At 42.1% G+C, this 72089-nt stretch overlaps 1 protein-coding gene across 3 annotated transcripts; it reads left to right on the top strand.

Moving 5' to 3' along the window:
- Window positions 1-23406: 23406 nt before the first annotated feature.
- Window positions 23407-61355, top strand: LOC103722592 (type I inositol polyphosphate 5-phosphatase 13-like). Of its 3 annotated transcripts, none has more exons than XM_039117192.3 (11): window positions 23407-24321; window positions 27185-27437; window positions 27579-28389; window positions 30910-31034; window positions 31199-31283; window positions 39872-40037; window positions 40223-40260; window positions 40362-40533; window positions 40854-40977; window positions 41051-41411; window positions 60613-61355. In XM_039117192.3, exons 1-11 carry the CDS (start codon window positions 23505-23507, stop codon window positions 60940-60942), a joined length of 3282 nt encoding a protein of 1093 aa, XP_038973120.2. In that variant the 5' UTR covers window positions 23407-23504; the 3' UTR covers window positions 60943-61355. The 3 variants fall into 3 exon arrangements, with proteins under 3 accessions (XP_038973120.2, XP_038973119.2, XP_008811418.3); XM_039117191.3 differs by having other exon boundaries at window positions 40362-40608; XM_008813196.6 differs by having other exon boundaries at window positions 23408-24321; window positions 40362-40617.
- Window positions 61356-72089: the final 10734 nt, after the last annotated feature.

Here is a 72089-nt window from a genome sequence, read left to right as displayed (position 1 = left end):
CTCGGGTCGACTCGACTGTGGCTCGAGTCGACTCGACGATGCTTCGAGTCGACTCGACTGTAGCTCGAGTCGACTCTGACAGTCAAGACAGAAACATGGTTTTTCGGCTTTTCTCCTCCCGGGTCGACTCGACAGGCCTCGAGTCGACTCGACTATTTCCGAGTCGACTCGACTGTAGCTCGAGTCGACTCTGACAATCCGCCAGATAGAACTATGCAGAATTGATTCTCCTTCAATTATCTTCATCACCAATGGTCTCCACATACCCCAACACTCTTTGCATATCATGCCATGTTCCTAACGATCTAGGTCTCAAGGAGTTTAGCCATGTTTTGGCTTTATCCTTTGAGGAAAAAGAAAATAAGGTCAATTTAAGGATGTCTTCCGATACATTTGGCACTCTAAATGTGATGCTAATTTCCTCAAAATCCTTAAGGTGAAGATAAGGGTTCTCGGATTCCATTCCATGATACTTGGGCAGCAATTGAATTACTCCTGGTTTGATTTCAAAGTGTCCTACATTTTCAGGAATAATCATGCATGAAGGTTGACTAGTCCTAGTGGGATGTAAGTATTGTCGAAGTGTCATAACTGGGGGTCTACCTTCATCACCATGGTGACTTCCTACATCATCAGGAAAATTTGCCATCTCACAAGGTGTGAGATACTGCGAAGGAATTTCAAGGATGTGTCCTAAGGGATGATCTAAAGTTGTACGACTTAATCGACCGGTGTCATCCCTATTCCAACCTAGCATACAAAATTTAATTAATTTTTTTATGTTTTTTTTTAAAAAAATAAATATAAATATAAGTACCAACTAAAGATACCCTAAAACTACACCCTAAAACAAAAATCTATTCACAATCAAATATGCAACTAAACATTACACCTCAATTTCTAATGTTTTTCTTAAATTTCTAGACAGCTCCTAACTGGTTTGAAGAGGGCACCTAAGCCTCCAATCCGGTCTAATGAACCGAGTTGACTAGGTAAGCTCCCAGGTAAGTGGAGGGGTCACGATGCGTTCGCAAAGGTCCCACTTAAAACCCACTTGCCTCGAACAGATGAACTGTCTCCCTTATAGGGACAAAGCTTGCCTAGACATCAACTAAGCCACAGAGCGAAATTGGTGCAACTTTCGGTGGTCTTCATCCTATTAAGCTCGAATGTCCTTAGGGGCCAACGTCTAGTTGATTTTAGTTAAGCTTAGGATATTTATGCAATGGGGTGATTTTTGGGCTAAGGACGAGTGATGAAATCCCGACCTTATCTTTTTAAATGGGTTCAGCCCTTAGAATATTTTATGCTGATGCCTTATACTATATGCAACAATCAAGAGATTTTTTTTTTTAATATTTTATGACATGACATTAAATTTCATTGAATAAGTGATCAAGCAAATTATTTATTTTTTTTTAAAATTTTATGAGTTGAAGTTTGAAATTTGAATTCTGAAATTTGAAATTTGAAATTTTAGGTTTTTCTTTTTTTTTAATTTTTTGAATAATCACCCTCGATCTTTTCTTAAAGTTTTTTTCTTAAATTTTCAATCAGCAACAAGGGTTAATGAGATATGATAACAATAAAATTCTGATTCTAAAATAATTAAATGCAGAAAATTTAAAACAGAAAGCAGCAAGGTTTCGTATTAATCAAATGGTCTTAAACACAGGTCCTGCACCTGACGACCAAATTTGAGTTCAATCAGACGGTTAATTACTTTGATATCAGAGTTTGATGCAGACTGTGGAGGGAATAAAAAAAATAGCAGTAAAGAATTTTTTTTTTTTGTTTTCGAAAGGAAAAGACTAACTACTAAAGTACTAATTAAATCTAAAATTATACTAATAAATCAGCCGTTCTCCGGCAACGATGCCAAAAACTTGATGCAAAAATAAAATTGTTCTCCCAAGTGCAGGAGAATCGCACAAGTAGTAAAATCTCGGGAGTCCGAGGTCGAATCCTCAGGGAACGAAATATATTAGATTATTTAATATAATTTTAGATTAATTAATTCAATAAATTTGTGGATAAAGATGATGTTTTGTAAATAGAAAATAAATCAGTAAACAAAGAATTGAAATTTGGATAGATTAAGATAGTGTAGGGATCTCGGATCCCCTTCGATGATATTATTTTTAACAATTAAATTCTGCGATTCTTGATTAAGGATCAATCGGATAGAATAGTTCTAATCATGGAGTATACAATTTGAAAACATGAATTCAAGATCTAAGCATTTATCGTGCCGATTACGTCTACGACAAATCAAACATCGAAACAATCCATGAATCAAGAAATACAAACCATAAAAGATCTATCTCATAAATAAACATGCAAGAATCAAAAACATATGAATAGATGTAAATCAAAGAGATCAATTGTTCAGAATTTACTTGAAAGAAAATAAGACATCAAAGGTTCCTCCATCACCCTTCACGAGATATCAGCCCTCCATTAAAATATTAGCCTCTCCCTCTTTTTTTTTAATTTCTTTTCGGAAGAACAGGGCATGCCCTGTTTCTTCCTCTCTCTTTTTTTTTTCTTTCACAACGGCTGATGCTCTGTTTTTCGAATGGGAGAGAATGAGCTCTGTTTCACCGAATGAACTCCCCCTTCCCTTCCCAGCCGAGAGGGATATAACAAGCTGGCATTTGATCCTCCTCTCGCATGCGGTGGAGATGGCCGGATGAGATGAATCCCCGGGAGAAGAGGATGGATGTGGACGGCTAGAGTTGCTCGCGGGATGCTGAGAGGCGCCATGGGATTCGGATGATACGCACGGAATGATCGCAGGGCGTTGGACGCTAGGATGCGGGAAGCTCGCGGGATAATGAGCTGCATGCGGACGGATGCTGGATCACACGCGGAGAAGACGGACACGGTTCCTTGGGGTCGCGAATCTGGAAGATGCGCGGATGGATCGCGATCTTCCTCGCTGGCGCTGGGAAGCTTCACAGGATGCTGGATGCTTCGCAGAGAATTCTTCCACACGGGCGGATGCTGCAGATGCGGGGAAGATGAGATTTGGAAGGTAGATCTTTGCTGGGATGAGGTGCGGACGATGCGTGCGCTCGTGAGGAACTCGGACGTGGACGGCTGGGTAGCTCGCGAACGGAAGGATGAATGCGTGGATCCGGAAGAATCGGATGCGGAGGAGCTGAACAGCAGATCCTTGGACGCGGGGAATTTGCACGCGGAGATGCTGGGAGGATTGCAATCGCTTGCATCGCGAGAGGTTTGCATGCTGAAAGCTGGGAACACGTGAGAATGGGGCACGAACGCTGAAAGGCTTCACGAACGGCTGGGACTCAGATGGATGCGAGGAATGCTAGGAATACGTGGAAGATTGGGATCTGGGACTCGTGGAAGAAGCTGAACTGGGACTCGGCTGCTTGGATGCGTGGGTGATGAACCTGGATGGCTGGACTTTGCTGGGAGGGTGCACGCGTGGATGGATGAACTCGGACGGGAAAAAAAAGAAGGCTCGTGGACGTTGTGATATGGGCTCGGCTGAAGCACGGATGTGTGCAGGATTCCTTCAAATGGACTTAGTCGAAATGGGGAGGATATGCTGCTGCTGGATGTGGCTGCACCTAGTCGGCTAATGCTCCTTCTAGTGTGCAACTGGGACTGACCTCATGTGGTTGACTAGTCACCTACTATGATGCATCTTTTTGAACCCAATGTGCATTTTAACTTTGATTTCCGATCACCTGCACCCCACAAAAAAAATATAATATTAATACAGCACTTCTATCATTATTTGTTAGCAATAATACTAATTTAAGTGATGTGTAGATCGCACTTTTGTGCTCTCATTACTAGCCATAATTTTTTTGTCTTTGGGGCCGATGGATTGGGCTGTGAAGCCAATGGCTTGGCCTCAAATTGTGCAGATTAAATTGGTAGTGTCAGAAGATGAGCTGCAAGATAAAGCAAAAAAGATCAAGTTAGTGAGGAGATGAGCTATAGAATTTATTTATCGACTGACCTTTATAATTAAAGGCCATAGGCACTACTCTCTGGGTAAATAAAGCCCCATCAAGGTGATCGAGCCATTCATGGTAGAAGCAAAGGTAGTTTGCAAATCAGCAATCCCAAACTTGGTTGATGGATAATCAAGTTGATGTTTGGCTACCCATGTATAGAATTATCAATTGCAAGTCGAATAATCAAAAGGTCGCCCTGATCATCTTTTCTTAGTCTCATATTTGGTCTCGAGTTTAGTTGATAACTCATGCTCAACCATTCTTCTTTGTTCTTTGTTGAAATAGCCCAAGGACCCAAAAAACTTGATCCTATAAAATTTTTCATGTTTCTTAATTTTATGTATAAGATCTCGAAATATACTTTTGTCCTTGGGAAAGACTAAAGTTGCAGCACCTATTGATTGGGAGATAGTAGAATCATTACTGGGGTTAGCAATAGAGAAAGATGGTTCACCTTCTTATTTGAATTTATCTATCCGAGAAAGGATAGGAGTCGCCAACTCAAACCAAACTTGTGACATATACTTATCCCACTAATGCACGAAGTCTTTGGCTACAACAGACTTGGGCGTAAAAGGGATGAAGGTGTACTCCGAGCAAGTTGGCAATAGAAGTAATCAGCCATGTCTATCACTTCTAGGCCAGTAATCGAAAGCTGATCATAGTACTACTCATTCCAAAGAAATAGGACAGACACAAGATTGCTTGAGCAAGACCAAATTGGCAGGCAAAGAAGTTTAGATTGTATTATTTGACTCCATATTTGTTATTGCCTAAGCATTCGATGATAGAACAAACACGGCATCCTTAAGGGTTGAGAAAGTGTCTTTATTGGTTTTCTACTGCTTCGACCTCTTCTAGATCCATATTTGACCAAGATAAAAGGAGCCAAGAGGGTTTTGAGGCTCAAAAAAAAGGGCAAAGAAGAGAATCAGAAAAGCGAGCCGAACCTTTATAAAATTTTATAAAGTATTTGGTGAAGGAAAGAGCCGATCTCATCATACGAGCAAAACAAAGATCGAGAAGAGAAGCTTTGGGAATATGTATTGAAGGATGGACTTTTAGAAAATAGGTATAAATCCAAATTTGAAGGATCCATAGAGAACCCCCATTGCTTTAAGTTCCAGAATTGAAGTCCTTCGGTCATTATACCTAAACTATCTAGGGTCCTAAAAATATAGGTCGATCTTCGGTGAGTAGTAGCCAATCAGGGGTGAGATTTTATGATCTTCACCGACCGAATGCAGAAAAAAATTGCAAATCTAAACAAGAAAAAAAGGCAATGTATCTTTCCTAGAGAAATGTATCTTGATTGCAAAAGGCCATCATATAAGATGTGTAGTTGGCTGTTTTACTGAAGTCGAGATTATAGTCCTCCGAAGGAATATCAACTTGGGTGTTAGCAGTGAATACTTTACCAAAAGGAAGGATAATCAAGAGAAACCCTAAATCTTGGAGGCTAAAGCTGGACATGTCGAAATTGAAGTATAAGGTGTTTAAAGTAGGAGACTAGAAATATGCGACCACCATGACCAGAGGATGATTGGTGATGGGAGGATACTTTGAAAGAGAAAGAATGCCAAAGAGGCCATTGGCCTCTTAGATGACAGCCTTTTGCTGCAAGATGCAATCAAACCATAAGTCCCAAAGGTGGATTTTGGTCGGTCAAAGAAGATGGCAATTCAGGTTGTTTCAAACCAAACTTTTGAAATATGGCTTTCATACCAAAATGACTCCTTCAAAGAATGAGGGGAAAAAGAGGAAAAGGCTCGAGGAACCTTAAAATGAAAAAATGGGGCTAAGAATGAACAAACTTGATTCTACGATAAGTATCTGAGTATTTACCCATTGGAGAACTTCAACATGAGTAAGGTTTTTTAAACGTTGTTAAAAAATGGAGCGAAATTTGGCATCCTGGTTCATGGCGTTCGAGTAGTTCATGGGACAAGTTGCAGAGATGGTGGTAGAGAGTCAAGTGGTTGGAGAATATAATAGTGAAGATGAAGATGACACTTGGTTTATAGTTGAAAAATGCCCCATAACAATTGAGGCATGATTTAAAGAGATTTCATAATGATTACAAAATCTTTAGAAAAATAATAGTGAATATAATAGTGAAGATGAAGATGACACTTGGTTTATAGTTGAAAAATGTCCCATACCAATTGAGGCATGATTCAAAGAGATTTCATAATGATTACAAGATCTTTAGAAATCTAGTAACAGTGGTTCTTCGAGAAAGGGCATGCTTCATTACAAGGGGAGAGGAATCACCGCTACATGATTTTTGTAGCATGATAAAAAACAAATTTAAGAAGGGAAGAATCCCTACAAGTGCAATTATTTGAAAGTCAGATGCTGGCATTTTGCATTGAGTTTTCTGATTGAATGTGAGACCCATTGTTTACACTACTTTCTTTCTCAAGGCAACACATGAGGAATATGTGTTTGTTCATCCACATGATGGGGCTGGAACATGACAAGTGTAATGCAATTCAAATGAATATTTGAGAAGTACAAAATCCACATGATCGAGCTGGAACATGACATGTGCTCTCCGCGATCAGGTCGACCATTGGCGATAGGCAATCTATTGATGTGTTGGAGGATGCTTGGCCGTCCAAGCAGCCGCTAGGTCGGATGTCGACAATGGTTGATGCGGTGAGACTAGTAGGTTGCAAAGTCAGTGATTTGATCTCTCCGGAGGTAGGTAGATGAAATGAGGCGTTGATCCAAGAGGCATTCGGGGAGCAGCTAGCGGAGAGGGTTCTGGCACTCCCGATTTCGACAAGGGGGACAACGAACAGATTGGTTTAGACCTCAATAGGGAGAAAAAAGGTACGTGCCAAGGATTTGCAGGTACTGCTGGGAGGGGGGACAACCCGATGAATTGATGGTGGGTGAATTTGGAGGATGCGTATCCATCCCTATGTGGCTTTATTTATCTGAAAGGTGGCATGCGACTGTCTACCAACCTAGAGTGTGGTGGCCAGGAGGGGCGTGAGGATTAATTCGATGTGTGAGGAGTGCCTCGACATAGAGGAGTCTATTGGCCATATGCTTCTTGGTTGCCCTCGAGCAGTGCAGGTTTGGTGGAGGGCCCATTTTCCACGCCGCAGTTCGTGTGCTGAGTTACGCCCCGTTCGATGCGATGTTCACAGTAGAATTCGAACGAAAAGTCGTTCATTGTATGAACGCGCCTCGGATCGTAGAATTCAAGAAAATTTTCTGGATCCAAATCCTGAAGATCTTTGAACTCATTAGGGAGGAAAGATTAGGATCTGAGGAGGGTTGATTAAGATTTATAAAACTGAAACAAAAATCAGAAGTTTTAGATTTGAAGATCTCATCTTAAAAAATTCTGCAGGTATAGAACACCGCAGTCTGATGATCTATTCTAGGTTCCTGTTTGAGCCGCACAATTGTCCGGCCTCTATATATATCCACACGAGGATCTAATCATCTGAGATAGGATCTTACCGGAGTGCTAGCTCCTTGCAAAAACCTCTCATGACTATCATAATATTGGAAGATAAAAATCTGCAGCATACCTCTTTGAAGAAGAACGCTTTCTTCTTCAACCTTGCTCGCGATGGAGGAAGATGAGGGATGAAGCTTTAAGCATGGATCTTCCTTACCTTGCTCCCATGGATGAAGAGGAAGACGAGGTCCCCTTGCTGTCGTGGAGAAGGAAGAAAGAAGAGAGGGATAGAGGAGGCGTGGTGGTCTAGGATTGAGAATTCAATGCACATGCCTCCCTTTTTATAGATTGGGTTTAGGGCTTCTCCTAATCTTATTAGGAGTATGGGACTATAACCCACCCTTGGATTAATGCCAAGTGTCCAATCCTTGTGCTCATAGATGCATGACATGTGTCCACTTAATCAATTGATTAATTTTCTAATCATACTAGGACTCCTAATATCATTAGGAGAATTAATTGATTTGGGAGCATGCATCCTATGACGCCATGTGGACTTTAAAGTTTCGCATAATGCAAACATGACTTAAGTCATATTCATCCTACGATGACATGTGGTCTTTAAAATCCGCACAAACCTTTGTTTAATCAAATTGACCCAATAATGAATCCAAATCAATTTGGGTCGAAACCAATTTGATTTGGCTCATTAAATCAGCCCAATTGTAATCCAATTGCAATCAATTCCACTTAATTCTTCCTCCATTAACTCACTAACACTTAGTGGGTTAATTCAATCACCAATCATATTGATGATTGATTTCTATTGTGATTCCAAATCAAAATTATGATAGTCTAACTAATTAAATCCTCTATGTGTGTGACCCCGTAGGTTCTATTCTGACTGGTAGTGAGACATATTGAGATCTCCATCTCAATATCACTAAAACTTTTTTTAGTGGACTGAAACAATTTCAGTTCTACTCTCGGGGTTCACTGATCACCAAGTGAATGCCTTCGAGTCTCACAATCCACTAGTGACACCTAGCAGTATATGGTGGCAACCCAGCAGAATGGAATGTCTAAACCTCTAGGTGCAGTTAGCGTATGATACAGTCCCTCTATCATGGATCCCAACGTGATGGAGGTTATGGATATCTCGTCAAACCTCATCGTCCGTCATATATCAAATTTATACGACTTCCAGTTCGAGATATGAAAAATCTTTTTCCAAAATACCTGGCCAGGAATTTATCGAACTCGGTCTTATAAATCACATAGGATCACTCCTAATCTATGAAGATCGATAGATCCCATCTAGATGCAACCCTATTCCAAAATGAACCTACTGTAGCCAATGCGCACTACAAGGACCCGAATGGCTAGGGCCCAAGTTCACATGCTTGTCAAACTACAGCAACCTCACAGTGAATAGCTGAGGCATTGCAGGTCAAAGGACCAGTCATACAACTGCAGTATAAGTAGTCACTGACGAGTGGATAGACATCTATGTGACTACTATCTTTGGTCACGCTCAGTACCTTGTTCTCTAACAAGTACTCACATAATCACTCCAGTGTCTCTACACCGTGGACTCGAGACTCGTCCATCTGACTAAGTGATCGGTGCACTAATCTCAGCGGATCGATCACCGTCCCTCGTGATGGATCCATCGATCAGGAGCATTTAGAAATTAATCCCTAATGACACATGTCTCAAATTCTCAACTCTTTGAGAATATGTGTCATCATCTATTAATTTCTTGGACGATTCATGGATACATACAAACATGAATGAAAAACAAATTGTTCAATCTTATTTATTAATAAGAGTCAAATTATAAATTTGTGCCCCAGATTACAAATATGCGTCAGCCACATTGGCTTCTAGGGCATACTTCTAGCAATCTTCCACTTGCACTAAAGCCAATCAGACATGTATTTAAGTTCCATTTTCTTAAGATGGACTTCTAATTTCTTCTGACTCAGCTGCTTAGTGAATGGGTCCGCCACGTTATCAGTGGAGTCTACGCTCTGCACCTCTACATATTTCTTTTCGAGGTAGTCGCGAATTAGATAAAATCGCCGCTCTATGTGCTTGGACTTCTGGTGAGACCTCGGCTCCTTAGCTAGTGCTATGGTGCCATTGTTGTCGCAAAAAGGGGTTATGACATCTGATGACATGACTCCTAGCTCTTCGACAAACTTCTTGTACCAGAATGTTTCCTTCGCAGCATCCGATGCAGCAATGTACTCTACTTCCATGGTAGAATCTGCAATAATCGGTTGCTTAGAACTCTTCCAATTTACCGATCCTCCATTGCATAAGAATACATATCCTGATATAGACTTTCTATCATCAGGGTCAGTCATGAAGTCTAAATCAGTATATCCTTCTACCTTTAATTCTGTGCCTCCCCTAAAGACCAAAAATATATCCTTAGTCCTTCTCAAGTACTTAAGAATATTTTTCACAGCTATCCAGTGCTCCTCGTCTGGATTTGACTGATATCTGCTCATGACACTCACAGCACGTGCTACATCAGGTCGAGTACATAGCATGGCATACATGAAGCTCCCTATTGCCGATGCATAAGGGATCCTACTCATGCGTTGAATCTCTTCAGATATTTTGGGGCACATCCTTTTGGAGAGATTTATCCCATGCCTTGGGGGTAACAATTCTCTTTTAGAGTTTTCAATGCTGAACCTCTTCAGCACTTCCTCTATGTATATTTTCTATGATAGCCCAAGCATCCTCTTAGATCTATCTCTATATACCTTAATCCCCAAAATATAAAATGCTTCACCTAGGTCTTTCATGGAGAACTTCTTAGACAACTATAACTTAACCGATGTGAGCATGGGAATATCATTCCCAATCAGGAGTATATCATCCACGTACAATATGAGGAATACTATAGCCCTCCCACTGACCTTTTTGTACACACATGGTTTCTCTTCATTTTTGATAAAATCAAATGATTTGATCACATCATCGAAATGAGTGTTCCAACTCCGAGATGCTTGCTTTAGTCCATAAATGGATCTTTGCAGCTTGCAGACCTTGTGATCACCATCATTGGAAGTGAAACCCTGAGGTTGTTCCATATAGATATCTTCCTCAAGATATCCATTAAGGAATGCAGTTTTCACATCCATTTGCCATATCTCATAATCATGATAAGCTGCAATGGCAAACAACGTTCGAATGGACTTTAGCATGGCTACCGGTGAAAAGGTATCCTGATAGTCAATACCTTCGCACTGACTATAACCTTTTGCCACCAACCTTGCCTCATAGGTCTCTACCTTGCCATCCAAACCTATTTTTCTTTTGTAGATCCATTTACACCCAATAGGTACTATACCTTCAGGCGGATCTACTAAGGTCCATACTTGGTTGGAATGCATAGAGTCTATTTCTAACTTCATTGCATCCATCCATTTTTCGGAGTCAATGTCTAACATCGCTTCGTTGTAGGTATTGGGATCATTACTATGATCTCTTTCTCCCATGAGGAATTCTTCCTCTATTTCCTCTGCAAGCATACCTAAGTATCTTTCAGGAGGATGGGAGATCCTACTGGATCTATGAAGTGGACGAGGTTCTTCATGTATTGGCTCAATGTGAATAGGTTCACTAGGCTCAATTGCTCGTTGCTCTTCAGAGACTTTCTTTTCGAGCTCAATTTTTCTCCCACTGCCTCTATCAAGGATAAACTATTTTTCCAAGAAGATGGCATGTCGGCTCAAAAACACTTTGTGATCTTCTGGGATATAAAAATTGCATCATAACGACTCTTTAGGATATCTAATGAAACGAGCACCAATTGTCCTAGACTCTAACTTGTCCGCCTGTTGTCGTTTGACTTGGGTCGGACATCCCCAAATCTTAGATAACCAAGACTTGGTTTCTTACCATGCTATATCTCATACAGTATGGTAGAAATGGACTTAGAGGAAACTCTATTCAATATGTAGATAGCTGTAAGTCGGGTATCTCCCCATAAGAATAAGGATAAGTCAGTGAAGCTCATCATGGACCTGACCATATCCAATAGGGTCCAATTCCTTCTTTCTGACACTCCGTTGAGTTGAGGTGTTCCAGGAGGTGTTCATTGTGAAACTATATCATTTTGTTTGAGATAATCGCGAAACTCTCCACTAAGGTATTCTCCTCCTCGATCTGATCGAAGAATCCTAATGAGTTTTTCTATCTGTTTTTCTACTTCAAATCTAAATTTTTTGAATCTTTCAAGCTTCAGATTTATGTTTCATAAGATAGACATAACCATACCATGAAAAATCATCGATAAAAGTAATAAAGTAGAAAAATTGATCCCTAGCCTGCACATCGAATGGGCCACACACATCAGTGTGTACTAGGGCAAGTATTTCAGTAGACCTCTTTCCATGTCCTACAAAGGATAATTTGGCCATTTTTTCTTGAAGGCAGGATTCACAAATCGGATATGACTTAGAAATCAATGAACTCAAAAGCCCATGTTTCTCTAATTTGTTAATTCTGTCTTCTCCTATATGATCAAGTCTGAGGTGCCATAAATACTTTTGATTTATTTCATCTCTAGATCTTTTAGATCCTATGGTACTCACTGTATGCTCAGATACGTTCAAAGATACATCCATATGTAGGTGATAGAGACCGTCAATCATAAAACCACGTCCAAACAATTTATTTCGTAAATAAATGGAAACGTAGTCTTTATTGAAATTGAATTCATAATATTCCTGTGCTAGATAAGATACAGAAATCAGATTTCTGCTAGCACTATGTACAAAATAACAATCTCTATGTATCAAACTAAATCCTGACAGTAAATACAAAGGAAATGTGCCTACAGCAACAGCAGCAACTCTTGCTCTATTGCCAACCCGTAGGGTTACCGCACCTTCCGTAAGCCTTCTACTTTTCTTTAGATCCTGCATGGTAGTGCACAAGTGAACTTTAGAACCAGAGTCTATAACCCAATTGAAAATAGAAGAAACTGTTAGATTAGTTTCAATAATGAGCATATTAGACATACCTTCAGAAGGTATGTCACCCTTTTTGCTTTTTATGTTTCCTATGTAGATAGGACAGTTCCTCTTCCAATGGCCGTCCTCATTGCAATGGAAACATTTTCCTTTAGGTTCGTCCTTCTTCTTAGGAACTTCCTTCTTCGGCTTTTTCTCGATCTTCTGCTTTTACGCAGGCTTCTTCTTCTTCCCAGTAAACTTTCTTTTGGAAGTAGAAGCTAGCTCAGCAGCGAGAACTGTGCCCCTTGAACCTTTCAAGGCTTCCTTAGTTGTCACCAACATATTCAACAATTCAAGTTTGGTGCATTCAATTTTATTCATATGGTAGTTACAATAAACTACCCATATGAAGATGGCAACGATTGTAGGATCAAATCCGTTTGCAAATCCTTGTGCATGGTCATGCCAAGTTTCTCAAGCTCCTCAAGATCCTTGATCATGGTCAAAGCATGTTCATGGATAGACTGTCCATCACGCATCTTGGCTTTGAAGAGCCGCTTGGATACTTCAAACCTCGCTGTGCGACTCTGTTCACCATACAACTCTTGTAGGTGATCAAATATGTTCTTAACAGTCTTCATGCTCTCATGCTGGCATTGCAATTCGTTTGACATGGATGCCAAAATGTAGCACCTAACTTTATTGTCATCATCCAACCATTTTGCATGCGTCTTACGCTGCTCATTGGTTGCACGGGTTGGTAACACCGGGAGTTCATGGTTAAGAACATAAGCTATCTTTTTGCAACTCAAGACAATCTTCAAGTTGCGAAGCCAATTTTTATAGTTTGGTCCGGTCAACCTATTGTTATCTAGAATTTGAACTATCAGGTTGGAAGCCATTGACATCTGCAGAAAGTAAAGATTCTAATTAGAAATTTGTATTTGATATTAATTTGTTTTAGAAACTTTGGAAACAAAATTGGATCAAATCCTCCCACTATTTTTCGGATCTCTCACACTCCCTTGGTAAATATATGGAAATCTGCGACTTAGGGTTTCGAGTGGGGTGCTGCGGTCCCACCAATCTACATGTCACCTCACCTAACAGTTATTGGAGACACATAGACGATGAGTGTACAACTTTTGTACAATGCTTCGTAAGCATATTGAGCTAACCTGGTCTCCAAGTCATAAGGACCTTACCTAACAGTTATTGGACCCGTTTCTTGGTTAAGTCAGACCAACCGTATATCTCGCAAAAATAAAGCTGTCATTGGGTCCTCATCTAACAGTTATTGGAGCCCAACCCCACCTTTACCCCACAACATCTCATGTTAATAGAGAGGTCCAATCCTCCGATGCAACCAGCCCACTGTATCCAACCGAGACTAATCAACGCCAGAAAGATCTTAGCAACTCTACTATGGTGGAAGACCAATCGACTTAATATTGGGTAATCAGATCTTAGTGATTCCAACTTTGAGCTTTTCATAGGAGATAATCGATCAATTGGCCAGGTAAGCAGATGGGAGGCTTCCTTTATTTACAGAGTAAGGTCCTAATTAAGTAACCACCTTTGAGCTTTCCTAAACACCAATTAGATCAATTAATCAAATATGGCTAGCTCAACGTATCGTTCACTCTCGATTGATTTAGAAAGGTTTTAGGTCTCTTAGGATTTACATCTAATGTAACCATCTACCCCATACCAAATGTCATTCGATTTACATCTTATGTAAATGTCACATTGGTTCAGGTTGTTTTAGATTCAAGATCCGCGCGAGAATAGAAAGCAGCTTACATCCTATGTAATTATGAAATCCTTTCATATATTATATGATTACATCTTATGTAAATGACATAATTATTTTAGTTTACATCTTATGTAAATGTCCTATTGTTTAAGGATTTTATTTACATCTCATGCAAATAAATTTTGTTTAACTAATACATACATCTCATGCATACATTGTTTTAAACATAACCTTAAACAAATATGAACATTATGATTACCACATGCATCTCATGTATATTTTCAGATCTGAAACTTTAAACCTATTATGCTATTCTCTGGATTTCAGATCATGCATTACTTGATTTAAAATATTGTAATCTAATTGCAATTCTAAAATAATTTGCAAGATCATAGCAAATAAAAATCTGCATTCTGAAAATTTTAGCAACCTGAAATTTCAGTACGCAGAAAATCCAGCAGACATAATTTTTTTAAAAATCAAATTAAAAACGTAGTAATCAATCCTTAAGATCCAATCATGCTCGCTAGAACCATGGCTTTGATACCACTGCTGAGTTACGCCCTGTTTGATGCGATGTTCGCAGCGGAATTCGAACTGAACGTCGTTCATCGTATGAACGCGCCTCGGATCGTAGAATTCAAGAAAATTTTCTGGATCCAAATCCAGAAGATTTTTGAACTCATTAGGGAGGGAAGATTAGGATCTGAGGAGGGTTGATTAAGATTTATAAAACTAAAACAAAAATCAAAAGTTTTAGATTTGAAGATCTCATCTTCAAAAATTCTGCAGGTGTAGAACACCACAGTCTGATGATCTATTCTAAGTTTCTGTTTGAGCCGCACAATTGTCCGGCCTCTACAGATATCCACACGAGGATCTAATCATCTGAGATAGGATCTTACCGGAGTGCTAGCTCCTTGCAAAGACCTCTTATGACTATCATAATATTAGAAGATAAAAGTCTGCAGCATACCTCTTTGAGACCTCTAGGTGCAGTTAGCGTATGATACAGTCCCTCTATCATGGATCCCGACGTGACGGAGGTTATGGATATCTCGTCAAACCCCATCGTCCGTTATATATCAAATTTATATGACTTCCAGTTCGAGATATGGAAAATCTTTTTTCAAAATACCTGGCCAGGAATTTATCGAACTTAGTCTCATAAATCACATAGGATCACTCCTAATCTATCAAGGTCGATAGATCCCATCTAGATGCAACCCTATTCCAAAATGAACCTACTGTAGCCGATGCGCACTACAAGGACCCGAATGGCTAGGGCCCAAGTTCACATGCTTGTCAAATTACAGCAATCTCACAGTGAATAGCTGAGGCATCGCAGGTCAAAGGACCAGTCATACAACTGCAGCATAAGTAGTCACTGACGAGTGGATAGACATCCATGTGACTACTATCTTTGGTCACGCTCAGTACCTTGTTCTCTAACAAGTACTCGTATAATCACTCCAGTGTCTCTACACCATGGACTCGAGACTCGTCCGTCTGACTAAGTGATCGGTGCACTAATCTCAGTGGATCGATCACCGTCCCTCGTGATGGATCCATCGATCAGGAGCATTTAGAAATTAATCCCTAATGACACATGCCTCAAATTCTCAACTCCTTGAGAATATGTGTCATCATCTATTAATTTCTTGGACGATTCATGGACACATACAAACATGAATGAAAAATAAATTGCCCAATCTTATTTATTAATAAGAGTCAAATTACAAATTTGTGCCGCAGATTACAAATATGCGTCAGCCAAGTTGGCTTCTAGGGCTTACTTCTAACACCGTGGGGTCGGCCGAGGAGCTTCTACGCCACCTGAGGGACTGGGCCTGCCCCACTTGACTGGTCTAGCCCCATTTGGGCCAACCTCACGTGCATCGCACGTGAGGAAAAATGGAAGGAAAACTCTTGCTAGAGTCTTCTTCCTTCCTCCCGATCGCGGTGTGGACTCCTCCCTGATCGTGATGGGATCGAAAGTCCATCGCGATCTGAAGACCATCGGATAAGACTAGGAAAACTCTATTTATAGAGCTCCTCCTCCCTCCTTCGAGTTCACCAAGATTGAGCCACCGACTCCAAGCTTCTCCTCCGGCCATCTTCCTCGACTTGTCATTAGAAGGAGCCATCGGACTACCTTGTCGGACCGAGGTAAGTCTTCTTCTTCTTCCTCTCTCTCTCTCGCCATGTTTAGACGAGCTTTAGGCCAACAAATCACCGAAAAACTATCCAAAATTGGGGTGCCCAATTTCAGTCCATTCTCCCTCGTCACCGGATGTCGGCTGCCATCGGTCACCATCCACAGTGGTGGCCGTGATTCCTTTGATCTAAGGTGCCACTACCGACTCCGGCATGGTTGTGTCGTGGTGAGGGGGGTTGGAATTCCCCTGTTTCGCCAAGAAGAAAGAAAGAAAGAAAGAAAAATAAAATAAAATAAAAATAATAGAGAGAGAAAGAAAAAGTTTAGCATTTCTCTCGTCTCGTGCTCTCTTTTCTCTCTCTTCCCCATGCTTTCTCTCTCTTATTATGTCTCTTATTTCTCTCTCTACAAAATTTTTCTCTTTTAATTCATGGCCATACATGTTGATTGATCAAGGTTGACTTGTGACCCTTGATTGAACTCGGACTGAAATTTTCTTTCTTCTCTATCCTTTTTCTTATTGTAAAGTTTCTCTCCGTATTGAATTTTTTCTATACTGGACTTTCTCTTTCTACTCTCTCTAGGGTAGTTGGATTCAGTAGGAACTCTTCATAGTGATTTCGAATTGATCCTAGTGAACGGCTCTGATCCATAGTTGTCGGGCGACGTGTCAGCCCTCACCCTGGTCCTTACCAATACTATTTGATTTGATCACCCTCGATCTCTGTTGAACCATTTGTGCCCTATTTCGAGCACGATTTGATGAAATAACCTTGATTGGACTGACCCAAATATTAGGCACTCCTATTTAGTCATCCTTGTGAGGGTGTTGGAATTTAGAATTTTTATTTTAAAATAATTATGATGAAATTTTGACGAAAAGTAAAATTTTGGAATATAAGGCTCTAAGAAGAATTTTCGAGATTAATTGGATCTATTAGTCGGATCACATTTGCAAGGTAAGTAATAATTAGCTTTTTCTAGATTCTTCATTTATATAATATTATTTTGTATCAAATAAATTGTTAATACATTTATATGTGATTTATGAATTCAACGGATGGTAATTTAAGTAAAAAAATAGATATATAAATTAGAATAATATTTTTTAGACTATTGTTAAGTTATTTACTGTTCTTGGATTATATATGCATATTTTGATTGAATGATGATATATCTATATTTTATAAAAAAAACTTTGATGTGTATCAGATTTGGAACTCTCAACCTGACTATGTTATGAATCCTACTAATTGGGGGTTATGCATTAGCATTTCTGGCGCCATCACAGGGTATAAATGTGGTATTCTAGCCTACTTCACAGAATATAAGTGCGGTATTCTGGCCCACTTTGTAGGTATAAGTTTAGTTCTATTCTGGCCTAGCCATAGAGATAAATATGGCCATAGTTAAAGGCTGTTGAGTTGAATATGATTTATTTCCAATCAGATTTATGATTATGTACACGGATATTTAAAAGATATAGATTTCAATAGATTTATGTTTTGAAATAGAATTAATTATGTCTTTATACTGATTTATCATAATTTGTACTTATATTTTATGTTATTATATAAATTATCTAGTTAAGGTATTCATTATTTACTGGGTTGTTTCGCTCATCATACAATTTCTTACTAATTTTACATATCCGAAGAATTAGCTCGATCCGGAATTTTACAATATGGGAAAGCGACTAGAACTGTGGCACAAGTTATCTTAGATTAGAGTTTATTTAAATTGATGTATTACTTCAGATTAATGTTAGAATTGTGAGACATTGTAAGTCGAGTTAGTTAATAAAATAAAGATTGCATATTATTAGTTTAAATTATTCTGCTCCATATTTATGATAACATGATGAGATGCCTTGCATACTTATGGGGAGAGCTCTCTATGAGCGTGCGGCAGTTGCCGCGACCCCCGGCTCGCGATATCGGGTTGGAGGCGTGATAGATTATTAGTAGAACTCTACCTTAGGAGTAGATTTCTTCAAACCATAGCCTCTGCTACTCCCTATCCAAATCCATCTTTTTTTGAATGGGGTAGTTTGATGGTGGCGAAAGTTTCTGAAAGTCTAAGGCACCTAGGCCCACACTATTTGAACTATCTTCCTTTGACTATCCCCTTTCTGGCTAATGCAAGTCGGTGATGCTTGCACATTTACCATGCCTAGCCATGAGATTTGTCACCACTCGTTGCCAGCGAACAAGTTTTTTTGGTACGTTTGTCTCCCTCCAGACGATCAAAGTGAAAACCGGTGCCAACCAACATGAACTAGGTACTGCAGGTTTAGCTGGGTCAGGGTCGGGAATGGAAGTGGTTCTTCATGTGCATGATAGGTTGGTTGTGGGATTGGAAACACTATGGAGGTAGCAAGGGGACTGTGCTATCTTTGCAAACGAAAGATATTTCAAAGTAGATAGGAAAGGGCATTGAGATAATAGCATAGCTTTTAAGTTATCACATGATAATGTCATATTGAGCCAGAAAAATATTTTCAGGAGATAATTGAAACAAGAATGATACCCATGTGATGCGTAGGGAGATAATGAAAACCAAAATATAACTTGATGGTAATAAGAACTTTAAAAATATAACAAAAAAAATATAATAAGTGAAATTTAGTTAATAATTTTTGATCATTTTACTTTCAATATCTCACTAAGAAAAGATCAGCAATAATGGAAAAAACATAAATTGTTTAACATAATATTTGAATGTTTGTAGTAGGATAAATAAATGTATGATTATATGGAGACCTCCAATCTGTTTTATTTGATACAAAATATTTTTTTGGAACTTGGTCGTCTTGTGATTCTTCAAACCTATGAAAAATAGAAAAGAAAAAATTAATAACATCTATATTCTTTAAATAAATAAGCGAAGAAATAGTATAGGTATAATCTTTTGTTAGATTGATAAATTGAGCAATAAGTTGTAAAAGGGAATGACTTTCTTCAATAAGATCCATTTGAAATATGCCACATACAACATAGTTAGATCTTGCGAATGAGGAGATGCTGTTTGTTAGGGATGTTAAAATGAATACGTAGCATTCCTATAGTATTTTCTTAACAAATACCTCAAGATTTCTTGGTCTACCCTCCTATTATATAGACACAAACACCATATTAATATAATTATTATCAGGAAACACTACTAAAATGAAATATGTCATGGCTGAACTACCTATAATTATTTCCATGAATATTTCAGCATCTCTCTCAAAAATAGTTAAAGCAAGTTCTCCAGTATGATCACATATTTTAATTTGTATGAGATACTTATACTGAAATATAAAATGATTAGTCTGTACTTTTTAATCTTTAGTAGATTATAAATTTGTTACCTTAATGATATTGGTGGATTTTTTTTATGAGTCTGGGATGCATTAAATTTGGTATATATCTTTGAAAATTTTATTCACATATATTTGAATGATGTGGATTTTTTTTTGCTTGGGCATTCAACGGCCAAAGCAACCATAAATGAGTTGAATCAAATATTAAATAATATTTATTTGCCTACCAATAACATTAAATGTTATCTTAATATTAAATTTTAATAATAATATTATTTTAACTTTGGATCAAAAACCAAATAATTAACAGTTTAATAGGATTGGATCTTTAACACTTAAGTTGAATCGAATATCGAACAATTCAAGCCTACCCTTAATAATTCAAGCATCATATGACATGTGAATTAACTTCAATAGCATGACAACTGTATTATTTCACACGCTAAACCATTAAAAATTAAACCTACAAAAATCATAAATTCTATAGCATGGCAACTATAAGCATAAAACTAAGATTTATATTTACAAACAAAAAAAAAAAATATTTATGATTTTTTAATAAAAAGTTATTAATAGAATTAGTTATTAATAAATATTAATATTAAATGTTAAACATATTGAAAGAATATTAAATTTATATAAAACTTATATATCAAATAAATATTAAAATTAAAAATATTTATTAAATACTAATATGATTATTTAATCTATCCATATATAATATTAAATTCATAATAATGTTAAATAAATAATAAATAAATATTAATATTAATAACTTCTATATTTGTGATATATCTTACTTCTATATTAAACTTTTATGAATATGAATATTAATTTGTTCGTGAATATTAAATTTTTATAAAAAATCTATTGCCTGGTAATTATAAATATAAAACTAAAGTTTATATTTATGAATTACATAATTCAAAACCAAAATAAAATAGAAATTAGAAAAATTAGTTGATAATGAGTATTCACATTGTACTTGTGGCAAACCTATTCCTAGCTCCAACAATCAAGTTTCAGACGTCAATTGCTTCTAATATAAAACTGCAGTTCTATAAACAAATATTAATATTAATATTTATTAAATATTAATAATCTATTGTATTATTAAATATGATGAAATATTAATAAATACATAGTATTTAGCTTCTTTAGTATGTGCACTATAAATACAAAACTAACATTTATATTTATGAACTAAATAATTCAAGACCAAGAAAAAATAAAAATTTTAGAAAATAGATGATTATGAATATTCAAACAATACCTCTTGCAAAATCTGCTCCTTCCTGTAGCAATCAAGTTTCCAACATCAGTTGCTTCTAGTATATACCTATAGTACTTCAACCATTCATATTATAAGAAAAATAAATAATCGAAAAAATAATGAAAAGGATGCCATACTAATTTTCCTAATCACTTCGATCACTACAGACTGGCACTTTAATTATGGAAAGAAATAGAGGCAACATTTTTTTTGAGTCTCTTACTACCTTCGATTGCTATGATACTAAACAAAAGTTCAAAAATTTTCATATATGGATAAAAATAAATAAGAAGCAAATCATTAAAACTCTAATTTTAGTACTTAAAAAACTAAATTTTCTTTTTTGTGCATGCATGGATTTCTTTTATTTGTATCTAATTTAATTAATTTTCCTTTTCCTTCCATTAAAAACTTAATTTTAGTATGCCTAAATTTTTTTATGTGCATTTTTTGTGCATACATAAATATGTCGAAAATTTCTTTCCTTTTTTGGCATGTTCATAATTTTATTTTTGAGTGGAACTTTTTATGCATATGAAATACTATAAAATTAATTTCTCTTTTTATACATACAAAAATTTCTTTTAGCTGGATATAATTTAACTAATTTCCTTTTTTCTGCACAAAAAATCTAATTTTAGTATAATTTAATTTTCTTGCATGTGTTTTTTTGCGTTCATATAATTTTTTTTTGTGCCTGAACATGTGTAAGAATCTTTTCCTTTTATGTGTGTGCGTACAAAATTTTTTTTTTGAAACTTTTTGTGTGCACGAATCACTAAAACACTAATTTTTTTCCCTACATGCATCAATTTTTTGTTTGAATATTTTTTAAGTAATTTTCTTTTTTGAAACCAAAAATATATTTTTAGTATGTTTGAATTTTCTTGCCTATGTTTTTTGTGTACATGCAATTTTTTAATACATAAATATGTGCAAAATTTCTTTCCATTTATGTGCACGGGTGCAATTTTCTTTTGAATGAAACTTTTTTAGATATACAAACAAAAAAGCCAATATTTCTTTTTTGTATGTGTGTGGATTTTTTTATTTGAATATAATTTTATTTATTTTTTTCATGCTACTAAAAATATAATTTTAGTAGGATTGAATTTTCTCATGGATGTTTTTTGTGCAAGCGTGCAATTATTTTGCGTGTAATGATGTGCAAAAATCCACTAAAAACCTAATTTTATTAAGATTAAATTTTTTGGATGCATTTTTTGTGCATGCATGCAAATTTGTTTTGTGCATGACATGTACAAAAATCTAATTTATTACTAATTAATTTATTTTTTATTTGTGTGTTCGGAATTTTGTTTTTGAGTGAAAGATAATATGTACAAGATTCATTTTTTTAACACTACTTTCAAAAATGTCTCTATTTTTCTACAATTTTTTATAAATGTTGGAATGGAGTCGAGTTTTCTCTCTTTTTCCGTTTGATAGCTAAATGAAAAGGTAAGATATTTTAGTTTTAGTAAGTTTTTTTTGGGTATAATGGCTGCTCACACGCAACAGGTTTAATACGACCAACAAAATTAGAAAATAGGAGCCCACATACGGGCTCAGGCAGAGGGCCTTGGCTTTTCCATTTGAATCCACTGAAGTGGTGAGTAGTAAAGGAGGCAACTCATTTCCTTTCGGATATTGAGGTATTATACTGGATTAAAATTACTTAGAAAGTCTTTATTTCTTTTGGTGTTACTGATAGTGTTTCTCCGTATCAGAACTCATTTAGTTCCCAAGAAGAGAAGTTGAGAAAGTATGGTTAATTGAAAAATAAAAAAGTAGCTCATATTTGGTTAGAATTTTTAAAGAAGAGATAGAAAAATATTTTTTTATGAGAATATTTTAAAAGAAAGAACCCTTGGACGTATAAAAGCCACTTCCCTACAAGATAAAAATTAGGATTTTTTTTCCAAAAATATTATTAAAGCATTATAATCTTCTTAATAACTATTTTTAATACTATTAAAAATATAATATTAAAAATTACCATAATATAAAAAACTATGGTAATTTTAATATAAAAATATATTAATAACTTTTTAAAATTGAAGTTGTCTAACTATTAATTAAAAGTTTAATCCAATAAATATTTTTAATAGCTATTTGTAAATATAAATTTTGGTAATTTTAATAATTAGATAATTATCTACATATATTATGAATTATGGTAATTTTTATAGTTAAAAATATTTAAAAATATCTACTAAATATACTCCGATCATTTTGGTGTTGAACCTTCAAAATCTCTATAGTTCCACGTATTTGATTCTAAAAATTATACATACAATATTTTTACTTATATTTTTTATTAAAAATATAATAAATATTTTATATAAATTTTTATAAAATAGATGTCCAACTAAATATAAATAAAAAATTATGTTATCCATGACCATTTTTATGACCAACTAAACATCAAAAAGTACGTTTTCAACTACTATATATATATATATATATTCACACGTCAGCTTCCCCAAAAAAAAAAAATCCTCATGAGGTAAAAGTACTTCCCCCGGACCTGTACGATAGCCCGACATCCCCTACTCCCCAAAATAATCGTGGGATCCTTCGCCTCTCCTCCCATCACCACCACCACCTACAAAGAAATGGGCGAAAGAGTGGAAGACGATGACTGGGCTCAGCGACTCACCATACTTCTCTCCCCCGATGCAATCCCCCAAACCCCCCTCCGCCGGCACAGCCCCGACGAGCCCCGCAACACCGCCTCCGCCACCAACAGCCCCTTCTTCGATATCGACGACAACACCACCAACAGCGATAATTCTAATTCCTCTCCTCCCCCTTCCCTCTTTGTGGATCCCCACCTCCCTCCCCCTCTCCCACCCCACCGCCGCCCCCACGGATCTTCGGACCGCCAGAATCCTCCCTCCTCCGTCTCCGGCGTCGCCGCCGGCCGGTCCCCTGCCGGAGCGCTCCGGGAGTTCGCCGGCAGGGGCGGCGGGATGGGGATCTTCCAGGTTCCCCCGCGGGCCGCGGTCCATCCTGGTCGCCCGCCTTCACTGGAGCTGAGGCCCCGCCCACTCCGCGAGACGCAGGTAGGTTCCTTCCTCCGGACCATCGCCTGTTCGGATTCCCAGCTCTGGGCTGGTCAGGAGTCCGGGGTCCGGTTCTGGAATCTCTCCGATGTGTTCGAGGGGTGGGGTACGGGTGTGGTCAAGAGAGGGGATGAGGAGAGTGCTCCTTTCTGGGAGTCGTGCCGCACGTCCCCCACGCTGTGCTTGGCTGTTGATGACGCCAGTGGGTTGGTTTGGAGTGGTCACAAGGATGGGAAGATTCGATCTTGGAGGATGGAGCAGCCGGCACCAAGGAATTCGCCGACGGGTAAAGGGGGGAATTTCAAGGAAGGGCTTTCCTGGCGAGCACACGACTCTCCTGTTCTCTCCATTGTCATCACTTCATATGGTAATTGCCATTCAAATCATCTATCTTTCAGCTTATTTCTGTATCATATGGCATGAATAACCCTTAGTTAGAACCAGAGAAATACTCATTTTTCAAAGTGAATGTGAGATGTAGCCAATATAAACAACTGGTGACTGAAGTGGCGGATGTGAAGCACAATGATCCCATCTGCTTGCTAAAATAGCCCATCGACAATATAACTCAGGTGCTTTGACCTAGATGTTCTATTACATTTCATTGTACTTTTGTTGAGGGATGACAAATACTTCAACAATTTTATTGCTGTCTAAGCTGTTCTGACATTAGGCTATATAAGTAGAAGATCAACTAGGACAACGTGTATAACCATGTGAATTGGGCATCTTGATTTAGTTGCTTTGGCTTCTTAGCTATCAGGAAGGATCGAGGATGCAATACACAGGAACCATCTTATTTTGGCGCTATTTAGGTAATTTTGATGAATGTTCCTAAAGATTTCTTTAGAGGCTTTAAGGAAAGAGGATTCTCTTAAGGGCTTATTCTTTGGGGGGTGTGAGACTTACCTGGGAAATTACATTTTCCTGGATAAGTGTTACCTAGGCAATACTTAGACAGAAAAATAATAACCTATGTTCTTTTATGCATTGGAAAGTGACTCCGGAATTTGTTACCCATATTATCTTGTATTATGATTTTCCGGTTAAGTTGCTAAGATCTATCCATCTTTCTAATTATACCCTTTATGCTTCTAGGTCCATTTTGCACACTTATCATGTACTACCCATTTGTGATTGAAACCCAATTTTCTCATATCAAATCCTATATAGGTTTTTTTTAGGAGGGGGGAGGCTAGATGATATAAGGGCATGACAAAATATTCAAAAATGCATTTAATTAAGCACGAGTAAAGGAAAAAAGGAACAAATTTGCTTGAATTCATCACCAACTAGCAAAATGAGAGGTTAAGGTTTATTAGTGTATTAGCATAATGAAGGGTATTTTAGGAACAAAAAATAGGGCCACTTTATCCGGCTAATGGGAAACGAACTTACCAATCTCCTACATGGGTAAATGTTTCCACCTAATTCATGGGTAAATATTGCCCATGGGAAATTAACTTAGCAACCTCACTTTTTTAGCTAGAAAACATAGGTAAGTTGGTCAATAGAAAAGTTGATCAACTTTTTCATGATATTTTACCTCCAAAGAACGGAGCTTGAAAGGGGACCATCTCTCTCTTTTCCTTGCGATCATTGTCTGGGAAACATAAATTTCTCATGAGTTTTGTTGGGAGGCTGTTTGAGCTTCATAGTTCTCATTTGTAAGATGTCCCCCATTTTATTTATAATTCTTTGAAGATATTTGGCTTACCATGTATGATGTTGGTTTGCATGGCAAATAATATTATAACAGTACCTACAGAAGGTTTGGAGAACATAAAGGTAAGTATTATACGGATAAAGAAACTTGGTTGTTAATTTTGAGGATTAAATTATGACCTTGAAAAAGGAAATTTTCTCAAGAAATTACAAATAACAATGATGTAGAGGATTTGAAAGATATTAAGCAGTAAGGGCAAAGGAGTGAATAGGTAGGGCTAGGTATGCAACCTTTTTTCGATTTCCTTTTTGGTGCATAAGTCTTGGTTGGGCTCAAAACAAGGTTAAGATTTCTTAATGTTAGCAGGTTAAGAGATAAAGAAGTAGAGATATAATGAGAATAGTGTTTGAAGTAATTTAATGAAGATTCTGTTTTAGAAGCCTTTTCAAAAGAGCCTGATTAAAGAGATGCATGGTTTCCTTCACTGAATTTGAAAGGATGCAAAAGGGTAATTGTAGGGTCTTGTTGATACCTATTGAGGTATGGAAACACATAGTGAATGTTAGGTTAAGAACTTAAGATGGTTAACTGGCTTCTGTATTGAAATTTTAATAATAGGGAAACTAAATGATTGAAGGAGATATAATATTGTACCTTTCCATAGAACTAAATCTGATATACAAAACTTCTCAAACTTTCACTGAAGTAAATTTCTGAACTATGAACCGCTGCAAGAGATTGACAAGGTTCTCAACTGTAAAGGCAGTCCTAGTGGATGACCCATGGAGGGACCATGTAGAATATCTTGGCATGACTTGAAGTTAATATTATGTAAGGTTTTATAATTTATGTATAGATTTTAAATGAATTAACTCCGTGATGAGGAAGAAAAGGAGGACATGAAGAAGTTGATTGATAATAGCGATCTTATTAACCTACTAAGTGTAGACAAATTGACCCGAACTTCAGTTCATATGAATGATTAGAAAAGGGGTATTGGGAACCTGTACCAGTTTTGAACCTGAATTGTACGATGCCAATATGGTTAGGAACGGACTGAAATGGTCAGTATCAACAAAATAGAAACTACTGGTACATACAGGTCTGTCCCATCCATTTTTATGCATCCCAACTGTTGGAACTGTAGCTCTATATCTTGGCCTAATGCTCTAAACCGTCATTTATTGTTGCTTAAATATGACCTATTCTTTTCAAAAGCAAGACTTATTGTCCATATTTTTATTACATTCATGCTCGACTCTTTTGCCCCGATACACTTTTTTTCAATCAAATTGATCATGCTGTTAAAGAATCACTTCAGCAATAAGTAAGTTTGTTCTGATGTGTAATTTTGTATTATCTAACTCATATTGACTATTAAATTTCTTGTATATTTGCATTATTATACTTCCTTAAGTGCTTTTTTAATCACGTCTTTTGGGTAGTTATTTTCTCCAAAGTACGGGTTCAGTTGTGTCTTATGTGGCTTCAAAGATTTAAAATTAGTAGTACAAATCAATCTAATTCATTTCATGCTGTTACTCCAAACTTTTGTAAATTCCAGGGGAATTGTGGTCTGGTTCTGAAGGTGGAGTTATAAGAGCCTGGTCTTGGGAGGCCATTGAGAAATCCCTTTCTCTAACAATAGAAGAAGGGCATATGACTGCTTCGTTAGTTGAGAGGTCCTATGTTGATCTTAGAAGCCTGGTGACTGTTGGAGGGGTGTGTATATTGCCTAACATGGATGTCAGATATCTATTATCTGATAATTCTAGGTCAAAAGTATGGAGTGGTGGTTACCTCTCTTTTGCCCTGTGGTATAACTTCATGAACTTCTCTTTTTAATAATTACTTGAGACTAGTATCTTACAGGATGTAATTTGTTTACATCTTGTGGCACTGGATCAGTTTGGTTATTTTATATTGGCAGTAACTCCCCATCCTGGTTAATATCACAGGGATTCTCATACAAAAGAACTTCTGAAAGTTTTCAACATAGATGGTCAGGTTGAGACTAGGTTTGATACCTTGTCAGTGCATGATCTATATGAAGAACATGAGATGAAGATGAATTTTGTCACTATTTCAAAGAAGGAAAAACAACGAGGTCCTGTTAGCTTTTTCCAGCGTTCACGTAATGCCTTGATGGGAGCAGCTGATGTGGTTCGGAGAGTTGCAGTCAAGGGAGCATTTGGAGATGATAATCGAAGAACAGAAGCATTGACAATGACAGTGGATGGAATGATTTGGACTGGATGTGCAAATGGCTTGGTCGTGCAGTGGGATGGAGATGGCCATAGGTTACAAGAAGTTCGGCATCACTCTTCTTCTGTGCAGTGTCTTTGTACCTTTGGGATGCGATTGTGGGTGGGCTATGTAGATGGCACTGTCCAGGTGATGGATCTCGATGGATGTTTGCTGGGAAGATGGATAGCCCATAGCAGCCCAGTAATAAAGATGGCTGTTGGAGGTTCTTATATCTTTACATTGGCTAATCATGGTGGTATTCGTGGATGGAACCTGGCATCTCCAGGGCCTCTTGATGGTATCTTGCGATCAGTGCTAACCCATAAAGAGCCATTTTATACAAAAACAGAACATCTTAAAATTTTGGTGGGTACTTGGAATGTTGGGCAAGAAAAAGCATCTCGTGATTCACTTATATCTTGGCTGGGTGGTGCATCGTCAGAGGTTGGAGTGGTGGTTGTTGGGTTGCAAGAGGTGGAAATGGGTGCTGGTTTTCTTGCCATGGCTGTGGCAAAAGAAACTGTAAGATTGCTGCAACATTTTGCCTCTAAATTGTTGGTGCTCATTTTTGTTTTTTTCCTTTACATGTATGTATATATATGTACATGTATTTGTATATAGAACAATTATCTTCAGGTTTCCTGTGACATATACCTTGTTTTCCTAGACCTTACAATTTGAACACTAGACCCACCTATCACTGAAGCTATTTCTGGCTTATGCTGCAAGCACCTGAGCCATCTCAAATGGTTTTTACTACATTTGTTGTTGTCCATACATCCACCACAGATTTATTATTTTCCTGGCTCATATAATGCACATGTGCATTTTTCCCGACTCTTAAAAGATATATTTCCATTTTTTATATTTTATTTCCTTCCAGTCTATGAGCATCCTTGTATATCTTTTTAATTATTTTATATATTACAGTCTATATTTTCCTTAGTGAATATCTTCCTCTTGAATTATTAGCATTCTTGAATTCCATACTTGTTCTTAATGAAATTTGCACCCCATATCAGTCTTGATCTGATCTTTTGTAAGCTTATTATCAATATCTTCCTTTCCTAGTTCCAATTTAAAGTTCATGCTTCTCTTTATCTCATTAGCCAAGCTTATTTCTCCAAGTGGCCTGCACAAGTGGCCCTCTTCTTGAATATGGAATCTATAAGAAATTTTAACAGGCCACTAGTGAAGACATATTGCTATTCGGGACTCCAAGCACTTCCTAAGTTATCTGTAGATCTTTGATTGCTGTTTCACACACGCCTCGGTGTCAATATATACTTTGAAATTTAAATCTTCCTCATCTCCTAAGATTGTGTATGTAGATACAAACTATATGTTTATTCAGATAAAATTAGAATGATTTTTGTATCAGTCTTTTTTGCAAGTACATCAATTTCATAAGCCTGTCAATCCATTATTACATGCAGGAAGCCAAACTTAAGTGTTGCATGAAGGTTTGCTGGTGGAGGATAATATTATATTAAACATTTGCTACCTAGTCTTTGTATAAGAAGCCATTTGAATATTATCATAATTCTATGTATTTCTCGGAGTTTACTGTGCATTGTATCCCCAATTTTTTCTCCTTTCATCTTGCATTCTCGAATGTTTTAAATTCCATAATTTCCATTCCTTAACCAAAACGATCTTGATGGTTTCATTATTCTTTATTTTAACTGATTTCTTGTCATAATTTCTTAAGCCTTTTATCCTTACCATGTTTTTTCTATGTTTATAACTTATTCCATTTAGAAAAATTTGACATGGTCATGTCTCAGTATATTGCACTCATTATGGTATACAGTGCTGTGCTTGGTACATAAAAGCTACAACGAATAAATAGAAGACTAAACCAGTGTGCAAAAAATATTTTTTTGGGGGATCTACCTAAATCAAGCTGGGGAGGGGGTTAGGGTGGAGGGGCCTCTTGAGAGAGTGAGGTGTCTTTCTCTCCTCGGCATTGAATCCAGGACATCCAACTATAAGATTATAATATTTCTGTGTGTGTTGGTGGAGTGGGATGACTTAAATTCTTTCATGATCACAAGGCATAGACAATTAAATTATACCCTGAATTTAGATTATGTGATGGGACATCCAAACCAATGATCCACATCATTCATCATGATCTTAAAACATTCATAGTGTCTATAACCAAAAGTATTATATGCTCTGAAGACTACTCATCTATGTATCAATTGTTCGTTACATGGAGTTACAAATAATTTTTCAATATTAGAATGAAAAATAAGTGTGGATTGGTTGTAAAGGACTATCTGAACAACTTGAATTTTGTTCCAATTTTTATTTCAGTATATGTAAAACTTGATGATAAAAGATATGGATCATTCACTTGGATGTTCTAGTATGTCTTTTTACATGCAGCATGCACGCAAGCATGTGCACATGCACCCATACATCTACCTACAGATGTTACCATGCATACAAGCATGCACACACACATTGCACACATGTGCACACACACATTGCACACACGTGCACACACAACATATGCACTAGCTGGCATGTGAGCACATGCATTGCACAAGGAAATATAAATGAATTTGCTTTTAAACATTTTCTTATACTAACGAGGAGCAGTAATGAAAGAAAAAGTGGGCAGAGGAGAGAAAAAAGCAGATAGGAAGAGAGAGACAGAGATCAAGAAAGAGAGTATGAGTATGGTGATTATACTGGACGGGAGTCTTATTGTTAAAAGGAAAGCAAGAGGCATGTTCTTATAGTTTTGCTCATGAAAATAATATAGATATATTGAACTTTTGTTATCTTTCCAACATGGGAAGAAATGATACACCACCCTTTCTAACTTAGGCTGTGTGATTTTGATTCCCATGAATAATATTTAAATTTTTAACTAGGGACTTGATTTCCTTGCTATAGATTAAAGGGTTCAATTGGTTTTCTGAAGCATTTCAAATCTTTGGGTTCAAATAACCTATAATTTGCCAAGTTTTGTGGAAATCAAGTCTTGTTCTCTGTAAATTTATTATTTTTGATGGTTTTTTGCTTTAGGTAGGACTTGAGGGAAGTGCAAATGGACAGTGGTGGTTGGATGCCATTGGTAAGATTTTAGGTGAAGGAAATTATTTCGAGCGTGTTGGTTCTAGGCAGCTGGCAGGACTACTTGTTGCAGTATGGTAAATCTATCAACAAAATGAAATGTGAACTTCATATGTTATTTCCTTAATATCATTTGCAAGTGTATTCTAGAGCATCCAGCTGTAATTACTTGCTTTTCTTTGTGCCTTTCATCCTCTTTATTTCTTGATTTATTTGTTTATATATTTATAACTTCTCGTAGGGCTAGAAAATATCTTCAGCCATATATTGGTGATGTTGATACTGCAGCAGTCCCATGTGGGTTTGGACGTGCAATTGGCAACAAGGTATTCATTTATTAAACCTATTCGTTAGCGTTTGAAACTATTGTTTTCTTTTTCTGTCTTTGGAATCTCAAGGAATGGAAGTGATGTTCGACTAATGAATTTTGATTTAAGCTTTCTCTTTTCCAGTATGAGAAAATAGGGAGAGAATTTAAACAGTTACAAGCTTCAAGGGGGTTCCATTCAATAAATATAGGCGAGCACTTACACTCATTTTTATTAAAAGAATATGTGCTGTATCTATTGTTTTTGGATTTCATAAACTACAGAGTATGAAAAGAGCAACTAGACTCAAAAACATGGTTTTGTTTGTCGCAACCTGAAAACTGGCTCTAACAAGTTCCGAGTATGACTGTATCTGTCAGTTAATGGCCTGAATGTCAATTAATCAAGAAATACTTGCAAATTTTTCCTTCAGTTCATTTATTCACAACAATAGTTGGCCATTAGATCATATGTAGCCAACTAATATGTCATCCAAATTGAAAAGTCACTAATATCTAAAACTTTCAAAGTTTTAGAGAGAGATAGAGAGCGAAGCACAACATCCAAACTCTAATCAGTTCTATCTGAATCGTTTTGCAAATTTCTTAGTTATAGATCAACGGCCTTGTTCCTACATCCTCTCCTATTCATAGATTGTTGATGATCTACAGGTGATAATTTTTCAAAGCACCCTATAGTTGCTCAAGTGAGAGACTAATTTTGTACCTTGCAACAATTGATGCCTATGTCCATAATCCATTATAGTATCACTGTGGCTGAAAGAAACCTATGAGAACCCAACGGCTTTGAAAGGAACCCTCTTAGTCCAAAGTAACAATATGAATAGGCTCTTCCAAACAAAAGCTTCTGAGGTTTCATGCTATTGCCTTTTGAATAGAGAAATGCTGACAAGTGCTTGAATAGTAGGAGGTGTCAGATTATTCTGAAATATTCCAATCAAAGATACTGAAGTGAGCCATTTGCTAAAAAAATGAATTTAACTTTTTTGAAAGGTATGCTTCTGTGTTTGATCTTCATTATATTGTGGCAATTAGTAAAATTGTTTCAATGGAAGAAACAAATAATATTATATCTATATGCTTTCAAACGTGTTTTTAGCTGTGTGAACCATAAACTTACCTTGATCAACAATATAGGCCCTTCAATGAATCTAGAGCTCGAGGAATGCTGAGAAACATCTGCCTATGTAGTAGATATTCTTCAGTGTTAAAGACGTAGTTGTATGCTTCGACATTCATAGGGCAGCCTCAGAAGATTGATGATGTAAACTATATTTTGAATAATCATTGTTCAAGTAAAGTTTTTGATAATGTTATTATGTTAAATGGGGAAATTTTTTTGGTTTATAAAAGTTTCAACTTGAAAATAACTAGACAGAAGTTGGAAAGATGAAAATCCATTATGAAACATCTGATATGAATAACCTTGGGTGTAGCTTGATGAGCTTTACTAGAAAATTACAAAATCTGCCATTATTGAGTTTTTCTGGGTCAATTTTGGTGTGAATCCAAAAGTTTTATTAGCTGTAAGTTATTAATAATTGTAATTAGTTTGGCTTTTCACTTTCTCTTACCTCTGTCCGGTGAATGCAGAATGCTGGAATTAACTAGATATGGGAAATGCATGACGAAAATGCTTTTACACATGGGCTGAAACATATCAAAAAATTACTGAAACCCTGTCTCTTGAAATATCATTTCTTTTAAGGAAAGGAAATAAAAATTAAAGCCTACAGGCTGGAATTTTAGACCATGCCTAAAATGTTATAATCAGCGCATGGAACTATATTGTGAACCAAGTGATGAATTGAAATCAAAGTGAAGAGGAATCAAGTTAGGAACTAAGGTAGGATGCTGGTGGATGGGCTAAATATCTCAAAGTCGATTGTATGTCATGATTGGAAAACACTTCCATGTCTGAAAGCATAATTCCAAGATAATTACCAATAAATTCATACATTGGCAAGAAGTAAACAAATCAATGGGGGTACAAGGGCAAAATACATATCAAATTTAAGAAAAAGAGGAGACTAGATTAGTTTATTCTCCTCTAAATAGAGAAGGAAAGATATATAGACTGCAGTTTCTTCATTCTGATCTAATTTAGGAATGCAGAAAACCGCAACCCCCCCACCCCCCCCCCCCCCCGCGCCACAACACACACACACCCTATTTGTTATGCAGTACAACAAATAATTTACCAATACAGATCGTTCAACTATAAACTTCTGCATCATATAGCCTTAGACACAAATTACTTTACTACATCTGAATGCTTCTGGAAGTTAGTTGATATTATTCTTTTTCATTAATGTATATTAAGATGAGCAAGTAGGCATAAGGAAATGAATATGCTGAAGGAAATTTGTTGCATTAGCAGTTTGTATTATTTTGAATCATTATCTGTTTATATGATAATCTAGTTTAATTACTATCTGTTCCTCAGCTTCTACACTTGGTTTGTCATATCCGTTGTTTCACCTATCCTACTTTTATTAAAATAATAGCTTTAGATTGCTTTCAGTTTTCCTGATACACCATTACAAAAATCCTATTTATCCATTTGTTCTTTTGCTATTGGTTGTTGCCTATGTTTGTTGGAAGTTGTAAAACTTAATGTTGATTTTCCGGTGAAACTCTCAAGATCTTTTGTTGTTATTGTCACGCCCCCGGCTCGAGATCGCAAGCCGGGGGTCCGTGCCAACCGCTGCCACGAGCATGCAAGGCATCTTAACCAAATATCTCAAATATGTAACTAAAATAATTCAGCTAAAATAAATGCAATCTTATTCCATTGACTGACACAAATTATAAAGTCTCACAGTTCTAAATACGCAGCGGAATATTAAACTACTAGCATGTAAAACTTGGTTCTTTAAATAACAAAACCTTATAATGTCTAACAATAATCTAAGATAAAACATCAATTTAAATAAATCCTAATCTAAGATAACTTGTACCTCAGTTCTTCTAGCCGCTCTCCCATTATGTAAAATCCGAATCGAGCTAATTCTTTGGATCTGTAAAAATAGTAAGAAATCGTATAATGAGCTAGACAATCCACTAAGTAATAAATAACTTAACTAGACAATTCATATAATAACATAAAATATAAATACAAATTACGACGAATCAGCATAATGACATAATCAATTTCTTTTCAAACACAAATCCATTAAAATCCGTATCTTTCAAATATCCATATACATAATCATAAATTCAATAAAAAATAAATCACATTCAACTCAACAGCCTTTAACTACGACCACACTTATACTCTGTGGCTAGGCCAGAAATAGAACCGTACTTATACCCTACGGAGTGGGCCAGAATACCGCATTTATATCCTACAGAGTGGGCCAGAATACCACACTTATACCCTATGGTGGGGCCAAAATTGTCAATGCATAACCCCCAATTGGCAGAGTCCAGAATATAGTCAGGCTGAGAGTTCCAAATCTGATGCACATCAAAATTCTTTTGTAACATAATAGATATATCATAATCCGATCTAAATATGCATATATGATGTAAGAACAGTAAATATAACAACAGTGCGAAAAATACTATTCCAATTCACATATCTATTTTTCATTCAAATCATCCCGTAAAATTCATAAATCACATATAAATTCATTAACAATTTATTCGATGCAAAATAATATTATATAAATGAAGAATCTAGAAAAGACAATTCATTACTTACATTGAATGCGATCCACAACAAATCTAATTAATCTTACAAATTTCTCGCAGAACCTAATATCCAAAAATCATATTTTTCTTTTAAAATTCATCATAATATATATAAAACTTAAATCTTAACATCCTTCTAGGGCCGATCCTGCAGAAGTGTCTAGCATCCCGGGTTGGGCTTCAGATTCGGGTTCATACCCGTAAACCACCCTCCTTCCTTTATTTTATTATTATTATTATTTCTTTCTTTCTTTCTTTTCTTTTCCTTTTTCTTTTCTTTTCTTTTCTTTCCTTCTCTTTTCTTTTTCTTTTCTTTTCTTCTCTTCTTCTCCAGAAGCTTCTTCCGACTTCTTTCTTCCTTCCCCCCTTTCCTTCTTTCTTTTTCTTTCTTTCTCCCGTGAATGGAGGTCGGCGAGCTCGGGAGAGGCCAAGTCGAGGCCGGCAGCGCCTGCGGCGGCCGGCCCTCTCCTTCTTTCTGCGGAGGAGTCATGCGCACGGGAGAAGAAGAAGAGCTCGTGGCGGTCGGCCTTCTCTTTCTTCCCTCTCTTCTTTCTTTCTTCCTTTCTTTTTTTTTCAAATGGTTTAACAAAGAGGTGAAGCTAGGAACCTTATCTCAGCCCCGACGAAGATCCAGCGGCTTCTTTCCGGTGGCAAACGGAAGAAAAGGGTCACCCGTGTCGTGGCTTCTCGGCTCTCTCTCTTTCTCTCCCTCTTGGGCGGCTGCACGAGGAAGAAGATCGCCCAAGGAAGGAGGGGACTTGGGGTTTGCCGGCTCTTCTTCGGATGATCTCAAGGAGAGGAGGAAGACACCCTAAATCAAGGCATCTCGGCTTCTTCGGAGTGCCTCCCTCTCCTTCGCGGTGCACGTGAGGCCGAATCTGGTGGCTGGGCCGGTCAAGTGGACCGGGCCTAATTTCAGGTTCTCACATCCTCTCCCTCTTAAAAGAAATTTCATCCACGAAATTTTCGTACATGTAGTTCAAGAGTAGAGAATACTTCTTTCAAATCAAGTCATAACACTCTTCAAATCAAAGTCGCCTTGTCTGACCAATGTCAAATAATGCCATTCACCACACTTCCTTTGCACACTCTGATTTAAACCTCAACATAGTCTAGATTTTTTTTTCTAGAATTACTTGCTTATTGGTACATTCATTATTATATCTTAATCCGTGTGAACACTTTCGAAATTTAAAAGTTCATATTCTTCTTTTGATAATTAATCAAAAAAATATTATATAACTATTTAATCTTTTCTAGCATCATAATGAGTTGTCTAACAAAGAGTAGTGGGCATGACTAAACAATAAATAGAAATAAATGTTGGGACTAGATTAATACCTGTCGTCAACACATCAGAAGCCCGTGCATCTTGCTGTGTAAGTGCAAATACTCTTCCTTGAGTCTTTGGCCCCTGGCTTCCTTCCATTGCCTGAGTAGATCTATTCTCGTTTCTTTGTGGGCAGTCTGCAATTTTATGACCTATCTTACCGCATCTAAAGCAGGCATCGGTGTTTCAATAGCAATCCTTGTCAGCATGAGCCTTACCACATCTGGAACATTTATTAATATTCATCTACTTAGGGTTGTCACTCGTTGATTTCTTGTTTGAACTCTCGGTGTTTTCATTGCTTTGCCTTTGAAATTCATTTGACCTGTTCCTCTTCTTTTGATTTCTTTCCCTTTCCAACCATTCATTATTAACTTTTCTTTCAATTATTAAGCCTTATTTACCACAGCTGCATAGGTAGTCAATTTATAAGGTATGACTTGTCTTCTAATTTCAGTCTTTAGTCCCATCTCAAATTTATGCGCTCGATCTAGGTCATCCTCGACTAACTTTGGAACAAATTTGGCTAATTCGGTAAATTTAGCTTTGTATTCTGCAACAGTCATATTCCTTTGCTTTAGATGAATAAACTCTTGCTCTTTTTGCGTCCTTACACTCCGAGAAAAATACTTATCATAAAATGCTCCTTGAAATCTTTCCCAAGTGAGTGGCTCCCTATCTTGCTCATATTTATGTTCCAACATCCGCCACCAGTTGAATGCCTCACCTTGCATCATGTATGATGCATAAAGAATCTTTTCATCATTCTGGCATCTCTGAACGGCAAGTGCTTTCTTCATCTTTGTAAGCCAATTGTCAGCTTCCAAAGGCTCCGTTGTCCCCTTGAAGGCTGGAGGAGCCAGCTTCTTGAACTCAGCTATATTACTACGCTGCTCGTACTGCTTTCCTCGTCCTGCATGGTGCAACGACGTTTGTTGTTATTGAACCTGTTGCTGTTGCACCTGTTGTTGCATCTGGATCATATCAACTAAAGTCCGCATAACCTGGCCTAAGCCCGGTTCTTGTTGTCCTGTCTGAGTATCACTAGTAGAATTGACGACTCTCTCTTGTTGAGGGGTGTTACTAACTTGTTGGGGTGTGCTGCCATTTTGCGGATTTGATGCCTTATTAGTAGCTTTAAAAGTAGTCTTTCTCATCCAACGTGGAGGCATCCTGACCTATATCTATCAGATAACAACATGCCAATAATAAGCTTACCAGTTAATTACAAGTATATAGGATGGTTGTTACAATTATCATAAACAACGTCCCAATGTCCCTAGTGTCTACCTACCTACACTCATGTCATGCTAGATTTTCTTTTAGAATTTATCCATTCATACTCTGATACCACTTAAGTTGTCATGCTCCCGGCCCGAGATCGCGAGCCGGGGGTCCGTGCCAACCGCCACACACCCGTAGGAAACTCTCTCCATGAGCATGCAAGGCATCTTAACCAAATATCTCAAATATGTAATTAAAATAATTCAGCTAAAATAAATGCAATCTATTCCATTGACTGACACAAATTATAAAGTCTCACAGTTCTAAATACACAGCGGAACAATAAACTACTAGCATGTAAAACTTGGTTCTTTAAATAACAAAACCTTACAATGTCTAACAATAGTCTAAGATAAAACATCAATTTAAATAAATCCTAATCTAAGATAACTTGTGCCTCAGTTCTTCTAGTCGCTCTCCCATTATGTAAAATCCGGATCGAGCTAACTCTTCGGATCTGTAAAAATAGTAAAAAATCGTATAATGAGTTAGATAGCCCAGTAAGTAATAAATAACTTAACTAGATAATTCATATAATAACATAAAATATAAATATAAATTATGATGAATCAGCATAATGACATAATTAATTTCTTTTCAAAAATAAATTCATTGAAATCCGTATCTTTCAAATATCCATATACATAATCATAAATCCAATTCGAAACAAACCACATTCAACTCAATAGCCTTTAACTACCGCCACACTTATATCCTATGGCTAGGCCAGAAACAGGACCACGCTTATACCCTGCGGAGTGGGCCAGAATACCGCATTTATACCCTACGGAGTGGGCTAGAATATCACACTTATACCTTGTGGTGGCGCCAGAATTGCCAATGCATAACCCCCAATTGGCAGGGTCCAGAACATAGTCAGGCTGAGAGTTCCAAATCTGATGCACATCAAAATTCTTTTGTAACATAATAGATATATCATAATCCGATCTAAATATGCATATACAATGTAATAACAGTAAATATAACAATAGTCCGAAAAATACTATTCCAATTCACATATCTATTTTTCATTCAAATCATCATCCCATAAAATTCATAAATCACATATAAATTCATTAACAATTTATTCGATGCAAAATAATATTATATAAATGAAGAATCTAGAAAAGACAGTTCATTACTTACATTGAACACGATCCACAACAAATCCAATCAATCTCACAAATTCCTCGCAGAACCAAATATCCAAAAATCATATTTTTCTTTTAAAATTCATCATAATACATATATAAAACTTAAATCTTAACATCCTCCCAGGGCCGACCCAGCAGAAGTGTCTAGCACCCCGGATTGGGGTTCGGATTCGGGTTCATACCCGTAAACCACCCTCCTCCTGTTATTTTATTATTATTATTATTATTTTTCTTTCTTTCTTTCTTTTCTTTTTCTTTCTTTTCTTTTCTTTTTCCTTTTCTTTTCTTTTCTTTCCTTCTCTTTTCTTTTTCTTTTCTTTTCTTCTCTTCTTCTCCAGAAGCTTCTCCCGACTTCTTTCTTCCTTCCCCCCTTTCCTTCTTTTTTTTTCTTTCTCCTGTGAATGGAGGTCGTCAAGCTCGGGAGAGGCCAATTCGAGGCCGGCGGCACCCGCGGCGGCCGGCCCTCTCCTTCTTCCCGCGGAGGAGGCATGCGCACGGGAGAAGAGGAAGAGCCCGCAGCGGTCGGCCTTCTCCTTCTTCCCTCTCTTCTTCTTTCTTTCTTTCTTTCTTTTTTTTTCAAATGGTTTAACAAAGAGGTGAAGCTAGGAACCTTACCTCCGCCCCGATGAAGATCCGGCGGCTTTTTTCCGGTGGCAAACGGAAGAAAAGGGTCACCCGTGCCGTGGCTTCTCGGCTCTCTCTCTTTCTCTCCCTCTTGGTCGGCTGCACGAGGAAGAAGATCGCCCAAGGAAGGAGGGGACTTGGGGTCTGCCGGCTCTTCTTCGGATGATCTCAAGGAGAGGAGGAAGACACCCTAAATCAAGGCATCCTGGCTTCTTCGGAGTGCCTCCCTCTCCTTCGCGGTGCGCCCTCACGTGCGACGCACGTGAGGCCGAATTTGGTGGCTGGGCCGGTCAAGTGGACCAGGCCCAGTTCCAGGTTCTCACAGTTATACTGTAAGCATTGTACTTGATTGTTCAGAAGCTCTTGGGTACTCTATACGTTGTATTCTATATCATGGGTAACTGGACATGCTTGAACAGAATCCTTTTCCAAGTTCTTAGTTTATTTGATAGTCCATTGATTAAATAACAAGATATATTGATGAATGATTTTCTGCAGGGAGCTGTAGGTTTAAGGATGAGAATCTATGATAGGAAAATGTGCTTTGTGAATTGCCATTTTGCTGCTCATATGGAGGCAGTTAACCGGCGGAATGATGATTTTGATCATGTTTTCCGAACAATGAATTTTGACCGCCCTTTCATTGCAAATCATGTTGCTGCAGGTTTTGTACTGACCCTGCTTTCCTCTTAGATTTTTCCGGGCTAATTGCACACTCCAAATGAGTTTTGTCAATTGGCAATCATGGCCATAAAATATGGTCATAAATTGACATGCATGTTTCCACCTGCCGAAATTCCAGGATTTTTGGATTCATCTAACATCTTGACGTTAATACTTTTTATGCAGATGGGGTTTCTGCTGTTCAATTGCCTCGAGGATCAAATGTATGTAAATGATCCAGTTGGATTGTAACTCTTATCTTCAGATTAGTATTTTCTGTGGAATTTTTAAGGTTGTAAGAAAAGCTATGATGTGGCTGTGGCAGACCCCAGGTGATGGAAAACCTGAACTATCAGAAGCAGACATGGCCATATTTTTTGGTGATTTCAACTATCGGCTCCAGGGTATCACATATGATGAAACAATGGACTTAATTTCTCGAAGCTGCTTTGACTGGCTTAGAGAAAGGGATCAGCTCCAAGCAGAAATGAGAGCAGGTAGAGTCTTTCAAGGGTTGCGTGAAGGAGAAATCAAATTCCCTCCAACATACAAATTTGAAAGACTCCAAGCAGGTCTATCAGGTATTAAAAGATATACAATTAAAATGTCTGAAATTTATGGATGGCGCATGTATTAGTTTACTAGGATGAAAAATCAACTGCACATATATTTATGATGTAAGGCCTCTATTGACTTTTTAATCCTAGACAATTATGAACCATCTGTGTGTATGATGGTACTGCTGTCATCAATATTCTTCTTTTTCACAGAATTTGAATAACAAAATTGAAGCTAAAGCATCATGATTGTTTTGTAGCATATGATTCCAGTGAGAAGAAACGCATTCCTGCCTGGTGTGACAGAATACTATATCGTGACAGCCATTCTGTTTCAGGGGCTCAATGCTCACTAGAAAGTCCTGTGGTTTCTTCAATCTCCCTGTAAGTTGTGTTGGTAGAGATGTATATTGAAACACTACTTTAAGAACCTGACCTAACACCTTTGCTTTATCAGATATGATTCTTGCATGGATGTGACAGATAGTGATCACAGACCAGTCAGGTGCATATTCAATGTTGATATTGCATGTGTAGATGAATTGTCAAGGAGGCAAGAGTTTGGAGATATCATTGCTTCAAATGAGCGAGTCAAGTGTTTGCTTGAAGAAATTCAGTATGTTCCAGAAACTGTTTTTAACACTTACAACATAATCCTACAAAACCAAGACACCTCCATGTTGAGAATAACTAATAAATGCAAGAGGGACAAAGCTATGTTTGGAATTACATGCGAAGGTCATTCCATTGTCAAGGATGATGGACAGATATCTAAGCTTCGCACAAGAGCTTCCTTTGGATTTCCTAGCTGGCTGAAGGTAATTTTACATATATTTTGGACTTTTCGGTTAATGTCGTGATAAAGTTTCAGAGGATACAAACTTGCACACACGAATACATACAAAGATATAGATATAAATAGAGATATAAGATCAAAGTTTGCCTTCTTGGTACTGGATCCTACATTAGTACCGTCCTATTACATTATTGGTATGCGACATGATACGTGAGATTCGGCGTACTGAATATCAGCACGGTAAGGTTCGGTGTACCGAGTGTCAGTGCGGTAAGGTTCGGCGTACCAAGTGTCGGTGCAGTAAGGTTCGTTATACCGAGTGTCGATGTGGTATGGTACAACATACTCGTTCGGTATCGGTATGATACAGTACCGATCGATACGGCAAACCTTGTATAAGATATATATAATTTGGTTATAACCTACATAACTCCCTATAGTTGAAGTACACTGAGGCACATCTAGCATGTGATCCACACCATTCGTCACAATCTCCAACATACTAAAATTTCTAAATACAAAACTTTAGATTTTTTGGTAGCTTATTCTCTATGCATTAGGTAACCACTAAATAATTAGCTTTTTCAAAAGAACTTGACAAGTTAATAGTGGGGACATATGCTCGAGAACTCTTCATGCCGCTTAAATTTTGATTCCTAATTTTTTTTTCTTTTTTTTCTTTTTGAGACTGGGAGGGCCTAAGCGGCACCTTCTATGGTACATCGACCCACCTCTCAAGGGCCGAACCCAATTAGCATTGAACACTTGTTTCCTTGCTTAAGTGGCAAGGGGTGATACCATTTCAGCTGTTGCTTGGTGGTGGTCCACATGCGTTTTGAGATGATGAATGCAATGACTAGTGTTGGTCATCAACTTGGATTGCCTACTATACATTTTGTCACAGAGTAGAGCCTAGTTAGTTATGCCCTGGGACAGCGATCTATATGGATCGTCTATGTGTTTATGTATCTTATCGCGTGCTTGTACATGTCACAAGAGGTTAACAAAGATAAGCATAACAACTAGGGTCTACAGAATCGTTTCGAATCGGGAGGTTCCGGTTGTACCGGGCCGTCCCAGCAGTAGATCGGGATGGTTTCGACAACGGAAACGAAACCTATCGCTGGAGAAGGAAAGAGAGAAAAAAGAGAGTGAGTGGGGGAGAAAGGAAGAGGGAGAGGAAGGAAGGGAGAGGGAGGTGCAAGCTGGTCGGCAGAGGGCCGGCGAGTTGCGCAGAGGCTGCCGAGCCGCGTGGAGGCTCCTCCGGGCTCTGCGGCCGGACCCCTATGTCGAACGCTTGCCGATTTTACTTAAAAGTTGCAAAAATTAAAAAAGCGGTCGGACCTCTGTTTCGAATGGAGCAGGGGATCCGACTGTGAAGCCCTCCTCCGCCTTCTCTACCTGGGTCACCAGCCTCCACCGGCCTCCGCTGGCTCTCCCCTCTCTCCCTTTTCTCTCTCTTTTCCTCTCTCCCATTCGCCCTCTCCTTTGCCTCCTCTACTGTGTAGGTACAGACTTAGCATGGCACGGCGCGGGCCCATACCTACCCATGCCGTCGGAAAATCGGTTTTGGACCTAGTATCGGCACTTCAGACACTGATAACAACAAATCAAAATGTATTGTATAACTAGTGGAGAAGGGTAGATGCAAAGGTGGTTGGAGTGAAGGTGCTGCAGATGCAATAAGAAAAGATGTATGGTAAGATGGTTTCTGAAGATGTGGTTTTCTACACTTGTGGGAATTAGGCCATAGAGTTTTCTCATCATGGCAAAAAAGTAATTCCAAGGTTAGAGAAGGCAAGCCATAGTTAAGAAAAATTTGTGGGTGAGAAGCTGGAGGGAGAAAACTAAAGTTCGCCGTCTCGGTACCGGACCCTATATCGGTAACATCCTATTGGAGTGTCGGTACGTGGTATGTTACACTCGGTACAGTACAGTACCGATCGGTATGGCAAATCTTGGAGAAAATCATGTTTCTTTTGAAAAAGAAAGAGTGGGATCTTTCAAGAATGAGGCATGATATCTATTGGTGGAATAACAATTGGTGACAATTCTAGTCCTATTAGCATTTGATAAGGGTTGAGATTAAGGTCGGCGGAACCGTTCCGAACCGAGTGGTTCTGCACGTTCTGAGCTGTACTGGTGGCTCACCAATACGATTTTGGTTGTAGAAATGAGATGCGTGCTGGAGCGGGAGGAGAAGGAAAGAGAGAGCGAGGGGGAGGGAGGGAGAGCGAGAGGGAGAGGTGGTGAATGTTGGCGGAGGGCCGCGGGGGGCTGGCCCCTTGCAGTCTCCACTGCCCCCCCGCGGCCCTCCGCTGGCATCCGCCAGCCTCTCTCCTCTCCCCCTTCTCTCTCTCTCTCTTTTCCTATTTCCCACGGTATCTTGCCTTGGTCGGTACAGGCCTGGTACGATCCGTATTGACTCGAGCCGCTGCAGAACCGATACAGTGCCCAATATCGGTTCTTCCAACCTTGGTTGAGATTGTTGTGAAGAAAATAATTGAAAAAAGAGATCATGAAAGATGATGAGTATTGTTGGATAAATAGCAGCATGACTAATTAAACTATGAAATGATAGCAAGCTGGATGCTACATGCAGAACATTGGTAATATGTGGCTGGAAGATGGTGAAATCACTTTGGACAACTGACAAGCTGATGAGAATTGGAAGCAGCACACCATCACCTAGCTGAATGTTGATATGTCGCTTAATTAGCATAGGAGCAACTGAGCATTTGTTCAGTGTTCTATGCCAAAATCAATTGTGTACTTCAAGGTTAAGGGATATAAGTAACACTAGGCGATGAGGAAGTAAAACAGAATGATAGTTTGAGCTCAAAACAATTCTTCTTAACTGACCAAATAGGATTCATTCACTCCAATCATGATCATGTCTTCCACACAAGAATAATGGGACCATGAGCCAGGTTGTGGACAGGCATGGTCACACTATATATGTATCCTGTTGCCAAAGGCATGATTGAAATTCTTAGTTCAGGCTGAGGGCCTGACTGCAAACTGTAGATTGGGGAACAATGATAACAAAATTCCATCGGATGCCAATGGTAAGATTTGACCTCCTTAAAGTCTTTATGAAGAAATCAGTCGGGATGTCTGCATGGTTCAGAAGGCACTGACTGACATTGGACAAGCTGGGTCATTTTGACAACTAGACTAAATGCCTCTCTCAATTAATATATCAACAGGGTAATGCTACATTCTACTGATTGAGCACTTCCTTGGATGGCCTAGAAACCTAATTTGTAGGATACTTGTTTCCTTAAATGTTTATGAAACATTTTTTCTTTTGCACATGGCTCGCTTTGGATATGCTTTTAGAGTTAACGAAAATTAAAATTAGAAGACTATTCAACTAGGGAAAAAAATCCATCTTTTCCTCTTACTTTTTCTCTATTCCTCAAGTGAAACAAAAGGAACATATCTTTGCCTTTTCCTTCTTTACCCATGTTGATGTTGCTAAGCCAAATTCTTCCTGGAAATCTTCAGGCGGCCATGGTCATCATAGAGTTATCCTTCATGCATGATTATGTAGACTGCTTGCTTTGAAACTAAGACATCCCGCCTCTCACCTCCATCCAATGGAAGGATAATGCTTCTTGTTCACTCGAGAAATTATTTCCTTGTCCAGCCTTTAGTTTTGATGCTTTGCAATTTTGTATTTGGATTACTCCCAGTAGATATGGTTCAGGGGGGTTCTGTCATGGCAAAGCCAACCATAGTGGTGGCCTTGGCAATGACCTGCTTGCCTTCATGGAGAAGCCCAGGTAAGTATGGTAATGGATGGCAGAGATCATTTGATCCTAATTGAGCTATATCAGGCAAGCCTTATCAGAGTTTTATTTGATGAAGAAAGAGTATTTTAATGTTTTCTTTCCTAGTCTCAGTTCTGCACCTTGATGAGGTTGTTTGGTGTTCTTGTAGAGGGTTGGGTGGTGGAATAGGGACAACATATTGTTAGTCCATCATTCAGGGTATTGGATTGGAGTTCTAAGTGACTGAGAAAACCTGTGAAATGAATTTTAAAGTATCCATATGGGTAGAAATGTAGAAGTGAAACAATGAAAGAGTTTTAAGACGAAAACCATGATGTGGATTTGACATAGCTAATAATGTATATTGCTTAGTGGTTTTGGAAGCAGTCATCAACTTAGAATTGTTCTAACAGGTAAAACCGTAAAAGTGAAGAGAAGTGTAATGGGAGGCCCATGAACAATGATATGAAAATATGGATCAATATATTTGATAAATATCTGAATAACCTACAAAACCTTGTGACTCAATTATATGGCTAAGGATATTGGAAAAAAAAAGATTATGAAGGAAACAACTAATTTCTTGCAAATATGTCCATGACATTCTATCTTATGCCTTTTCTATGTCTGCTTTGATCATCTTTAAGGTATTTCTTCTCAATGCCTTTTCCATGGAATAAATAATTTCTTGGGGAACCATGATGTTTTCAGTTTGGTATAAAGGCCCCTTCCTCTGCTGAATTAGACTTGGTATAAGCACGTTCAATCTGTTGACTAAGATTTTTGTCACTATTTTGTATAAGGTATTACATAAACTTATTGGTTTGTAATCCTTGACCTCCTTGGGACAGCCCTTTTTTGGGAGCAAAGTGATATAAGTTGCTTTCCAATCCCTTGGCATTTGACAAGAAATAAAGAACTCCTTCACTGCAGCCTCTAATCCCTTTTGATGATCGACCAAAGAACTTTGTACAACGGAGGTTGAAAACTGTTGCTGGTGGTCCAAACCGAGAACGATTGGCACAGCGATGTGAACGGGATTCCGTCTGAGTTGCCTTGGTTGGTGTTGGTTGTGCTCCACCTTCCACCGGGAAACCTGCAAGCAAGCCTCGCACCACCACTGGGGTAGTGGGGGCCCTCCGACGATCAAGTCAGAGGAGGTTGGAGGAGAAGGAGAGATAATTGCAGGTAGTAGGAGAATGCTCTGGAAGTTCTCGCTTACCTCCCCCCTTCCCCCCCCCCGCAGCATATATACCAGGCTGGGGGGTCCTTCGGGGGGGTTGGTCATCGTGTGGCACGATGGAGTCGCCACTGACATGGCCGTTACAGGGCATCGTGGGGCAGCGCCGGGTACGGCCGTGACAGGGCGTAGTGGAGCTCCGCCTTGTACGGCTGTTACAGGAGATCGTGGAGCAGCGCCGGATACGACCGTTGCAGGGACAGAGGGTCGTGGCGTGCTTCAGGGGAACAGCCTGTCGTTGTCGAGAGGTTGCCGACTCGGGATCGGATTGCTGGATCAAGGGGCAGCCGACTCGGGGTCAGGCTGCGAAGCCGAAGATATCCGACTCGGGGTCGGATTGCTGGATCAAGGGGCAGCCGACTCGGGGTCGGGCTGCGAAGCCGAAGATATCCGACTCGGGATCGGATTGCTGGATCAAGGGGCAGCCGACTCGGGGTCGGGCTGCGAAGCCGAAGATATCCGACTCGGGGTCGGATTGCTGGATCAAGGGGCAGCTGTAGTCTTCTTGGGCGCGCGTGTCGGTCACGTGGGGCATGGTGGCTGAGTTCCCCCGTAACAGTAGCCCCCCACTTCCGAGCCTGGAACCAGAAGGGGAACGGGCGAAGGAAGTGATGCTTCGAGATTGCCGCCATCCCTCGGAGAGGCGCGCGCGCTTCGAGCTCCCCGACTTCTTTATGGCGTATGGCGGTTGTTGCTGACCTGGCAGCCTGAGGATTTCGGCGGACGTCCTTCCTTAATGGCGTCGATTCGCCTTTGGGGCGCGAGCGACCCTTCGGCAGCCAGGCGTCCTCTGGCGTCACCGGGGCGTCACCCACCTTTCTGCCTATTTAACCGGGGGTCCTCCTCCGTCCGCCTTTCTCTTTACAGACATCTTCGAGTTTCTCCTTTGCGCTGCCGTCATCGCCGTCGGACTGTTCGCTTGCTCCTCCTTTGACGCTCTCGGAGCTGTTCTTCCTTCTCTTCCGGTGAGTTGCTCCATTCTTTAATTTAGGGCTCTCCATACTCTCCTTTTGTGTTAGTGTACTCCAGTCGTTCCGGTCTTTTTCCCCTTTTCGACCCTGCCCTGACTGTAGGTTCACTGGCCATTAGGGATGGGCGAAGTGAGAGCAGACCGCATTAAGTCGGAGTTGGCCGCCGAAGACCTAGATAGGTTCGTGGCTCGATACCACCTTCCCGAGGCCTGCAATGTTACACTCCCGGGGCCTGAGGAGAGGATGTCCCATCCTCCTCCAGGGAAGGTTGCCATCAATGAGGGCATTCTTCAGGCCGGGTTCCGCTTTCCCCCCTCGGACTTAGTCGTTCAGGTGCTTCGGGGTTTAAGAGTGGCGCCGACGCAGCTGGTGCCGAACTCATGGCGCGCCCTGACAGCCTTTCAGGTTCTCTGCCGCATGCACGAGGTTCCCGCCACCCTGAATGTCTTTTGGGAATGCTACGGCCTGAGTGGCCACCCCCAGGATAAAGGGTGGTGGTGCTTTGCAGCGCGGCGAGGGTGCGGCCTCGTCAAGGAGGCTCCCACCTCCATTCACGGCTGGAAGGAGCGCTTCTTTTTCGTTGACGCAGATCCCTCTTGGGGAATCAGGGCAACCTGGGAGACGCCGATGAAGTCCCCGATTGGCCTATCGAGGTTGTCGAGGGAGGAATCCGACGGCGTCGCCGTCTTGAAGGAGTTGGTTGCCGAGGGTCGGCTCCCCCCGGTGTGTCGCCTTATTTCCGAGGATACCTTGGTGAACGTCGGTCTGAGCTCGGTCCCCACTGACCGTGAGCCCGCCACCCTTTCTTTTTTAGCTCTGTTCTCCTCTTTCGTTTCGTTCTTTCCTTCAGTTTCTCAACCTCCGACCACCTCGTCCTTTTTGCAGAGATCGACGACGTCATGCGGTCGGACAAGGCAACGGCTGTTGGTAGGACGTCCCTACTGGAAGCAGTCCGGAGGAAGAAACGAGCTCCTCCGAGCGGGGCTCCACCGGCGAAGAAGTCCCGCCGGCAGGCGACTCCGACGCCGACAGACGGGACTGGACCCACCGATCAGGGGGACGCCGCGGGCGCGGACCGGGAGTTGACGTTGTATCAGCCCTCCGATGCCGAGACTACCGTTTCTCCGGAGGCATCACCCGGGCGCGCCCAAGATGGACGGGTCGGACGTGATCGGTCCCCAGCCCAGCCTTCGACTCGGTCGGCTCCGGATGATACGAGGAGGGACGCGCCGAGGCCCCGGCCGAGCAGGACCCTGTCAATTCCAGGGGCGGCCCCCGCCCCGAGCGTGGTCAGCATGACTCTTCCCCAAGCGATGGGTAAGGGTAAGGCTGCGGAACCACCGTCCGACTCCGGGGAGAAGTCGGGGTCGGCCTTCACTTTCGCCGGCGCCCGAAACCTCATCGAGACGGTACTGCTGGAGAAGGACCGCAGGCAGGTCCGGGAGATGAGGGTCCCTGACGTTGGGGCTGCCAGCTGCGTCTGTCTCATGTCGGTGAGTGTTCTTTCGGTCGCTTTTATCATTTATAGGCTCCGTTGATCCCCGCTTGACGCCCTCGTTTTTCCTATCTCTTAGCTCGCCCAGTACATGATCCGCCTGGAGGAGTGTTACGAGGAACAGGCGAGGCTTCTGGCGAGGGCCGAGAGCCAACTGAAGGCAACAGAAGAGGGTGGTCAGGCTGCGGCGGGGAGGACGACCAGGGACCTCGAGACGAGGCTCCAGGTAGCCGAAGAGCGGGCACTCGGCTTCGCCGCCCTCGAGAAGCAACTGTTGGAGGCTCGGGAGCAACTCAAGGTTGCCTCAGGCCTCGAGGGCGAGATCAAGAAGGCGGAGGAGCGGGCCGAGAAGCAGTCCCGGAAGGCTGCCGACTACCGGGAGAGGTGGGAGAAGGCCCAGCGGTCAGCCGACAACGCCCGCAACCGGACCCGGTCTCTTGAAGCCAAGCTGGGCGAATTGGAGTCGGCTTTGGAGAAGTCCCGCGCGAGCGACCAGGAGCTTCGTTCGCGCCTGGAGGAGGCTGAGGCTGCTCGCATCGCTGCCGAGGCGAAGCACAAGGAGGCCCAGGCTGATCTGTTGAGGGTCTCCTCCGAGGCGGATGACCGGATTGTGGCGAAGGTCTTGGAGGCAAAAGCTCAGATTATGGAGCGAGCAGAGGCGACGCTGGCCGAGAAGAGTGCGGAGATCGGGCGTCAGGCGGTACAGACTTATCGTCAGTCCGCCGAGTTCACCCGTGATATGTCGGAGGCGGTACAGGCCTATCGTCAGTCCGACGAGTTCGTCCGTGATATGTCGGACGCGGGGTCCGACTCCTTTGTCTTAGGCTTCGAGGAAGGCCTGGCAAGGGTGTCGGCTAAGTACCCCGAAATTGACCTGAGTGGGATCTCCCTTCTCGACTCCCCTCCGGCGCCATTGCCTGCTGCTTCTCCAACCGTCTCCCTACCCCCTGCGGACGTGCCCGGCGTTCCCAACCCGGGGGTTCCTCCAAGCTGACCTTCTGTATTTTTGTTCTTTTCTTTGTGTGTTGGCGTTTTGCCAAGTTGTATGGGTCTCAGCCCTGAAACAATGAAAGTTAATGCAAATAGAGTTTCTTCATTTCACTTTCATCCTTCTTCTTTTTAACTCTTGGTAGCGTCTCGCTGACTCCCGACTCCGAGGGTTAGGCCTCAGGAAATTCTTCCGGCGCTAAGCCAGGCATCCGAGGGTTAGGCCTCAGGAAATTCTTCCGGCGCTAAGCCAGGCATCCGAGGGTTAGGCCTCAGGAAATTCTTCCGGCGCTAAGCCAGGCATCCGAGGGTTAGGGCTCAGAAAATTCTTCCGGCGCTAAGCCAGGCATCCGAGGGTTAGGCCTCAGGAAATTCTTCCGGCGCTAAGCCAGGCATCCGAGGGTTAGGCCTCAGGAAATTCTTCCGGCGCTAAGCCAGGCATCCGAGGGTCAGGGCTCAGGAAATTCTTCCGGCGCTAAGCCAGGCATCCGAGGGTCAGGGCTCAGGAAATTCTTCCGGCGCTAAGCCAGGCATCCGAGGGTCAGGGCTCAGGAAATTCTTCCGGCGCTAAGCCAGGCATCCGAGGGTTAGGCCTCAGGAAATTCTTCCGGCGCTAAGCCAGGCATCCGAGGGTTAGGCCTCAGGAAATTCCGCTCGTTGATCGGCCAAGGCTGGCGCAAGCCGAGGCGACCGGTCGGGGCTTCAGGCTAGTCTGCTCCCGGGATGATCATCGGGTTAGCCTGGCATCCAAGGGCCGAGCCTCGGGAAATTCCGCTCGTTGGTCGGCCAAGGCTGGTGCAAGCCGAGGCGACCGGTCGGGGCTTCAGGCTAGTCTGCTCCCGGGATGATCATCGGGTTAGCCTGGCATCCAAAGGCCGAGCCTCGGGAGATTCCGCTCGTTGGTCGGCCAAGGCTGGCGCAAGCCGAGGCGACCGGTCGGGGCTTCAGGCTAGTCTGCTCCCGGGATGATCGGGATGATCATCGGGTTAGCCTGGCATCCAAGGGCCGAGCCTCGGGAAATTCTGCTCGTTGGTCGGCCAAGGCTGGCGCAAGCCGAGGCGACCGGTCGGGGCTTCAGGCTAGTCTGCTCCCGGGATGATCATCGGGTTAGCCTGGCATCCAAGGGCCGAGCCTCGGAAGATTCCGCTCGTTGGTCGGCCAAGGCTGGCGCAAGCCGAGGCGACCGGTCGGGGCTTCAGGCTAGTCTGCTCCCGGGATGATCATCGGGTTAGCCTGGCATCCAAGGGCCGAGCCTCGGGAAATTCCGCTCGTTGGTCGGCCAAGGCTGGCGCAAGCCGAGGCGACCGGTCGGGGCATCAGGCTAGTCTGCTCCCGGGATGATCATCGGGTTAGCCTAGCATCCAAGGGCCGAGCCTCGGAAAATTCCGCTCGTTGGTAGGCCAAGGCTGGCGCAAGCCGAGGCGACCGGTCGGGGCTTCAGGCTAGTCTGCTCCCGGGATGATCATCGGGTTAGCCTGGCATCCAAGGGCCGGGCCTCGGGAAATTCCGCTCGCTGGTCGTGTGCCTGTCGCTCGCCGCCCGACGGGATTTCTCCATGGCCAGCTGCGATTGTATTTCTCCTCTCCAAGCGTCGCCTGGGGAACACCAGATGGGCATTAAGTGCTAATTAAGGGGTTACCTGGGAAATCGGATCGCCAGTTGCTGCTTGCGAGGAGTGTCAGTTAAGCGGCCGTGATACGCGCGTTCTTCGAGGCGGATGCGGCTTGGGGCGCGAGCGGAGATACGTGGGCCTAGGGGTACAGGCCACCCGGAGTGTCCCGTATCGGAACGACCGGGGGGCCGCAGTTTGGCTATAAATATAGGTGCAGGTGCGATGGAGCCTGCCAAGCCGGAGCTGTTCAGGTTGCAATGGATCGTGGGCCTCCTCTCCGGCGCATGGTTGAGAGACCCCTGCCGAAGGAACGGGAGGCGCGCCCTTCGCGACTTCCGCCAACTAGCCGTTTCATCTGGGATCAACGAGGAGGTTCTCCCCGGCGGAACTCCGCTCTAGGCGTTTCATCCGGGATCACGTCTCCCCTCCTTGAAGTTCGGCCTCCCGATTGAGCTCCGCACCAGGTGCCTGATCCGGGACCGCGCCTCCATATGCTCTTCCCCCTTGTATTCCTTCTCTCCCCTAACGCTGGGGAGGACCGGAATATCCCTTGGAGGTGGCGTTCCCCTGGAGGCAGCGGGAGCTTCGTCTGCGGCGGCTCCTCGTCCTCTTCGTGGGGCGTGGATGGCGCCTCCGGTTGGAGGCAGTGTGGACTTCTCCTTCGTCCACTTCTTCTTCATCCGCGCCGGCTCTTCGTCTCTTTCGTGAGACGCCGATGGCGCCTCCGGTTGGAAGCACCCACTTCCGACGGGATTGCAACCGCTTCAGATGGAGGTTTCGGGATCCCAGATCTTCAGCTCCTCGGAGTCCCCACCTCTTCTTTACTTTCTTTACACCCTAATTCTTCTCTGGGAATTCCTTGTAATCACACGAGCACGCCGTTGTAACCAGGAATTATTGAAATGCAAAGTGTTATACATTTTCGAACTGTCTTTCTGGCATCGTCGTTCTACTGGTAATACATCCGCAGGTTAGCGGAATTCCAGCTCCTTAGAATTTCTCGACCATCTAGGGCCTCCAACTGGTAGGAGCCAGGTCGGTTTACCCAGCGAACCTTATACGGGCCTTCCCAATTTGGCGCTAGCTTCCCACCTTCCGCAGGTCGAGATGCTTTAGCTCGCCTTAGCACCAGATCTCCGATTCTGAAAAGCTTCGGTCGGACCTTGGAGTTGTAATATCGGGCCACCCTCCGCTGATACATCGCCATCCGAACCTGCGCCATTTCCCTCGCTTCTTCCAAGAGATCCAGGTTCCCTCGGAGTTGTTCCGAATTGGCCTCGGGTCGGTGCGCGGCCACCCGAGGTGAGGGGAGTCCGAGCTCCACGGGGACAACGGCTTCCGTGCCATAGGTTAGGCTGAAAGGCGTCTCCCCGGTAGGGGTCCGATGCGTGGTCCGATACGCCCAAAGGACATTCTCGAGTTCTTCGACCCAAGCTTGCCCCGTCCGACCGATTCGCGCTTTGATTCCTTGGAGGATTGTCCGATTTGTGACCTCGGCCTCGCCGTTGGTTTGGGGATGCGACACAGATGTGAACCGATGCTCGATCCCGAACTCCTCGCAGAAGTCACGGAAATGCTTGTTGTCGAACTGTCGGCCATTATCCGAGATGAGGACCCGAGGTACCCCAAATCGGACAATGATGTTCTTCTTCACGAACTTCCGGACTTGCACCTCCGTGATAGTGGCCAGCGGCTCTGCCTCCACCCACTTGGTGAAGTAGTCGATTGCAACAATCAAAAATTTCCGCTGAGCTGAAGCGACGGGGAATGGTCCGAGGATATCCATTCCCCACTGGGCGAAGGGCCAGGGTGCAGTGATTGGTGCCAAGGGGACAGAAGGGACTCTCTGGACGTTGGCGTGGCGCTGGCAGGCGTCGCATTTCCGTACATGATCCTTTGAGTCCTCCAACAAGGTAGGCCAATAATAGCCTTGCCTCATGATCTTGTGCGCCAAGGACCTAGCCCCCAAGTGGGATCCGCAAACGCCTTCGTGGACTTCGCCGAGGACGTAGGCCGCTTCCGAGGGGCGGAGGCACTTTAAGAGGGGGGCGGTGAACGAGGTCCGATACAGCCTCCCTTCGTTGAGTACGTAGTGGGCGGACTTCATAACAAGTCGCCGAGCTTGATCTTCGTCTTCAGGGAGGATCCCTTCGGCGAGGTAGGCGACAAGCGGGTCCATCCAAGACGGCTCCGGGTCAATCGCCATCACCGCTCCAGCCTCACCGATGCTCGGGGCATCCAGGGTCTCCAGGTAGATCGCCCTCGACAAGTTGTGCGCGTCTGCGCTCACTAAGCGGGACAGCCTGTCGGCCCTGGCATTTTCACTTCTTGGGACCTGCTGGATGTCGACACTGCCGAGGTCGGGAATGAGTGCTTGCACCTTCCGGACGTAATTCTGCATGGTCGGGTTCCGGGCTTCGAACTCCCCACGGACCTGCCCGACCACCAACTGGGAGTCGGTGAAGACCTTCAGGCGCCGGATGCCGAGCTCCTTGGTGAGTTTGAGTCCCGTGACTAGGGCCTCATACTCCGCCTCGTTGTTGGTCACTGGAAATCCGAACCTCAAGGCATACTCGGCTATCACTCCATCAGGGCTGGTGAGGACCAGCCCGGCCCCTCCACCTTCGGGGTTCGACGACCCATCGATGTGAAGCGTCCAAATCGGGAGGTCGAGGCTAGGTGTTTCCGGCGACCTAGGTTCCGCCTCCTGCACCGTGCACTCAGCGAGGAAATCCGCGAGCGCCTGGGCCTTGATAGCGGGTCGGGGCTGGTAGCGGATGTCGAACTCACCAAGTTCTACTGCCCACTTCACCAGCCGTCCTGCATTCTCAGGATTGCTGAGGATCTGCCGCAGCGGTTGATCGGTCAAGAGGGTGACAGAATGGGCCCGGAAATAGGGGCGAAGCCTCCTGGTCGCGGTCAGCAGCGCGAAGGCGATCTTTTCAGCCTTCGTATACCGCGTCTCTGCATCCCGTAAGACCCGGCTGATGTAGTATACAGGCTTCTGGAACTTTGCCTCTTTCCGAACCAGTACCGCACTGACTGCGGTTGGGGAGACCGCCAGATAAAGGTAGAGCATCTCCCCTTCTTGCGGCTTGGACAGCAGGGGAGGAGACGCCAAGTATTCCTTGAGCTGGTCGAATGCTGCTTGACATTCGGCCGTCCAGAGGAAGTCTTTCGGGCGTTTCAACACCTTGAAGAAAGGTTGGCAGCGTTCGGCCGACTTTGCCACAAATCGTCCGAGCGCGGCGACCCTCCCAGCGAGCTCCTGAACCTCCTTCACTTTGGTCGGAGGGGACATATCTTGGATGGCCTTGATTTTGTCAGGGTTGGCTTCGATCCCCCGCTGGTTGACAATGAAACCGAGGAACCTCCCGGCCGAAGCGCCAAAGGCGCACTTCGCTGGGTTCAGCTTCATGCGAAACTTCCGCAGGGTGGCAAAAGTCTCCTCCAGATCCGCGATGTGCTGGTCTGCATGGCGGCTCTTCACCAGCATATCGTCCACGTACACCTCCATGTTCCGGCCGATTTGTTCTTTGAAGATTTTGTTGACGAGGCGCTGGTAAGTGGCGCCAGCATTCTTCAGACCGAAGGGCATTACCTTGTAACAGTACAGCCCCCGGTCTGTTATAAAGGCAGTTTTCTCCTCGTCCTGTGGAGCCATCATTATCTGGTTGTAGCCGGAGAAGGCGTCCATGAAAGACAGCAGCTGATATCCGGAAGTCGCGTCGACCAGTTGGTCTATCCGCGGAAGCGGAAAGCTATCCTTGGGGCATGCCTTGTTCAGGTCGGTGTAGTCGACGCACATCCTCCACTTTCCGCTCGCCTTCCGGACAAGTACGACATTTGCCAGCCATTCGGGGTAGCTGACCTCCCTTATGAATTCTGCCTCCAAGAGCTTGTCTACCTCCTGGTCGACCACTCGGATCCGATCCGGGGCACAGTGTCTCTTCTTCTGCTTTACTGGTCGGTGGGTTGGGTCGACGTTGAGGGCGTGAGAAATGACCTCCGGGTCGATCCCAGGTACATCGGCCGCCGACCAGGCAAATACATCGGCGTTGGCTTGGAGGAATTCCACCAACCGAGCTCGAGCTCCCGGGTCGAGATTGGTGCCGACCCGGACCGTCCGGTCAGGGCGACCTTCCTCGAGGGGAACTTCGATCACACCTTCGGCCGGCTCCCCGTGCCGCAAGGCCACCTCGTCTCTGGCGTCGAGGGACTCGACGCTTAAGGCTTCTACGGGCTTCTTCCCTTTGAGAGTTGCTAGGAAACATTGCCTTGCGGTCGGTTGGTCACCTCGGACCTCTCCAATCCCGGCCGCCGTGGGGAACCGCATGAGCAAGTGGTACGTTGAGACCACCGCGCGAAGGGCGTTCAGTCCGGGTCGTCCGAGGATAGCGTTGTAGGCCGAGGGAACACGGACGACCAAGAACCCGAGCCGCACCGTGGCTTCTGCGGGTGCAACGCCCGCAGTCACAGGCAGCTCAACGACACCTTCGGCCGAGACAGCGTCTCCAGTGAATCCCATGAGGGGGGTAGATGTTTTGTGCAACAATTGTCTGGACAAGCTCATCTTTTGGAAGGCCTCGTAAAACAAAATATCAGCTGAGCTTCCACTATCCACAAGAACACGCCTTACATCATAGTTTGCCATAGTGAGGGAGATCACCATGGCGTCGTCGTGGGGGGTCTGAACCCCCTTTACATCTTCATCACAAAAAGTGATTACATTACCGACCCTCTGCCTCTTTGCGACGGCTGCCCTTGATGCTTCAATCGAGCCCCCCGCGTTCCTCTCGGGCCGGGGGCAGCCCCCAGTGATAGTATGGATCACGCCCGCGGCGGGTCGATTCTGCTCCCGAGGCTCCGGAGGGGCCGGGTCGGCCGGACGCGAGTCTGCGGGGGGACGTCGGTCGTTTACATATCGACCAAGACGCCCTCGGCGGATGAGAGCCTCGATCTCGTCCCGAAGCTGGAAGCAGTCTTCGGTGTCGTGGCCGTGGTCCCGGTGGTACTCACAGTACGCCCGAGAGGGCCTCCTCCCAGGGATCTTCTTCATCTGTCTCGGGACCGGGAGGTCCTCCCGCCCCTTGATTTCCATGAGGATCTGGGCCCGGGGAGTCAGGAGAGGAGTGTACCGGTTGAAACGTCGGGGCGGAGAACGAGGGCGTAGGGCGCCGTGGTTCCTCACCGGCGACAGGCTTCTGCGCCGACGCTGAGGCGTCGGGCTCCTCCCCTGGCGTGCCTCTTTTCGCCTTTTCTTCCCGAGCTTTGGAGGGATCTCGGCGGCCTCCTTGCTCCGGTGGGCGGCCGCCTCCTCGGCGTCCGCATACTGGTTCGCCCGGGACAACAGCTCCGGGAAGCTCCGCGGCAGGCCTTTGTCCAGGGAGAAGGTGAGTCTGCCCTTTCGGAAGCCACGCTTCAGGGCTGAAAGAGCCACCTCCTGGCTCAGGTTCCGGACTTCCAACGTAGCCTTGTTGAAGCGGGTAAGATAATCCCGCAAGCTTTCTCCCTCGTTTTGCCGGACATCAAAGAGGGAGTCGGAGACCAGTCGCCGCCGGCTACTGACGGCGAAATGGGTGATGAAGAGGCGGGTAAACTGATCGAAGGTCTGGATCGAGTTAGCCTCCAAGCCGGCGAACCACGCCCTTGCCGGGCCACGGAGGGTCGCCGGGAAAGCCTTGCAGAGGAGAGGACCTGATGCTCCGTGGAGGAGCATAAGGGTCCTGAAACTCTCGACGTGATCCCGCGGGTCCGCCGCCCCGTCATAGGGCTCGATCGCCGGCATTTTAAACCCCGGCGGATTCGGGGTCCGCAGGATCCTCGAGGCAAGCGCCGGTTGGGAGGAGATCTCCAAGTCGGCGAAGGGATCTTTAGAGTGGCCCTTCAGGACCTGGAGTTGTCGGTGGAGATCGTCCACCCGCCGGTCCAGGGAGCGCGACCGATGGGTGGGAGACAAGGAGCCCCGAGAGGGGGACCGACTGGAGCGCGGGTTCCTTGAGGACTGGGGGGTCTGGGAACGCGCCCGGGCCCGCCTCTCGTACCCCGCGCAGCTCCGATGGGACGGTCCCGGCAGAATGGACCGTGCTCGAGAATCTTCCTCGCGCCGGCGCTCCTCCCCATGGGAGAGGAAGGAGCGCGGGTTAAGGAGGACAGGTGAGCGCTCAGGGAGCAGCGGCTCCTGGGCCCGCTGCGGCGCCCGAGACATCACACCCTGCAGGTTCTGCACCGCCTCCGCGAGGGTGCGAACCTGCTGGGCTAACTGGTCGAACTGAGCGGCTTCGACCATCTGAATGGGGGGTGGAACGGTGGAGTGTTGCTGAGAATGTGTTGGAGACGCAGCGGCCTCCCGGCCGGAGGCGCGAGAGGCCCCGCGACCGGAGGCATTGGAAGCTCCACGACCACCTCGCCGTGCCATTACGATCGCTCTAAGATTCGGGCCCTTCCTCTAGCGCCAACTGTTGCTGGTGGTCCAAACCGAGAACGATTGGCACAGCGATGTGAACGGGATTCCGTCTGAGTTGCCTTGGTTGGTGTTGGTTGTGCTCCACCTTCCACCAGGAAACCTGCAAGCAAGCCTCGCACCACCACTGGGGTAGTGGGGGCCCTCCGACGATCAAGTCAGAGGAGGTTGGAGGAGAAGGAGAGATAATTGCAGGTAGTAGGAGAATGCTCTGGAAGTTCTCGCTTACCTCCCCCCTTCCCCCCCCCCGCAGCATATATACCAGGCTGGGGGGTCCTTCGGGGGGGTTGGTCATCGTGTGGCACGATGGAGTCGCCACTGACATGGCCGTTACAGGGCGTCGTGGGGCAGCGCCGGGTACGGCCGTGACAGGGCGTAGTGGAGCTCCGCCTTGTACGGCTGTTACAGGAGATCGTGGAGCAGCGCCGGATACGACCGTTGCAGGGACAGAGGGTCGTGGCGTGCTTCAGGGGAACAGCCTGTCGTTGTCGAGAGGTTGCCGACTCGGGATCGGATTGCTGGATCAAGGGGCAGCCGACTCGGGGTCAGGCTGCGAAGCCGAAGATATCCGACTCGGGGTCGGATTGCTGGATCAAGGGGCAGCCGACTCGGGGTCGGGCTGCGAAGCCGAAGATATCCGACTCGGGGTCGGATTGCTGGATCAAGGGGCAGCCGACTCGGGGTCGGGCTGCGAAGCCGAAGATATCCGACTCGGGGTCGGATTGCTGGATCAAGGGGCAGCCGACTCGGGGTCGGGCTGCGAAGCCGAAGATATCCGACTCGGGGTCGGGTTACTAGATCAAGGGGCAGCTGTAGTCTTCTTGGGCGCGCGTGTCGGTCACGTGGGGCATGGTGGCTGAGTTCCCCCGTAACAAAAACCATTTGGACCAGGAGCTTTGTCTGAAGATAATTGAGCTACTGCTTCCTCTATTTCTTTTTCCGTAATCTTTTTAATAAGGAGGAGATTTTGCTTCCTCTTCACATTGCATTGGATAGTGGGGAGTTCAACATGAGTACTGTTACTCTGCAAATTCCACTGATGTTGGAAGTAGTTTTGGACTATAGCTCTAATTTCGGAATCCTTCTCAGTTGTGGTACCATGCTCATGTATGAGTTTATGAATTCTATTCCTTCTCCTTAGAATGGTAGTTTTGTGAAAGGAGGATGTGTTAGCATCTCCGTCCTTAAGCCATTTGATTCGAGATTTTTGTTGCTAGAGGATTACTTGAAGCCTTAAAGCCTAGTCATATTCTCTGATTTTATTAAGCAGTGCTGATTATATCTGAGAATTCATCCTTCCATGATCAATATCCTTCTCTTGAAGCCACTTAATTTGCTGTTCCAGTCTTTCAGTTTTCTGAATTGCCAATATAGTTGTCGTTCCACTTCAATATAGCCTTCTTCGTGCTTTGGAGCATATTGCTAACCCTGACTCCATGTGATACATTGCCATTAAAGTGCCATTCCGTTCTCACAATCTCCTGAACCCCACCAACAAGAGAACCAAAACTTCTCAAATCTAAATGGTGTACCAAACACTTATATTTTCCTTTAAAAATGTACTTTTGTGATTTTAAAGCAAAAGGTAGCACTTTTGCTTTAAAATCACAGAAGTATTTTTCATAAACAAACTGCGCTCCATATAATTCTTATTAAATTGTTTCAGCTTGACTATACTTCTTGCATTAGCATTGCTACTACCAACTAATCAGCTATATTAGAGGAGTTCAGCTCTTCTTGTGAGAGCAAAGTCGGATGTAATAAATCACTAAATGTATTGCATGGGAAATGGAAAAATTTAGGAGGGTTTTGAGGATGAGACGTGGTCGAGTTTTCAACTGATTCTTAATGCCGGACTCCTTGTTGAAGAGGTGGATGCTGCTGATAAGTATCTATGTTTTGCTTCACTACCAGGCTTTGACAAAAAAGATTAAATAACAACCTGAGAACCAGTGTTGTAGTTCCTATAAGGGAGGTGTAAATATTGGGTTGCACAAAATGATGTTAAAGATGGGTGAAAGGGGAGTTCTAGTTCGTAGAAGTCAGTAATTTTTTGAATAGTACTCAAAATGATAATTCAGGTGAAGGAATATGCAGGCATAATTGTGGTTTGTCGGGCAGCTCATGTTTGGGAAATGGGGAGTTTTCTTTCTTTCTTGTTTTTCCTTTCATCTGGGTTTTTGTTTATTTTGGATTTTGTGGTCTTAGTATTGTGTCTAGCTAGATGGTATGTGTTCCAAATTGGTCTCTCCACCTGCTGCTTGGTCCATGGTGGCCAACAAGATGGTCTGTTGGGTTGTTCTTTTCTATCCCATTTCCCATTCGACTGTCTTTCTTGTTTTCTGAAAAAAGAGAATTACATATTTAGTCCTTGTATACACATTACATACCATGCATCCCTAGGGTATGGATTTTTAAATTACATGTAAAATTGGGCCCTGGCATGCAGGTTTTTGTGATTCTGGTAATAAAAAAGCTGCAACTAAAGGTCGAAGTGGAAGAGTATATAGAAATATCTATTTTCCTGCTTATATGAAGATTATCGTGAAACATGGCCCTTGCACAGAACACATAATTGAGCTATGAAAGTGCATGGATTTTGTGCAGAAATCTTAGACGTCTTTTAGTTTCTTTTTTTCCCATGGAGACTAACGGTGAATTTGTTATTATGCTGTGCAGATTACTCCAACAGCTGGTATAATCAAGCCTGGTCATATGATTGATGTATCTTTGCACCATGAGGATCTTGATACCCTAGAGTATGTTGACGGAATCCCACGGAATAGGTGGCATGAAGATACAGGAGGCAAGGTAGCAATATTGATGGTAAACATCAGAGGCAGTTGCTCAGTTGAGAGCAGAAGTTACCGTGCCCAAGTACATCACATCTCTTCCACTACCTCATTCAATGAATCAAGAGGCACATCAAAACAGATTCAATCAAACCCTCAAAGACCTGATTTCGCCAATTCCAGTGGGTCCTCGAATGTAGTAGACTTGCTGCTGTAGAGATAAATATACGAAAGCAAGGATCTGAGACCCCTTCTCAAAGGACATTCAATTTCTTACCCCTTTTTTCTTGTTTGTACATAAACCCATCAGAGTCAGAGCCCAAATTTCTCATCCTTTAAGGGGGAAAGGAATTAATATAGAAATCTTCCAATCACTTCACCCATGCTCTCCCTCTGTCTCTCTCTTTTTTTGTTTTTTAATTCATTGTGGCAATATATTTCAAACAATTTGTTTTGTTTACTTTGGTCATATAGCAGCATGTCTGTAAGAGGGTCTTTGTGCTCCTGTAATGCTATGTTTTCTCTATCCATTTACAATTGTTTGTTCAGAGGCAACTATGTTAGACATGTTTCCTTAATAAATGTACAAGTTATTCTGTTGATTTGTAATAGGAAAAGTAATTGAGATGACTGTGCTCTTCTTAAGAGGGGAGGGTATCGACTCCTCTCTGAGTCTAAAATCAATAATGGATCATTTAAATTGAAGATCACAATTGTTTATATTATTAAAAATGCCTAGAAAACCTAGTATTATGTATTTTAATGGGTTTTAATTTATGCATTATATGGATATAAAAATGAATGGTTTCTATTGTGCTAGTTTACTAAAATACATGATAAAACATTTAAGTTAAGAATCCATCTTGTATATCATGATTTGCATACTTTAAGATATATCATGATTTGCTAGTATACTATGGTCTTTTACAACTTAATGCAAGGATAGGGACTATTGAACAGGTCATTTTTAGTTTATAAGCATTTTTAATAGTATAGATTATGATAAATGGTGTAGATTTTTAATATGATTGGCTCATTATTGATTTTGGACTTTGAGAGGTAGATACGCTCCCTTTTCAGAGGAGTAAACTCCCAAGTAATTATCATTTTCTTCTCATTCATGGGTTAAACAAGAAGTGTAGTTAATATTAGAATTATCATGTTTCTAATGTTTCCCAGGGTTATCTTGTAACTAGTTGTGTATCAATGCAAGGACCCCGGGAGGCTAATAAGAAGCATCTTTGTAGGTTCTCATCTTGATCACGGTCTATCTTATATTGGTGCTTTGTAATCTAGGGCAAAACTTTTTACTTTTTATATGTATATGCACAAATTCACGTCATGTTTGTTTACAATTGGATTAGTTTATAAAGTGACTATCTTCATAATTGAAAGGTAAGGATCTATTGATGACCAAAAAGGGTACAAATTTAGCAAAACTGTCATATATGCTGGAATGACTCTGATTTATGGGTCCAAGTGAATTGTTGAGACCCAGTTAGGATTTATGGTGAAAATCCAGCTTAGACTTGACTAGACCCAAAGATATAAGGCTACTGAGTTCAAAGATATAAAGTAAAAAAACAAATAGGAAAACTCATTAAGGTTTTTTGATCGGATCGAGGAGGCGAACATCTTAATACAGAGTTCCGTGATTATCTCAAAGAGAATGATATAGTTTTATAATGGATCCCTTCTGATACATTTCAACTTAATGGGGCGTCAGAGAAGAGGGATCAGACCCTACTAGATAGGGTTAGGTCCATGATAAGCTTCACTGATTTATCCTTGTTTCTTTAGAGAGATGCCCTATTTTTAGCAATTTACATATTGAATAGAGTTCCCTCAAAGTCTGCTCCTACCACACCGTATGAGATATGGCATGGTAAGAAGCCGAGTCTTGTTTATCTCAAGATTTGGCGATGTCCGATCCAAATCAAGCGACAACAGGCGGATAAATTAGAGGATAGGACAATTAATGCTCGTTTTATTGGATATCCTAAAGAGTCATTAGGATACAATTTTTTGTCCCAAAAGATCACAAAGTATTTGTGAGCTGATATGCTATCTTCATGAAAAATAGTTTATCCTTGGTAGAGGCAGTGAGAGAAAAAATTGAGCTCGAAGAGAAAGTCTCTGAAGAGCAACGAGCCACTGTGCCTATAAAACCTATTCATATCAAGTTAGTAAATGTAGTACCTCCTCCACCTCGTAGATCTAGTAGGATCTTCCGTCTTCCTGAAAATTACTTAAGTATGCTTACAGAGGATGTAGAGAAAGTGTTCCTCATGGGAGATAGGGATCAAGATAAGGATCCTAATACCTACAACGAGGCGATGTTAGACATCGATTTCGAAAAATGGCTGGAAGCGATGAAGTCAGAGATGAACTCTATACATTCCAACCAAGTCTGGACCTTAGTAGATCCACCAGAAGGTGTAGTACCTATTGGGTGTAAATGGATCTACAAGAGGAAATTAAAGCTTGGATGGCAAGGTAGAGCCTATAAGGCAAGGCTAGTGGCGAAAGGTTATAGTCAGTGCAAAGGCACTGATTATCAGGATACTTTTTCATCTGTAGCCATGCTGAAGTCCATTCGAATAATGCTTGCTTTTGCAGTATATCATGATTATGAGATATTGTGATGGTGAGATCACAAGGTCTGTAAGTTGCAAAAGTCTATCTATGGACTAAAGCAAGTATTTCGAAGTTGGAACACTCGTTTCAACGATGTAATCAAATAGTTTGATTTCATCAAGAATGAAAAGAAACCATGTATTTATAAAAAGGTTAGTGGAAGGGCTATTGTATTCCTCGTATGGTACGTGGATGATATTCTTCTTGTTAGGAATGATATTCCAATACTAACTTAGGTCAAGGTATGGCTGTCTAAGGAATTCTCCATGAAAGACCTGGGGAAGACATTCTATATTTTGGAAATTAAGGTCTATAGAGATAAATCTAAGAGGATGCTCGTCCTGTCACAGAATATGTACATAAAGAAAGTGTTGAAGAGGTTCAACATGGAAGCTTCTAAAAAGGAGATCATTATTACTCTTTAGGCATGGGATAAATCTTTTCAAGAAGATGTGCCCCAACACATTTGAAGAGATTTAGCGGATGAAAAGATCCCTTATGCTTCAGTTATAAGGAGCCTCATGTATACCATGCTATGTACACGACTTGATATAGCACATGCTGTGAGTGTCATGAGCATATATCAGTCAAATCCAGGCAAGGAGCACTGGATAGCTGTAAAAAACAGTCTAAGTACTTAAGAAGAACTAAGGACATGTTCTTGGTCTTTAGGGAAGATCAGAGTTAAAGGTAAAAGGATACACACATATTGATGATAGAAAGTCTACATCGGAATATGTAGATTAATGGGTCAGTAAATTGGAAGAGTTTCAAATAACCGATCATTACAAATTTTACCTTGGAAGCTGAATGTATCGCCGCCTCTAAGGATGCAGTAGAAATCTTCTGGTTCAAGAAGATTATTGCAGGATTAGGTGTAATGTCATTAGACGTCATAACACTCTACTACGATAACAATGGCACCATAGCACTAGCTAAGGAGCCAAGGTCTCACTAGAAGTCTAAGCACATAGAGCGACGGTTTAACCTGATATGCGACTGCCTTGAAAAGAAATAAGTAGAGGTATAGAGAGTAGACTCCACAGGCAACGTGGTAGACCCATTCACTAAGCAGCTAAGTCAGCAGAAAACTGAAGTACATCTTGAGAAGATAGGGCTTTGATTTATGGCTGATTGACATTAGTGCAAGTGAGAGATTGTTAGAAGTATGCCTTAGAAGCCAATTCAGTTGATGCATTATTTTGTTCTAGGACATAAATTTGTACTTGACCTAATTATGAATTTATTAAGTAGGGCATTTTTTTAATTCATGTTCTTATGTGTCCATGAATCGTCCAAGAAATTAATAAGATGATGACGCATATTCTCAAAAGATGAGAATTTGAGGCATGTGTCATTGATGATTATTTTCTGAATTGCTCCTGATCGATGGATCATCACGAGGACGGTGATCGATCCACTGAGATTAGTGCACATATCACTTTCTTTGATGGACGAGTCTTGAGTCCACAGAGAAGGGACACTGAAGTGATTGTGCAAGTGCTTATTAGAGAACAAGGGTACTGAGCGTGACCATAGCAAGTAGTCACTTGGATGTCTATCCACTCGTCAGTGACTTACTTGATGCTGCAGTTGTATGACTGGTCCTTTAACCTGCGATGCCTCGGCTATTCACAGTGAAGTTGCTGTAGTTTGACGAGCACATAAATATGACCCCTATCCATTTGGGTTTTTGTGGTGTAGATTGACTGCAGTAGGTTCATTGTAAGTGTAGGGATGCATCTAGATGAAATTTATCGGCCTTAATAGATTAGGAGAGATCCTATGTGATTTATAAAACTGGGTTCGTAAATCCTTGGCCAAGGTAGTTTTTGGAAAAGTGTTTTCCAATCTCGAACTAGAATCAAATAAATCTTGACCTATGATAGATGATAGGGTTTGATGAGTTATCCATGACCTTCATCCTGCCGGGATCCACGATAGAGGGACTGTATCATACGCTAATTGCACCTAGAGGTTCATTATTCTATTCTACTGGGTTGCCACTACATGCTGCTAGGTGTCATTGGTAGATTGTAAGACTCAAAGGCATTCACTTGATTATCAGTGAACCCGAATAAGAAGAGTTAGAATTGTTTCAATCCATTGAAAGGAATTTCAATGATATCGTGATAGAAATCACAATATATCTCATTACCAGACAGAACAAAACTTATGGGGTCACACGCAATAGAGGATCTGATCGATCTAATGGTTGGATTATGATTTGGAATCACAATAGTTTGTAATTGTCAATTTGATTGATAATTGATTTAACCCACTAAGAGTTAGTGAGTTGAAGAAGAAATTAATTGCAATTAGATTGCAATTTGATTGAATCAATTGGACTTAATTAATTGGGCTCGATTTTATTTGATAAGGTTCAAGAGTCCTACTTGAAGTAGGACTCCTAGAGTTCTAATTAGATTAAGACTTCAAATTATTAGAGTCTTACTTGGAGTAGGATTCCTAAATCCTAATTGGATTAGGACTAAAATTATATGAGTCCTAATTGGATTAGGACTTTTGGAGTCCTAATTAATTATTGGTCTAATAGATGAAGATCATTCCTAATTGGATTAGGATTGAAGAGTTCAATTGAGTCATGATCCAATTGGGTCCTAATTAGATTAGGACTCCAAGAGTCATAATTGATTTAATCTTATGGATAAGGATCTTGAATGAAATAGGGAGACCAATTGGGTCCTAATTAGATTAGGATTCAATAAACCAAGGGCCACCTAAATCCTAATTTAATTAGGATTAAAAGGGAGGGGCAAGAGCCCCTCCTTTCCTTAGATCCTCCCGGGATCCGCGTCCCGGGTGCCCGGGACGCGAGACCTGGTGGGGCGTGGCTTCTTCTAATTTTAAGGAGGCGGCCACGCCTAGGGCATCTAGATGAAAAAAAAGGAGGCCAGCCCCCCTTGGGTCTGTGGCTTTTCTTTTCATCATGGCGACCATCTCTCCCTCTCTTTCTTCTTCTATCCGCAAAGGCAAAGAAAGGGGCAACAAGCATGGTTCTCCTTCTTCCTCCTCTTCATCAGCCGCATGGAAGAAAACATAGAGAGGAAGGTGTTCCTCTCTTCCCTCCTTCCTTCCTCCAAGAAAAGGAGAAAGCGTTTCTCCTTCTCCTTCTTCCTCCTCTTGGAAGCAATCAAGAGTTGATTGCTTAGAGGAATTCCAACCATCAAAAGAGATCTCTGTAAGGGAGCTAGCACCCGGTGAGATCACGACCTTGATCGATCCAGATTTTCGTGTGGATATCCGTAGAGGCCGGACACTTGTGCAGCTTTAAGTGAACCTGATTTCCATGATCATCAGATAGCAGTGAAGATCTTGTGGAGTGATTGATTAAAATCCCTATTTGATTTTGATGAGCTCAAAGCATTTGAGTATATCTTATGTTTACTAATGAATTCAATTAAGTGTTTCAGTGAAAATCGTGTCTAAGTGTTTCTAGACTTGGTTCAAGATATTTTGGATAAGGTATGAAGTCAGTTTGAACCAAAGTTTGAGACTAGAGTCGACTCCAGGATATTACGAGTCGACTCCAAGCGTATCAGAATCACTGGCACGGGCTCGAGTCGACTCCAGACCAGTACGAGTCGACTCCGACTGAGAACAGACAGACGAACAGAAAGCATCAACTCAAAACCTGTCAGCGAGTCGACTCCTGAAGTGCGCGAGTCGACTCCGATGCTTACCGAGTCGACTCCGGAGTAATATGAGTCGACTCCAAGAAGCTATAGACAGAAAAGTCAGAGAGCATTTTTTTTTCGACCCTGAGATTCGAGTCGACTCCTGTGGAACGCGAGTCGACTCCGATGGTTGGCAGGTCGACTCCAAAGAAAGTGAGAGTCGACTCTCAGTGGAACACAAGGCAAAAGTCAGAGAACCGTTTTCGGACTCTGAGATTCGAGTCGACTCCCGCAATACGCGAGTCGACTCCAAGACAGCGCGACCCAAAAAGACAGAAGATCAATTTGTTGTCTCTAAGAGCCGAGTCGACTCCCAGACAGCTCGAGTCGACTCCAAGGCAGCGGTACACCAAAAAGGCAGAAGACTAAGTTTCGGAAACTGAGAGCCGAGTCGACTCCGGAGAAGTTCGAGTCGACTCCAAGACTGGACGAGCCAAAAGACAGAAGATCGGGAGTTCGGGCTCTGAGCGCCGAGTCGACTCCCAGGACTGTCGAGTCGACTCGAGCGGACCAAATTGAAAAGTTGATCTACGGATTTCATGGGAGGAGCCGACTCCGAAAATGCCAAGTCAGCTCCAGAAGTTGGCGAGTCGACTCCGGGTCAAGACGAGTCGACTCCCAGTCGAAGAAGCTACTTTAATTCAAATCCGGAACAGTTGCCGAGTCGACTCCAGAAAAGCATGAGTCGACTCCCGCTACAGCCGAGTCGACTCCTGATCGCGCGAGTCGACTCCGACCCCAACGGACACATTGTCAGGTTGTGCAGAGTGTGTAGAACGGGCAGAAAAAGGTGTCTAACGGCTAGTTTCCGTGGGGGATGGCTTAAATAGCCACAGAGGACTGTAGCAAGGCAGAGAACTACCATTCCATTCAAAGAGATCAAGCATTTATTCTCTGCAAACTTGCTTTCAACGAAAAAGAAGGAAGAGCGCCATTAACTCCATCCAACAACCTCTTCCCAGCATTGAAAGAAGTCTCCTCCTGCATTCAAGTCGATCAGACGTTCCAGAGGAGACTCAAAGTTCAAGAAGCCTTATTCTACTCCAACGCAAAAGTGTTTGAGGGCTCTTAACTTCTCTCTAGTTTATATTGTAGCAAATCTGCTTTTTAAGAAGCTCAGTTTTTCTGTTTGTTTCTTATTCTTTCCATATTGTCTTTGCTTGATTCAATCGGGGGATTGAATCAAGGGTGTAGATGTTGGTTGGTGAGCCGAGTGTAAAACCAACGTGTAAGGGTTCGATTGTGATCCTGGAAAAACAATCGGGGTTGGTTCTAGTCGGTGAGCCTGGGAAAACCGACCGAGTTCGTTGTGAGCTCGTAAAACAACAAGTTTGGTTGTGAGCTTGGAAAACAACCGGCTGTAATCCAAGGAGTTATAGTGAATTCCCAAGTGAGACTTGGGGAGTGGACGTAGGAGCAAGGGTTAGCTCCGAACCACTATAAACATCGTGTTTGTGATTGCTTGTCTCTCTTTCTCTCATTCTCATTTCACTCACAGCACATAGCAACTAATTAATCACCTTGCAAAAGTATTAATTAGTCATCTACAAAAGTTTTAATTGTAAAATTATTTTAAAATCCAATTCATCCCCCCACTTGGGTTGTCTATCTGGGCAACAGATCTACCCGCTCAAAGGTAAATATTTGATCTTTATAATGTTTAATTGTTGATCTGAAATAATCAAGTAATTAATTTTAATCTATCCTATAGATTCCATAATTTTCTAAGTTAAAGAACTCAGAATTTTTTGAAATCTACGTTCCCTAGGACATTCATATGATGAACGACCCCGTGCGTGTATTTCCACTGCGATCATTGCAATGCATGCGGGGGTAACCCGATAGCATTTTGGTACAAAAAATTTGTTGAAGAGTTAGGCGTGATGTCATCAGATGCCATCACACTCTACTGCGACAATAATGATACCATAGCACTAGCAAGGAGCCGAGGTCTCCCCAGAAGTCCAAGCATATAGAGCGGCGATATCATCTGATACGCGACTACCTCGAAAAGAAGTATGTAGAGGTGTACAGAGTAGACTCCCAAACAACGAGGCTGATCCATTTTACTAAGTAGCTGAGTCAGCAGAAGACAGAAGCACATTTTGAGAAGATGGAGCTTAGATATATGTTTGATTGGCTTTAGTGCAAGTGGAAGATTGTTAGAAGTATGCCCTAGAAGCCAATTTTGCCGACGCATTGTATTTATTGTGGGGGCATAAAATTTGTACTTGACCATTTTATAAGTTAATAAAATCAGGCATTTTGTTCATTTATGTTATTACGTGTTCATGAATCGTCCTAGGAATTAATAAGATAATAACACATATTCTCAAGAGTTGAGAATTTAAGACATGTGTCATTAGGTAATTAATTCCTAAATTGCTCCTGATCGATGGATCATCACGAAGGACGGTGATCGATCCGATGAAATTAATGCACATATCACTTTCTTTGATGGATGAGTCTTGAGTCCACAGTGTGGGAACATTGGAGTGATTGTGCAAGTGCTTGTTAGAAAACAAGGTTACTGAGCGTGACCAAAGCAAGAAGTCACTTGGATATCTATCCACTCGTTAGTGACTAACTTGACGCTGCAGTTATATGACTACTACTTAGACCTGTGATGCCTCAGCTAGTCATGGTGAGGTTGCTGTAGTTTGACGAGCACATGAACATAGGCCCTATCCATCATGGTCTTTATAGTGCAGATTGGCTGTTGTAGGTTCACTGTCAGATTAAGCTTGCATCTAGATGGGATCTATCGATCTTGATAGAATAAGAGTATTTCTATGTGATTTATGAGACTAAGTTCGAAAGACTTTGGCTAGGGCAGTTTTGGAAAAAGAGTTTTCCAATCTCGAACTTGAGTTAAATAAATTTGAAATATGACAGACGATGGGATTTGATGAATTATCTATAACCTCTGTTTTGTCGGGATCCATGATAGAGGTACTATATCATACGCTAACTGCACATAGAGGTTCATCCATTCAATTTTGCTGGATTGCCCCAGTATGCAGCTAGGTGTCACTAGTGGATTGTGAGACTCGAAGGCATTTACTTAATGATCAGTAAACCCTAAAGAGAAGAGTTAAAATTATTTCAACCCATTGAAAGGAGTTTCAATGATATTGTGATAGAGATTACAATATATTTCACAACAAGACAGAATAGAACCTATGGGGTCATACACATAAGAGGTTTTGATCGTTCCAACGGCTGAATTGTGATTTAGAATCGCAATTGTCAATTTGATTGATAATTGGTTTAACCCACTAAGAGTTTGTGAGTTAAAAAAGAAGGATTTGCAATTGGATTATAATTTGATTGATTCAATTGGGCTTAATCAATTAGGTTTAAACTTTATTGGATAAGGATAAGAAGTCCTAATTAATTAGATCTCATTATTAGATAAGGAACTTAATTCATGAGGTCCAATTTGGATCCTAATTGGATTAGGATTCCTATGAATCTAATTGGAGAACACATTGGGTCCTAATTGGATTAAGATTCAATTAATCAAGAGGAAACACATGTTTTCTAATTTGATTATGGAAATTTAAGCATGAAAGGAAGGGAGTATCCCTTCCTTCATGCAGGCCAAAACAAAGGAGAAAACAAGGAGGGGCATCCGCCCCTCCTCCTTGTCACACGCCGATGCCCCTCCTCCTTGTCACACGCCCAAAGGAAGGAGGGGCGTCCCTCCTTTTTTTTGTTTCCTACTCCAAGTCCAATAGGGTTCTATCTCTTTTTTTCAGTCTCCTACTCCAAGTCAAATAATGCTTTACTCTTTTTTTTCCGTCTCCTATGCCAACTCTCACGTCTGGGCCGGTTAAGTGAACTAGGCTTCATTCCTTATTAGCTGGGTTGGATATTACAATATCTGTATTTGTTCTAAACAAATATGAATACATGTCGGTTTTGAGTTGTGTCTATATATTTTTATCCAGGTAAGGATATAAGTTGGATGTTTTTGGGATATAAAGCAGATTTTAGTAGAATTTAATGATGAAGATTAGTATTGACTATATAATTATAAGGACAAGAATAAAACTTATGGAAATCGCATGCGACCCATAAGTAAGTAAGGATTTAAGCGTAGTTATTAAACCCGCATCAAGGCCGATCTGGTTGCTCAGGTCAATGGCTTGACCAAGTTTGTATTAAAATATTAAAAATCAAAATTATTTAAAATAAAAATTTAAATAAAAATTTTAATAATCGTATACTGGGCAAACCATGCACGCACCTCTGCAGTTTAAAATATTTGTAATAGGAACAATACAATTCGGTGTGTAAGTGGAGAGATTGAATCAAGAAAGCATAATGAATTTCTATCACAAGGGCCCCGTAACTTTAAGGATTGAGGTTTATATGCAGCAGTGAGTACAAACTAGCGAAAACAAAAAAGAAATTCACTGCCATGTATGTTACATTACAGCCCTATTCGCAAGCTCTAATTTCTTCCAGAATTCCCTTCTTCGATTGTGACAGGCCAACTAAAAAACCTGGGCAGTGGCTGCCTTACCTTTCACCCAAGAACTAGAGAATAGAATTAGGAACCCCAAAACCTACTTTGAGCCGGCGCCAGAGGCTTCAGAAGCAACTCTTGCCTGGTGTTCAAAGAAAAACCTACTAGGCTGCTTCTTCTGACTCCTCCGCAAGTAGTTGGCGTATACCGAAGAAATACCACTTGTAGTAACCGGCAAGACAACTTCTTTCTTCTTTTCTCCACAAACACTGGCACTCTTCGCGAGCATGCTGAAAGGCCATGAACCGAACTGGTGCAAGGGGCACTTGATGGGGAGCGGCGGCAGCCTGCAGCCACAGTTCAGTTTCTTCTTTGCAGTCGCCGTCGCCTTCTTGGTCTTCCTGGCTCCGTTATTCCTCAAGAATATGACGGCAGCTACAGTGGCGGCGAAGGAGGAAGATCTTGAAGGCGAAGCCGCTGGCCGTCCATGATCAGACTTTGAGCAACTTTTCTGGAGCCTAGACATTGTAACATGATTGTTAGGAACGTAGAATA

This window comes from Phoenix dactylifera, chromosome 4 (assembly GCF_051530095.1).
Source record: "Phoenix dactylifera cultivar Ajwa chromosome 4, Ajwa_hap1_PhDact_Kaust_v1.1, whole genome shotgun sequence".
In the NCBI taxonomy this organism is placed as follows: Eukaryota; Viridiplantae; Streptophyta; class Magnoliopsida; order Arecales; family Arecaceae; genus Phoenix; species Phoenix dactylifera.
The sequence above is the reverse complement of the archived record's forward strand: the minus strand, read 5'-3'. Positions and strand labels throughout refer to the sequence as shown.

Bases quoted from the DNA above. Each gene is read 5' to 3' on its own strand.
- LOC103722592 (XM_008813196.6), top strand. From the start codon at position 23,505: ATGGGCGAAAGAGTGGAAGACGATGACTGGGCTCAGCGACTCACCATA. The intron at 28,390-30,909 runs GTAAGATTGCTG...TTTTTGCTTTAG, and splicing joins TGGCTGTGGCAAAAGAAACT to GTAGGACTTGAGGGAAGTGC. The intron at 40,261-40,361 runs GTATGTAAATGA...TGGCTGTGGCAG, and splicing joins AATTGCCTCGAGGATCAAAT to ACCCCAGGTGATGGAAAACC.